The 72,089-nt window shown below is 39.3% G+C and overlaps 4 protein-coding genes across 4 annotated transcripts; 2 read left to right on the forward strand and 2 right to left on the reverse strand.

Moving 5' to 3' along the window:
- Nucleotides 1-21,282: 21,282 nt before the first annotated feature.
- On the reverse strand, nt 21,283-22,309 carry LOC109207228. Its single transcript, XM_019370109.1, has 2 exons — nt 22,061-22,309; nt 21,283-21,936 (listed from the first exon to the last, which is right to left on the reverse strand). Exons 1-2 carry the CDS (start codon nt 22,307-22,309, stop codon nt 21,283-21,285), a joined length of 903 nt encoding a protein of 300 aa, XP_019225654.1.
- Nucleotides 22,310-25,362: 3,053 nt separating this feature from the next.
- Nucleotides 25,363-32,188, forward strand: LOC109207233 (polyadenylate-binding protein RBP45-like). The gene is made up of 7 exons (XM_019370115.1): nt 25,363-25,777; nt 27,671-28,139; nt 30,855-30,910; nt 30,986-31,116; nt 31,201-31,297; nt 31,385-31,567; nt 31,819-32,188. Exons 1-7 carry the CDS (start codon nt 25,466-25,468, stop codon nt 31,819-31,821), a joined length of 1,251 nt encoding a protein of 416 aa, XP_019225660.1. The 5' UTR covers nt 25,363-25,465; the 3' UTR covers nt 31,822-32,188.
- Nucleotides 32,189-33,695: 1,507 nt separating this feature from the next.
- LOC109207231 lies at nt 33,696-35,516 on the reverse strand. The gene has a single exon (XM_019370113.1). The coding sequence runs from the start codon at nt 35,439-35,441 to the stop codon at nt 33,915-33,917; it is 1,527 nt and encodes a 508-aa protein (XP_019225658.1). The 5' UTR covers nt 35,442-35,516; the 3' UTR covers nt 33,696-33,914.
- A 17,970-nt stretch (nt 35,517-53,486) lies between these two features.
- LOC109207234 (UPF0051 protein ABCI8, chloroplastic-like) lies at nt 53,487-56,788 on the forward strand. The gene is made up of 2 exons (XM_019370116.1): nt 53,487-55,040; nt 56,249-56,788. Exons 1-2 carry the CDS (start codon nt 53,619-53,621, stop codon nt 56,465-56,467), a joined length of 1,641 nt encoding a protein of 546 aa, XP_019225661.1. The 5' UTR covers nt 53,487-53,618; the 3' UTR covers nt 56,468-56,788.
- The last annotated feature ends 15,301 nt before the right edge of the window (nt 56,789-72,089 follow it).

Below are 72,089 nucleotides of genomic sequence, written 5' to 3' on the forward strand. Positions count from 1 at the left end.
TTTTATTTGTTTAATTTTATTTCATTTTCTTTTCATTCATTTTTTTTAGATTTTTTGTTAAATACAAAATTAAAATGAAAAGACCTGATTTAACTCTAATTTTCTAAAATTAACTAAATCCTAATTTAAAAAGAAAACTTAAGGAAAAATCAAAAATTAAAAGTAAAAAATGCAAAAGGACTATTTTTGTTATTTTCTCTTATTTTTTGCAATGTTAATTAACTAGTGGAACTAAAAATATAAAATTGGGTCCCAAATGCAAGTATGCTATTTTTTGTATTTTTTATGAATTATCATGCACACAAAATGCAAAGTTATGCAATTAACTCCCTAAAATTCAAATAATAAAAAGAAAAATCCTAATTTTATGAATTCTATAGGAATAATTCAAGCGAGGCAAAAATCACGTGCTCATAATGCTAAGCAGGAAAACATACAGGTTCAGAAGAAGGCATACTGATTGTAAGAGAAACACATAGGTTTAACTGAATGGTAATAGAGAGCATACCGGTTAAAGGAATAGAAGCAGAAAGTAAAGTAGGCAGGATTCAACAGTCTAGTCTTAGCTTTCAGCCGACTAGACAAGCAATGAACACAAGTAGCAGAGAGAGATGAGAGCAGAGTTTGTGTGTGAGTGTGTTGGTGAACTGTTGTTCGTGTCCAGAAGAATCAGAATGAGAGTATATATAACACTTAGTGAGGTAAAACCAAATAAGGTAAAGACTGAATCATAGTTCATAAAATAAGGGTAATCAAATCAATCAGCCAATTAGCGAGTCAATTCATATAGAGGAATCCGGAAGAGACCCCTTAGAATGAGGTGAGTCAACTAACGGTACAAAACTAGGGCTCAAATACGGAAAGAAATCATTCTCATACCATATAGAAATCAATCGAATCCCTAAGTCAGACTGATAGTTCAAATAAGGCAAATATTACCAAGTAAAGTCACAAATAAGGAAATAGGTAAAAATCACAGAGAGATACTGATCTTAATCAGGAGAATATGATTCGAATCCCAAATAAAAAATCAATCGTACATTGGATTGACAGAAATAAACAAATAAAGGGAAAAATCACTAAATAACTAGAGCCGGAGACAGAAAGACCTAGGGTTTAAGCATATACACAAAAATCAATCAAACCAGTAAAGGATAGTCAGATTCAACACTTGGATGTTTGAAAATCGTTTGAAGATAACTTAGGACGAACCCTAATTCTTAGAAATCACTGAAACCAAATAATGAAAAGAGAAATAGAAAGTTTTTCGTAGAAAAATACCAAATAGTACTCGGAATGTTTCTGATCTACAAGGATCTGAACAGACCCAAGTAGTCATAAGACTAGGATTTTTGAAAATGATAGAGACGAAAGGAAATTGGTCTAAACCCATAGATTCGAACCAAAAAATAGGAAGAAAACAGCACTCACAAACGGAAATGGACATAGACAGGCCTGTGAAAAAATTCCGAGCAAAACCAGGTTGAATCTCTTTGAGATTCTCTCATAGATCAACGAAGTCGAACAACCAGAAGATGTAGCAGGCTGGCAAGGGCCGGAAAATATAGAGAAACCCCATAGATAGGGAGTTTTACAGGTGACGGCGGCTAGGTTTTAGGGTTAGGTTGAGAGAGTTGAGAGATGAGGGAACGAAGTGCGGCGGAAATAAGAGAAATGAAAGGGTTTAGGGGGTCTTTGAGATTAATATAGTAAGTTTAATCGTGGACCGTTGATCCAAAAGATCAACGGCCACGATTAAACGGAGTTACTGGATCGGGTAGGTTTAATTGGGTTAGGATTATTTTAAATTGGGCTTGGGTTTAATAAATAGGATTGGGACCGAATTTGGGCTGTTTAATTAGGCCAGGTCCGAAAAATAAAAGGGGCCATTTGTTAAATACCCATTTAATTGATAAAAAATAATTTTTAAAAAATAATTAACAGAATACAAAAATGATTTTCATACCTAGAAATGTTTTAAAATAATTATTTAGTATTTAAAAAATATAAAAAGCTATTTTCTGGTAGAATAATGCAATAATGCATGCATGAGCTATAATTGCAAAGTGATTGCAATTATAACCCCAAAAATGTAAATGTGGCTGTTTGTGCAATAATTAAAACTTATTACAAATGTAAAATGATAAAATTAAACCACAAAAACTATTATAAAACCATTTGTGATGCAATCAGTGATTCTTTACATAAATAAGAATACTGGGGTAAGTTAATTAAGATCTTTAAAAATGCAAAAATTGTGAAAAAATATTAATTGATGCTAATGCATAGTTTTGGAGGTCTATATGCAATTTAAAAAAATATTATAGGGAAAAATTGGGTATCAACAAGTTGGATTTCTATCCAATCTAGCTATGTGTGTTGCTCTTAATTGCACTTCAAAACATGTTTGGATTTGTTCTATTATACTATTAATGCTACTAATTGCTAGAAATAATCTAAGTACAATATTTTTGAAGGGTTTTTCTCAATTGATAAAACGCACTAGGGAAGTGACTTACACTTACGCGAGTATCTAATGGGCTCTAAAAGTTAGGACAAGAGTGTTATATTTGGGATCATGATATAACCTTTGCACATAATTACTCACTCTATACCTCTCGGTAGTTTGAATGACTTTTCCCTAATTGACTTTCTCAAGCCCAATTGGGTGTTCGAACAATGCAAGAAAAATTAGCTCAAGTCGGGTATTACTATCTCTAGGTTTAACCCTTTAATTGGGGCTATCAATCTCTTGAATGCACCCCAATTCCTTGTTAGCCTGAATTTCCTAGACTTAGTCTCTCTTTCTCAAGAAGAGTCTAAGTCATATAGGCACGAATCAGTGTTTGCAACCACTAATTCAACAATAAAAGCGTGATTCAAGCTAAATATCATTAACCTATAAATAATTAAGCCCTAAAATTGAAGACCCATTAAATACCCACACTAGGGTTGAGTCACAACCCTAGCTAATGGGATTAGCTACTCATAATCAAGGTAGAAATCAAAGATGGAGATGAAATGTAAGCCATAAAAGTTGATTACAAGAATAAAATCTAAGAATATAAGCTAAAGCTACTCTAAAATTACTCAAAGTGGTAAAGTACGGCTGTTCACGAGCTCCTTAATACAAAAGATGACCTAAAAATGTAAAAAAGATCTATTTATATACAGCTGAAATTACTGGACAAAAATACCCTACGGAGGTTCCGCTGTCAGCGCAATACTGAGCGCCTCAGCGCTTGAACTTTCGCAGCCGCGCAAAAGCAAGCGCGGACCGTGTTTCTTCTATTTTGGACTGAGACTGGGCTTGATTTCGCTGGGAGCGTAAAAGAGACCGCCTCAGCGTTGTCTTCAACAGCGACGGCGTAATATGTTCGCGGACCGCGCTCTTCATTTGAGCTCAAATTTCCAGGCCTCTAAAATTCTTTTTCGCCCTCAGCGGAATTTGCACCGCGGCCGCGTCAGGTATTCCGCGACCGCACTATGTCATCGCGGTTAGCGGTCCCTGTCTGCATCCAGAACACCTTCTCTGAACCTCAATTCCGCTGTCAGCGTAATTGTGGCCGCCTCAGCGGTGGACCTTCCGGGGCCGCTCTTTTCCTTCAATGTCAGCGTTTTTATCTCAGCTTTGAACTTGTGCAGGTTTAACTCCTTTATGAGCTGGTTATGACTTTCTTGCTTCATTTTGACCAAACCCTGCAAACAAGCACAATAAGTTAGTTTTCGGGAATACTTTTACACATTTTATATCCAAAACCTAAGCAAAAGAGAGCATAAGATAGGCTAGAATCCGTAGTTATCAACTCCCCCAAACTTAAGCTTTTGCTTGCCCTCAAGCAAACAAAGTAATTCCCACCTCCTCAAGGTAAAAGAAAGGAAAATTTCAGCTCTCCAAAGATGACTTCATCAAGAATCAATTGGGACTAACAATTACCCTCAACTCAAATGCATTATTAACAAACACACAACCTTTTTAGTATGATAGCCCTAGTGCGACACAAAAGCATCAAGAGTTGACTTAACTTATCAAGTAAACTCTTTCTACTACATAGATCATTGTGGAACCCAAACTCATGCTCACCTACTCTCCATAAGCAAACATCACTTTAGATTGTAGCACTCAGAACAAGGATTATGGAAAAGAACGCTTATCTCTCTTAAAGGAAGGTCACAAGTCCGGCTCTAAGTACCATAAGCTTGCCCCTTATGTGAATCACTTCTAATGTAAGCTCACTCAACTCGAAATCATATAGGGCTTTTGTGGGAATGTAATGAAGGCTTTTGGTTCAAGGTAGGATATATCGGTCTATGAAGGTTTCATCTTTCCGTAAGCACTTCATTTTCTCATTTTGGCTCACACTTTCTTGACTCTTTGAGTCATTTTCTTCTTCCTTAGGGGACTAGAGAGACACACTGTCACTCTTTCTTGTTCATGTCAATCCTTTTTCTCCTTTCTAATCATTCCAAGCCTTTCATCATTGCTTTTTATTGAATCCCTTCATCATTTTTTTCTATGTTATTCACTTTCTTTTTGACTTTTTGGCTTTTCTTTCTTTTTCTTTTTGCCTTCCGTTTTCTTCATTTTGTACCTTTTATCACTTTTGCATTCCTCGTCTCTCCCCCCAAACTTATGCTTTTGCCAATTGTGCTAAGGAAAGATCGGGTGCCAAGAGAGGGTCATTTTAGAACGGATAAAGGCTTGTATCATGGCTATTGAAAGAACAAGGGCTTCGGCTCAATGGGGTTGACTAGGGATACCATATTTGGTGGGCTATGGATGCTTTCAAATTTCAATTTTGATCAAGGAGAGCCTATACTCATTTTTCAAGTCGAGCTACACTTAGAGTTTCGCCTAGACACACATTCAGGGCAAGTTCTAGACTTATTGGCACGGGACTTGGACTTGCAAATCAATACCTCACCTCACAGGCTGTTGGATTGTTAAAGAGATAGAGTCGGGGGCCCACAACAACCCTAGTTAAGATTGAGCAACACAAATGGCTCCAAGAAGCCACCCGATGATTGTTTAGTCAACACAAGAGTCTAAAGGTCGCAACTAGCAACATTCCTTGCAAATCAATTTGTTTCTAACCATAAGGTCAAAAGTAAATGTGCTAGGCCCAAGTGAAGCTTTGCCTGAGTCACTTTTATTCATTACTACTATTTACACAAAAACATAAAGAAAAGAAAAACGGACTCAAACCCTTAAGAAGGTTGTCATGCCATCCATCATCGGGAAGTGCCACCTGGTTCACACAAATTCCACCTTCGGAAAGAACCGTGGCATTAAGAAAACCAAAGGCTTATTGATCACGAAAACTTGTAAAAGTAAGAAGCTACAAATTGAAAAAGAAACTACTAAATGAAATAAGAAGCTAAGCTATTAAGGAAAATTTCAAAAGGAGTTATAAAGTAAAATACGGGAAGTAAACTGAATATGTACAATAGGGGATTGAGACGAATATACATAAAAGGGGAATGAATATATACATAGGAAAGGTAACTTTATATACATACCGAATTAGGAAAAATAACTAAAAAGTGAAAAAATAAATGGTAAAGTTATATACATACCAAAAGTGAAAAATAACAATAATGAAAAATAAGTATCATAATTACATTCCAGTTATCAAATCAAAATAGGATCCCCCCCCCCCCAAATAAAAACTAGCATTGCCCTCAATGCTAAAAGCTAAAAATAAGATCAAAGAGGGGTTAGAGAGTAAAGAAATCTCCTTATGGTTCCTCTGTCTGCATGGGGTCACTGGCTGGGTCCTGTGGCTGGACTGAGTCACCTCCCTCGGGGTTCTCCAGCTCAATCTCCAAGTCATCAGCCTGGGGAATCACCTCTCTCCCCACGGGCTCTCTGGCAGCCTCCTGGTCTGGTGCCTGTGCTGCCTGAGCTGCTGGAGCTGGCTCCTCCAATAGTAGGTCCAATGGGATGTCTCCAGCTGATCTAATCTTTTCCACCTCCTTCCTCAGCAGCTTTACCGACTCCTTGGAAGCCCGAGTCTTCTTCATTTTCTTTGTTTGTTTGCTCAGGTCCGTGATTGCCTTTACATGTGCCTCCAAAGTGGCCATAATCAGCTTCTGGTTGTCCATGAGCTTCTTCTGGTTGTCCAGAAGCTCCTTAAGTGATTCCTCTACTGAAGCAGGCACCTGAGGCTGTGCCGGAGCTGACTGAGCTGCCACTGTGCTGGATAGGACAGACAGCTTGATGTAGCTGCCTGTATCTAGTTGTTGATGCTGGATAGAGTCTGGTTAACCCTCAGTGCAGTCAGAGGGTATCCTGATGAAGAAGACACCGAAGAGGGCATTGAAGTAGGTGATCTGGAGGGAGGATGTGGTATGGCAGTGGGAGGCTCGGAACCAGTGGCCACCACCCTTGGCTCTTCAAACTGGCCATTGGAAATGGAGGCTTTGCCCATGGACTTGGGGTTATCTGGACCCTGAAGGTTGTACCAAGAGAACGGTCTCTTCAATTTCACCTTGGTGTCAAAGTCCCTTCCTTCGACTTCCTGATCCTCCAGGTACATGGTGAGGAAGTTCGGGAAAGGGTAAGAGCTCTCATTCTTGTTAACCACTCTGGTGATCACCCTGGACATAATATTCCCGACGTTTATCTTGTACCCGCCATGATGGCCCCCCACAATAATAGCCCGGGAGACCGGCATATCACTGTCATGAGTAGTGGGGTCTAACCGGCTGCACACAAAAGTCGCCCAAACGAATCTCAGAGTGTTCCTGTAGATTGGGACCCCAGGTGTCAGCCAAGCTGGAGTAGTCCCCGGGAGAGCAATCACTGATGCCAGCCACGGGTGGGCTAACTCATCCATAGCCACCTTCTCCAGATACAAGGACTCATCCTCGTTATTGAACCCAGCATAATCGTTCAAGGTTTTGCCATCAAACTTGATTTTCTTGTTACGGACTTTGGTAAAAAATGTGCCCTTTTTTATGTGGGCGACATTGGCGTAAAACTCCTTGACCAAGTGTTCATTAGCATTAGGTAGGTTGCTGGTGAAGAACTGCCACCCCACTCTCTCATTGAATTGCCTCTTGATATTAGGGTTGTGCGGTAGCAGATCCTGCTCAATGAAGACCCTCTCATGTGTGAGTGACCTCTGAGGCCACCATTCCCGAAACTTGTGGTAGGCTTTTTCACTCACAAATCGTTGTTGCTACACCAGTGGGTTCCTTGTTCTCTCTAACCCTCCTGTCTGGGTGTCACCACCCCTCCCGTCGTCAAGGATCTCAGCATCTACATCAATAGGGTCCTGTCTAGGTGGAGAGGTTGGAGGAGAAGCTGATGCTGAAGACTCACTACTTTCCTCTGAGCCATCAGACGACTCAGAAGAAGCAGGGGAAGCTGGGGGTGTAGGCTCGTATCTCAACTGAAATCTCCCTGGGAAGTCTGTAGGAATGTGTGTTGGCACTGAGTCTCCTTTCGAAACTTCCCGAGAAGGGACATACTTACTACCCTCAGAATGGGATGCGGCTCTATCTGTAGCTTTGATTGTTTTTTGCAACTTCTCTATCGATTTCTGGACCGCTAGTGGTAATTTGGTCCTTCCTTGTCCTCCCTTCCCCTGCCTCGGGAGGATTCAACCCTCCCTTTTTGTGTATCACCGGCACCTCTAGAGCAGTCCATTGTCTACAGACAAATCAGTGAAAGATCATTAGTATTGGTGTTAAAAGAATCATCAAAGAAAACCAGATGAAAAGTTGACAGTGTTTCACAAGCAAAGGTCCGCTGCCAGCGGAAAAAGGAGCGCGGCCGCGGACTTGCAACCGCGGACCGCAGAAAAAGAACCGCATCCGCGAAATATTAGGAATCAGACTACCCATTCTCTGAATCTGAGGTACCGTTGAGAGCGGATTTCTGGGCGCGGCCGCGAAAGATGACCAATGTCCACGGAAATACAAACGCGGCCGCGGACCTAATTTTTCAATTCTCTGAACTTAGAATCCACTGTCCGCGGAAAAGGAAGCACGGTCGCGTAAAGCAAGCCGCTGACAGCAAAATTTCCACCACTGATCGCGGACAACCAATCATTCAGCTCTTACACAGCATGAACGCGGACAGCGCAATTTGGATCGCTACAAGCATCATGGATATTACCAACCCCTACTAGGCATGCACAACAAGTATTATCATGAATTTTTAGAACAACCGATTAGCAACTATTTAACCCTAGTTAAAACTAAAAGAAAAGAGGAAGAAGTTAAACTAAAAGAAAGGAAAAGCACAAATTTAAAAACAATATGATGATTTGAGCATACCGATTGTTTGATAAGTGATGGAAATGGATTTCTGAATAGTGTTATGCAGTTGGGATCAGGTTAGAGGAAATGAACAGTAGCCGTTTTCTTTTGAGAGTGCAAAGTGCAAAAAGGGTAAAAGGAGCAAGGCCCTCCTATTTATACTAAAAACCTGAGGGCCCACACTGACTTACCTAGTGCGGCCGCGGAATTCCATCGCGGTCTGCGCTTTTGGCTGATTCGAAGAGCTGCATGCTTCATAGCACCGGTGAGAGCTGAAAAATGGCCGCGGCCGCGGAGAAGGTCCACTAACAGCGAAAAAACCACCGCGGACGCGGTTTAAACTTCAGAGAACTCGCATTTTGGACTTTTCAAGTCCGCGTCCGCTATAAGATTATGCCCCCGCGAAAAAACTTCCGCTGACCGCGAAATTTTGGGCGCGTTCAGCGGTCCAATTACATACTTAGCCAAATTTTTCAAGGGTTAGTCCTGCACTGCATCAAAAATTCCTACACAAATCTCACAACCAGTTAGTCCAAAACAAATCCTACACTAAGAAGATAATCAAAAAGAAGGAAAAAAACACATGGGTTGCCTCCCAAGAAGCGCCTGATTTAACGTTGTGGCATGACGCATGTTACCATCAATCACTTGAGATGGATCATTGCCACCACGTGGCTGTCATCAAACTTGCCAAGATAGTGCTTCACTCGGTGCCCATTAACTCGAAAGATTTTACCATTTTTGTTTTTCAAATCAAGAGCACCAAACGGAGTTACATGCACCACTTCAAAAGGACCACTCCATTTTGACTTGAGCTTTCCCGGAAACAGTCGTAACTGAGAGTTGAATAGAAGAACCAAATCACCCTCCTTGAATTCCTTGCTCCGGGCATATTTGTCATGTAAGTACTTCATCTTGTCCTTATACAAGGACGAGCTGGAATAGGCAAACCTAAACTCATCAAGTTCATTGAGTTGCTCTACCCTGAGATTCACTGCAACATCCCACTCAAGATTTAACTTCTTCAACGCCCACATGGCCTTATGCTCTAACTCAATCGGAAGATGGCACGCTTTCCCAAATACCAACCGGTACGGAGACATACCAATTGGAGTCTTGTAAGCAGTCCTGTAAGCCCACAAAGCATCATCCAGTTTCTTTGACCAGTCAGTCCTATATTGACAGTTTTTGACAATATGCTCTTTATCTCCCTGGTGGAAACCTCAACTTGTCCACTAGCCTGGGGATGATAAAGGGTTGACACTTTATGATTGACACCATACTTGAAAAGTAAAGTATCGAAGGCCTTGTTGCAAAAATGAGAACCCCCATCACTGATGATCGCCCTAGGAGTGCCAAACCTTGTAAAAATATTTTTCTTCAAGAAAGCCACTACACTCCGTGCCTCATTGTTAGGCAAAGCCACAGCTTCAACCCACTTGGAAACATAATCAACAGCAACCAGAATGTACATGTTACCACATGAACTCACAAAAGGTCCCATGAAGTCAATGCCCTACACATCAAATATGTCAACCTCAAGAATAGTGGTGAGAGGCATTTCATCCTTCTTGGAAATTCCACCAGCTCTCTGACACTCGTCACATCTCTTCACAAGCTCACTAGCATCTCTATACCCCTTCCCTGGCGTTCACTTGTCTTGGCGCTTGAACTTGCTGCAATTGAGCCTTGGCCAACTGGTTCATTGTTGTAGTCAACTCTGCTAATGCTTGGCCGTGGTCATAGAGCTCTTTGTGCAGGTGAATGACAGTGGGATCACCTTGTGGCACATTAGCTCGACTCTGCCACACCGAGGAAGTATCTTCCATCTCATCCAATATCTCACATGCCTCAGCATAAGGTGTGTTCATAAAGTTTCCCCCTGCTAGCTGGTTCACTACACACTGATTGGTGGTGTTGATGCCACGGTAGAATGTTTGCTGGATCAATGCTTCGGCCATGTCATTGTTCGGACATTCTTTCACCATCGTCCGATACCTTTCCCGGATTTCATGTAGTGGTTCATTAGGTTCCTGTTTGAAGGTCGGGATCTCATCTCTCAATGTCGCCATATGCCCCGGCGAGAAAAACTTAGCTATAAACTTGTCGGCCAACTCATCCCACGTAGTGATGGAATAGTTGGGAAGCCTTTCGAGCCAGTCCAAAGCTTTCCCTCTAAGTGAAAAAAAGGAAAAATCTCAATCTCAATGCATCCTCCGACACATTAGTCTGTTTGCTTCCCCAACAAGTATCCACAAAGCCCTTTAGATGTTTATAGGCATTCTGATGGGGAGCACCTGTGAAGTACCCTCGTTGCTCCAATAAAGTCAACATAACATTTGTAATCTGGAAATTGCCCACCCGGATCCGGGGTGGAACAATTGCACTTACGTAGCCTTCACTTGGAAGCACCCGAGGAGATACTCGCGGAGGAACTGGGGGAGGGTCTGGAATGTAATCATTGGCCTAGCGGCCTCTTCTTTGAGCTTGAGGAACTAAAGGCACCTCATCATCAGCATTATCATCTACCTCCTCTCCCAGAACATTTCCAATAGGATCATTGTTTTCCATGTTGTACCTGAATCAGTGAACTCACACAAGTTAGTAAAATGGAAGGAAAGAAAAACAAGACACACAACTAGTCAGATAGAAAGCCAAAGCCGTTTAGCTCCCCGGCAACGGCGCCAAAAAGTGATCGGCTCCAAGCCTATACCACTATAAAATGGCAAGAGTGGTCGATGCAACTTTTACCCGAAAGGTCGGGATCGATATCCACAAGGAGCTAATATTGGTTGGGAGTTGGATTTCTATCCAATCTAGCTATGCGTGTTGCTTTTAATTGCACTTCTAAACATGTTTGGATTTGTTCTATTCTACTATTAATGCTACTAAATGCTGGAAATAATCTAAGTACAATATTTTTGAAGGGTTTTTCTCAATTGATAAAAAGCACTAGGGAAGTGACTTACACCTAGGCGAGTATCTAATGGGGTCTAAAAGTTAGGACAAGAGTGTTATATTTAGGATCATGATATAACCTTTGCACATAATTACTCACTCTATACCTCTCGGTAGTTTGAGTGACTTTTCCTTAATTGACTTTCTCAAGCCCAATTGGGTGTTCAAACAATGCAAGCAAAATTGGCTCAAGTCGGGTATTACTATCTCTAGGTTTAACTCTTTAGTTGGGGCTATCAATCTCTTGAATGCACCCCAATTCCTTGTTAGCCTGAATTTTCTAGACTTAGTCTCTCTTTCTCAAGAAGAGCCTAAGTCATATAGGCACGAATCAGTGTTTGCAACCACCAATTCAACAATTAAAGCGTGATTCAAGCTAAATATCATTAACCCATAAACAATTAAGCCCAAAGTTTGAAGACCCATTAAATACCCACACTAGGGTTGGGTCACAACCCTAGATAATGGGTTTAGCTACTCATAATCAAGGTAGAAATCAAAGATGTAGATGAAACGTAAGCCATAAAAGTTGATTACAAGAATAAAATCTAAGAATATAAGCTAAAGCTACTCTAAAATTACTCAAAGTGGTAAAGTACGACTGCTCACGAGCTCCTTAATACAAAAGATGACCTAAAAATATGAAAAAGATTTATTTATACACAGCTGAAATTACTGGACAAAAATACCCCTACGGAGGTTCCGCTGTCAGCGCAATACGGAGCGCCTCAGCGCTTGAACTTTTGCGGCTGCGCAAAAGCAAGCGCGGACCGTGTTTCTTCCATTTTGGCCTGGGACTGGGCTTGATTTTGCTAGGAGCGTAAAAGAGACCGCCTCAGCGTTGTCTTCAATCGCGGCCGCGTAATATGTTCGCGGACCGCGCTCTTTATTTGAGCTCAAATTTCCAGGCCTCTGAATCTCTATTTCGCCCTCAGCGGAATTTGCACCGCAGCCGCGTAAGGTATTCCGCGGCCGCACTATTTCATCGCAGTTAGCGGTCCCTGTCTGCATCCAGAACACCTTCTCTGAACCTCAATTTCGCTGTCAGCGTAATTGTGGCCGCCTCAGCGATGGACCTTCCGCGGCCGCTCTTTTCCTTCACTGTCAGCGCTTTTATCTCAGCTTTGAACTTGTGCAGGTTTAACTCCTTTATGAGCTGGTTATGACTTTCTTGCTTCATTTTGACCAAACCCTGCAAACAAGCACAATAAGTTAGTTTTCGGGAATACTTTTACACATTTTTTATCCAAAACCTAAGCAAAATAGAGCATAAGATAGGCTAGAATCCATAGTTATTAGAGTCACATAAATATCGTTTCTGAAGAGATGGTTACAAAACTTGGCTTGTCAACCAAACTTCATCCATATCCTTACAACATCGAAGTTGAAGATAATGATGATTTAGAGGTAACTCGTCAATGCCTAATCTCTTTTTCTATTGGTAAGATCTATTAAGACCAGATTAGGTGTGACGTAGTGAAGATGGATGCTTGTCACTTATTACTTGGAAGACCATTGGTGTTTGATAGGTGTGCTAAATATGATGAATACATTAATACCTATTCTTTTATAAAGGATGAACGTAAGATTATTTTAGTACTATTGAATCCAGAAGAAATTGCTAAAAATCTGAAGCTCAATGATGATTCTTTTCTGATCAAATTACAAATAATTGGTCCAATATATAGAGAAAAGCCTTTGAACGTTGGTCAAATCAAGGAGTAGGAGCATGAAGTGGATCTGCAAGTTGAGGATTTAGCTCCAAAGTTTGATGATGATCCATTAGAGCATCCCATATGTGAGATTAACTTTTCACCTAATAGAGATGATCAACATAATATTGATTTGATTGTTGATTCTATCCTTCCAAACGAGGCAACAAATTGCATTAATCCAGAAGTCCATGAATTTTTGCAAATACGAGAGGAAGGGTTGCTTAAAAAGGAGTACATAATGGAGGGTTTGAGCTCATATTTTGTTCCAGTTTTTTTCTTGCCCCCAATGGATGAATATTTTCAAGAATATGTTGGAACAAGAGATCTCAAAACAAATTCCATCAATGGATATGATCTAGTTAAATATGAGAGCATTGTTGCTGATGAATTCTCAAGAAGATATACTTCGATTTTCAAGATAGATCCAAAGGTACTTGAATTTGACTCTTCTAAGAGTTTTTATGGTACTAAATTAACTTTTTTGGCCATATCCCCTAAGCACCACATTGACATTGAGAAGTTCAAGATTCCTGAAGATAAAAAGAAAACAACTTATGATTATGGATTAATGTTTGAAAATCTATTTATGAGGATTTATTGCAGAAATATTGGTACAAAGTTACTATTGAGAAAGTGAGATTTAGTTCGGCCACATGCTAAGCTTTGTTACAATAAGATGAAGCTCTTTGACAAGTTAGAAAAATACAACTTAGAGCCTGGTGAATATGAGTTCAATCAAATCATGGAAATTGCCAATCTTGTGCCATTTGTGGAGCCTTTAGACTTGAGGACGAGTCTTTCTCAACCAGGGGAGAATGATGTAAAAGAAGAATCTATGTTATAGTTTATTAAATTTGGCCAAGATAATGTTTTAGAGCTCAAGTCCAAACATATGGAATTATTTTCAAGAAGCACAAGAAGTCCAAGAAGCTCAAGATCGATATCAAGAAGCCAAGATTGTTTCCTTCTTAAAATAGGATTTATTTTATTCCTTTTAGAATAAGGATTTTCCTTTTGGTAGGATTCTAGTTTATTTTCATTGTAGAATAGGATTTTACTTTCCTTGTCTTTAGTTATTTTATTTTCTTATTAGAATAGGAATTGTAGTCATCAAAGAAGAGACTTTAGGCCTATATAAAGGGTTATCTTGCCTTGTAGAAGAGAATTCATGTTTTTGAGCTTTACCCTAATTTGCAATAGAGTGTTTTTCTCTATTTTGTCTTCTTTATCCTTGTTTTTGGTTCCAAGCAAGGTGGTGATAGTCTTTATCTTGTTTTCAATTGCGTGTGGTGTTTCTTTATCACGTTAATTGATTCCAAGTGGTGACTTTAGGAATCTTATAGTTTTTGATCATTCAAGAATACGTTTCTTGATCTAAATTCGTTTATTTTTTGTTATCATAGGATCATAACTTTTCTTGAACCGGTATATCATCAATATTTACTTGTTTTGAACGAGTAAATAGTCTTTCTTATAGTTCAGATCGTCACCTTTCATCTCGTTTTTGAATCAGATTCCGAGTCCTAAAGCTTGAGATACGCTGTTTCTTGAAACCGGCCCACAAACCACATTTTCATTTCAAGATCTTGATCCTGGTCGGTTGGTTCTTTGTTAACTCGAAGAATCACATCAGAAAGTCATGCTACTCTAAGAGACGAATTCAACTTCTCTAACATGATCGAAGTCCCTGCCCAAGGCAGGTCGGGAGGTCTAGTTATCCTTTGGCATGATAATGTTGTGGCTGTCACCCGTATATCTTAGTCCCCTCAAGATATTGAAGCCATGATCCAAGTACAGCCCAACCACCAACCTTAGTTATTTAGTACCATTTATGCTAGTAAGTTAATAGTAAATCGTAATCTACTCTAGACTATTTATGATAATTATAAGGGTCCCTGGTTTATGAGAGGCGACTTCAATGACATTATGAGTCAAGAAGAGAAATGGGGTGGTAGATCGTTAAATAGAACTATATCATCTAAGCTTTAGGACTATTAATTACTGTAATCTCATTGACCTAGGATTTAAAGGCATTCGTTACACTTAGTCAAATCATAGAAGGAGAAACCATGGTTTAATATTGGAAAGGCATGATCATTGTTTGGCCAATGATGCATGGCTGCAACAGTACCCCCATGCCTCAGTCTTGCATCTCCCAAAAACATACTCTAACCATAACCCACTCCTTATTAGTCTTACCCAACCATATACCGGACCTATAGATAGACCATTCCGTTTAGAATCCTATTGGTGCACTCATCCTGACTTTACTTGAATTCTTTATAATAGTTGGCAAGGTAAGGAATTTGTGGATACTACTCAATTTTTCCAACATAATATTATCAACTGGAGTAAGAATACGTTTGGGGGATATTTTCCAAAAAAAGAAAAAGGCTCCTAGCTAGACTTAACGATATCCAACAATCATGTCATTACCCAACCAATACTTTTCTCCAAAACCTAGAATAAAGCCTCTCACTTGAATACAATACCCTCCTTAAAATCGACAAAGACTATTGGAAACTCCGATCTCGTATTAATTGGTTAAACCAGGGAGATGTCAATACCAAATTCTTTCATCTCTCAGTTATTAATAGAGGAAGGAGGAACATAATCTCTTTTTTAAGGATTATAACGACAACTGGATCATGGATCGGGATGGACTTATGGACCACACCCTTGCTTACTTCCAGTCTGCTTTTTCTACAAGCCATATCTCAACAAATTGGCAAGATATCAACAAGAGTCCTACGAGCTTCAACACCACTGACCTTTCTGACCTAGATAGACCCTTAGGCGACCAAGAAATCATATCTGCTTTATTCTCCTTCAATCCCTTTAAGTCTCCAGGTCCGGATGGATTCCATCCTTTCTTTTACCCAAAAAAGTGGAACATTGTAGGGCCCTCAATCACTAATTTTTGTTATGAAATATTTAGGACCCAATCAATTCCCAGCTTTATTAATAAAACTTACTTATGCCTCATCCCCAAGTTCCATAATTCTAACAACCTCAAAAAATTTTGGCCTATTGGTCTTTGCAATACTATATACAAGATTATTATAAAGATTATTGTCAACGTATTAAGCCCTTGCTAGAAAAAATCATTGGTCCATACCAAGCTAGCTTTCTTAAAGGGCGTAGAGCGTGTGATAATACAATCATCATCCAAGAAATCATTAGTCATATTCAAAAACTAAAAGGTTCTATAGGTAAACTCATCCTTAAATTAGATCTTGAGAAAGCCTTCGACAGACTTGAATGGTCCTTTGTCTATCGTGCCCTAAAATTTTTCAAATTCCCTCCAAACATCACTAGACTAATTATGAGTTGTATATGTACTAGCACTATAGCAGTGCTTGTAAATGGAGCCAAAACTAAATTCTTTGCTCCTACTAAGGGAATCCGGCAAGGAGCTACCATCAGTCTATATTAACCACCACGTCAACGTTGGCCTTTGGGACCCCATAAAATTATGCCCCGTTGGTCCCTAACTAACACACCTCTTCTTTGCAGACGATCTTACACTCATGTCTAACGCTACTACTGAGTCTGCTAACTCAATTCATCATTGCCTAACTCATTTTTGCTCTCTCTGGACAAAATATCTCAAAGTCCAAAATTCTCTTCTCCAAAAATTGTAATAACTCTATCATTGAAGCTATTACTTCAAAGTTCAATATCAATCCTACTGACACATTTGGTAAATACTTAGTTTTTTCTATATTAAATAAGAGGCCAAGAGCATCTGACTTCCAATACATTATTGACAACATGCGAAGCAAACTTTCGGTATAGAAGACCAACTTTCTTGCCCCGTCGAGAAGAATGACCCTAGCTCTTGCAACTTTGAACACTATACCTAACCACTCTATGCAATATATTCAACTCCCCATAAAAACCCAAAAGCAAATAGACAAAATCCAGTGAGATTTTATATGGGGATCTACTAATAGGTGTAAAAAACTTCACTACCTTAGTTGGGAAACTATCACTTGTCCTAAAGCTCAAGGAGGTCTTGGACTTAGACCGGCTTCCGAAAAAAATAATATTTCATTAGCCAACCTCTCCTGGAGACTCTATATGAAGCCAAACTCCCTATGGGCTACCACTCTTATCACCAAATATGGAAGGAATAATTGTTCCCAAAAAATACTCCTTTAGCAGAATATTCTGTGTGGCTGGGACATTTGCTCCCAAGGTTTAGCCTGGGTAGTAGGTAACGACATGCATATTGACCTCTGAAATTCAAAATCGATTCCTCACTCAAATAGCCTCCGCTCCATTATCTACGGGCCACTACTCCACTCGGACCTCAATTCCAAAGTAAAGTCTATACGCCAAAACAATAATTGGAACTGGACTAACATCTCCTTTGAACTTCTAGAAGACATTAAAAACAAGATCATGTCCATCCACTTCCCAACTACTCCTAATAGCACTGACACCCCTATCTGGTCGCTTAACACCAATGGTATATTCACTACTAAATCTGTCTATAAGTTACTTCAGTAAGATACTCATAATAGACATTCCTTCCAATGGATCTGAGAGCTTCACTCCCTTAATAAGATCAAATTCTTCCAATGGCAATGTCTCCACGACAGAATTCCTACTCGTGCCTACATACACAGACTAGGAATTATTGATAATGTCATTTGACCAGTGTGTAAAAATGGGAATGAAACAGCCAACCATATCTTTATTGAGTGCCCCACCGCCCTTCTTTTTTGGAGTTCTATAGGGATCGATATGAATAACTTCTCCTCCTCCGATGACCACTGGTTATTAACCATAAAAAACATCAATGCACAGCTCCACTTTCCCCAAGTAACCTGGATCCTTTTTTTCCCTTGTGCACTTTGACATATTTGGCTAAACAAGAACCATAATATCTTTGTAAACCGTTCAAACCCAATTCACACTCAAACTGTGATAATGCATGCGCAAGAATTCATCCTTATTGTTAATAAAGTCACGAGCACGCTACATCAACGCTCCATTCATATCAAATGGTACCCACCCACAGTTGGCAGCTTTAAGCTAAACATTGATGGTGCTTTCAAGAGCAGTGACACTCAAGGAGGCGTAGGAGGAGTGATAAGAGATGACCAAGGCAACTGGATGGTCGGATTTACTAAAGCAACTTATGGACAAAGCCATACACACATGGAACTCCTTGCTCTACACTCAGGCCTACAATTGGCCTACCAAATGAGCATACTCCCATTGGAAGTAGAAACCGATTTTATGAAAATTCTACACCTATTAGAAAATGATTATCCGACTTCCGTAAATATTCTCTTTGATTGTAGGTACTTGATAAAGAAGTTGGGGAATCCAGCACTCCACCATAGCTTTCGTGAATGCAATGAAGTGCCGCACCTTTTGGCTCAGCATGGAAGTAAAAACTTAATAGACAGCCATCTTCACATCCTAACAGCGGTGCCAAATTTTATTTTTGCTAGACTACAAAGGGACAAAGATGGTCATATAATATCTAAGAATGTTTCCTCTAGTACTTGTAATATATTAGCACAACTGGGTAATGCTTGTATTATTACGAACCTCGGGGACATTTGCCCCTATCCTCATGTAATATTACTAGTATTAATGATATTTTCCCTTTTGCCCAAAAAAAAACATATTGACCCTAAATTTTTTTTTTCACTACAAAGTGGCTAATGCTCCTTCTCTGCTTTTCTCCTTTGCTGTTTCTCTGCTTCTCTTCTCTATTTTTTCTACTGATTTATCTTATATATAGAGTACTAATAACATTGCAAATTTAACTAATTCCAAGGTTTGACCCTAATTAATCAAACTTGAGCATGAAATTTTTGGATAAAAATTCAACGTAAAAATTAACTATAGTGAAACAAGAAATATAATTTTGAAATTTGTGATCTAAATAAACATGTAAATTATTTCACTACTTGTAGAAAATGAGATTTAATATTTTAATTATTTTTAATATAAAAATAAGGGCAAAGGGTCAAAATTGTCCCTCTACTATTGTTTATTGGTTGCTTGTGCCACCCGTTATACTTTTCAGCCATTCTCGTCCCTACCGTTAATGAAGTTTGAAAAAATACCTCTAACCCTAACGTTTTGACACTGTGGCAGCTGACCACATCAATTTTATCCAAGTAAGCTGCCATGTCAGCTTCCATGTCAGCGGTCCCACCAAATTAAAAACCCCACAACACCCATTTCATTCCCGTCTCCCACGAAGATGAAATCTCGTTGAATAGTGATTTGGCTACAACTAAAGATGTAACATCGCCTTGGGAAGCGATTAAAAATGATAGGGATAAATTGAAAGAAGAATTAATTGCCATGGAGGCTCTACACAAAGCTGAAGCTGCAAAAGTAATGAAATTGGAAGAGAAGGTTTTGAAGACGAGGATGATGCTTATGATCTCATGGGCACTTTTTGTTGGATTTGTTGCGGCGTCGATGATGAAGTGAATGTTGGTGAATCTTGTTGATGATGCTAATGAATATTTTTGTTGTCAGTTTTATTCTCGTTTGAAATTGGAAGAGAAGGTGTTATGTATGTTGTTTTGAACCGTTTACATTAGAGCTTATAATCTTAGTTAATGTAATTCCAATATATTAGTTTTCAAAAATTAGTTAATGTAATTCCAATTTATGAGCTTGTAACTGTTTACATTAGAGCTTATATTAGTTAATGTAATCTTAGAGTTGTCAGTTCTTTTGTGATGAACCTGATGTATTATTAGTTGATGTTATGGGTTGATGAACATAGCACTTATGTCAAAAAATATGGACAGTTTCACAACACCATTTTGATCCAAAATCTGGACAGTTTCACAACAACATTTTGTGCCAAAATCTGGACAGTTTCACAACAACAATTTGGTCCAAAATCTGGATAGTTTCACAACACCAGTTATGTCAAAATCTGGACAGTTTCACAACACCATTTTGGTCCAAAAATCTAGACAGTTTCACAAAATAACTTTTAAACAAAATCTTGACAGATTCACAATTGTATGTGTTTAAGGGGTTGGACAGCATCTATAACTCATAAACGAACACTTAAACAATTCATTAACCTAATAGTTGGACAATGAATAATAATGAAAGGAACATTTAAATTCATAAACTCCCATTTCATTCATCACAAGGGGATGTCACATTATCACCCCAAAAACCTACACAAACAAGTGACAACATGACATCAAGTTTCCCCAACTAAACATTCAAACTACATTAAATCACAAACAAGGGGATGTCACATTATCACCCCAAAAACTTTCACAACTAGGTGATAACATGACATCCGAGTGAATAGGTCACTAACTAAACAGCCACACAAGTTTAACAAGTTTACTTGGCTAATAGTAATTACATCACAACCAAAAATATACAACCATAATAGAGTTTAGTTGATCTACATTCCAGAACACCAGAACAACAGGTCTTTAAGTCTGCTTCTTCCCATTACCCTTTTTTGCTTTCAACTTGGCCAATCTTTGCTTGTTAAGCTGGTTACCAGTAATAGCATTTTTCCCCTTCCATTGCAGTTTCTTTGATGAGAATGGTAGGTTTGATGGCTCACTCGCACCACTGGCATCACCAACAAATCCGATTTCCCTTGTTCCAATTGTTGTACTTTGTAGTTGCCTCAACCGTAGCCTAGTCTTTGCCTCAGAGATACTTCTTGGTCTTATAGCTACTTCAGGCTCAGGCTCAGGCTCAGGCTCAGGCTCAGGATCAGGTCAAAGTATGGGTAGTCAAAGTCTGGAAAGGCACTGCAGCTTGGTTCTTTCCTCTGCGTGGAAGGGGTTGGCATGAACAACATGTTGCTAGATTGACTTGTTTGAGTAGGTTGACTTGGCTGAGGGGTTGACAAAGGAATTTCCTCATCAGTGGCTTCTTGTGGCACTGGTGCAGGAGAGGGAGATCTAGGTTGTTCATCATCAGCTTCATCAAGTAAAGTTTTCTTCCTCTTTGTCTGCTTTCCCTTCTTCTTTCCTCCAGTGGGCTGCTTTCCTTTAGAATGTTGTTAGTAAGACAGAAAGTTTTGATTAGATGTTGAAACAGAAAGAATGATAGAAAAAGTTATGGTATTGATTACCTTTGCACACCCTCTAGCATTGTGTCCAGGTTCACCACAATTGTTACATGTCATTACCCTCCCTTTCCTTGACTGAGACCATTGTCCTTGCCTATTAATTTCCTCATTTTTTTCTCTTGTTCTCTTAACCTTTGGTCTCCCAGTCATCTTTACCAAAGGAGGTGGAGCCATGTATTGTGAAGGGTCAATTTTCCAGAACTTTTCTCCTCTTACTGATTGTAACTTATGTGAATAAATTTAGAGATAAGTCTCTTTGGTAAGGTACCAATGAATCTGACTTAGAGGGTCCACTTTCTTGTGCAATAATGCACAGATTGGATGAGGACTTGGAATGCCACAAAGATCCCATGCCCTGCAGGTACATTTCCTTAATCTCAAATTCACAATGTGCCTGTCACTACTTTCAGTCACCTCATATCCATGGTCTGCACTGCCATTAACATGACACTTCAATGCAATCCTCAAGAATTGGTTGTACAACTCCATGGTTTTAGGACTGTACTCATTTCCCCATGACATCACCTCAGCTTCATGTCCAGTAATCATATTCATCACCTTGATTCTAATATCCTCAAGCATCTTAATGATTGGCTTGTGCCTTGCTTGCAAGATACATGCATTGAATGACTCAGTCAAGTTGTTGTCTACATACTGGTTCTTGCAAACAGTATCAAAGAATGCCCTACTCCAATATTTTGGTGGATACTTCAATAAATCCTCCACAGCTTTCGTTCCATCATCATCTACTTGACTCATATTCTTTATCTGATTTTTGAAGTCATCTTCATAAGTACTCCATGCAGCCCACCAAAGCAATTTTTTACACTCACCAGAACCCCATCTCTTACACCAATTTGCTTCTATATGTCTTACACAAAACCTAAAGTATGACTTTGGAAGAACAATTCGGATTGAGTCAATCAACCCATACAAAAATCAGTAAATAACATCAGATAACAGTACAAAGAAACCAACAAAACAACTGAAAATAACAGTATAAATAAACAGTACATACCTTCTGCATATCTGATATAAATGTGATCCCTTCACCCATTTTGAGGTCTAGTGAAGTCTGTAGGTGACCTAAGAACCACTTCCAAGTAAGTTTTGTTTCTTTGTCAACAATAGCCCAAGCCAATGGATAAAAATGATTGGTAGAATCTTGACCAACAGCCACCAACAACTGACTTTTAGCCTTCCCTTTCAAAAATGTTCCATCCAATCCAATGAAAGGTCTCAAACCACTCTTAAACCCAGACTTCATTGCTTGAAAACAAATATACATCCTTAAAAACCTCCCTTTTCCTTCTTCAAGAGCATCTTATGATAAGTTAATTATCACATCACTCTCAGGATTGCTAAGTTTCAATTCATTGGCATATGCAACAAGCTTATTATATTCACCTGTAAAACTACCTTCAAGTTTCTCCAAAATTATTTTCTTTGTCCTTTTGCACTTAGATTCACTAACATTTACATTAAATGCAGCTTTCAAGCTTGCCCTCATCTCTCTAACCTTAATTTTGGGGTTATCTTGCAAGCCTTTTTTAAAGTAATCAGCTATTTTATTTGCATCAACTTTTTGATTTTCAAATGCATGTTCACATGTGTGCTCAGGCTCTAAAGTCTTGAATTTAACCCCACCCCCTGAAGAATCCTTAGATATATGGCAAACAAAGGGGCAGTCACCAACACAGATGTACCTAAGCCTTGTTGGGTCACTTTTAACTTGCTGCAAGTCATACCCATTTGCAAGAGAATACATGTTGGTCATTTCCTAGCTTTAGGTATATCTTTAAATGTCATTCACCTATCTAACTCTTTATAGTCAGTTAACTTATCATTGATGACCCTCATCTTTTGTAAAAAAAGTTGCTCCAAATCATCAGAACTTAATTCAGGAGAATTAGAATCAGTAGCAGAATCATTTTCCTCACTACAATCAGTAGCAGCTTCAATTTCTACCGTGTGTGACTCACTATGAGTGACTATATTAGGTACATCAATTGCTGGTTCACACTCTTCTACAACAAACAAATTAATAACATTACACTGTTCATTAACAAAGTCCAATAGAGTCCTAATCCCAACATCCCCATCTATTTTATAATATCTACCAGCAGGACCCTTTACTATTAATTGCTGCACCCCTATATACCCAAACTTGGTATCAAATTCATCAACTAAATCAGCATAAAAGAGCAAGTCAGAGTCAAAACCTTTATTGATGTGCACATACTTTTCTTTATACATCAGGCGTGGCTTATTACTCCATTCCCCACCATGATGAAAAACTAACTCAACTAGCACCATCTATAAAAGGCTGCATAATAACCATGAATAAAGTTATTACAGCCTACCATAGTAAATGCATAAAGAAGTAACAAAAACAAGAGGTACAGAAATAATAAATAAACATGTAAGGGAAAGCTTGAATAAACAAAACAGTTTGATAAATAAAGGGAATAAGGAAAAGGTACAGAGGTAGATGAATAAAGAAACAAAATTAAATGAGGTACTATGATAAAGAAACGGACACAAACATGCATATGGGGGACCACATAATAAAGTATCAAACTTAGAGTCCCACCACAATAAAATAAGGACAAAACATATATGTAAGAGACCCACATGAGCATCATCTTCAAAGTAAATGCAGGTGAAACAGGGGACCAAATAACAAGAAGTCAGCTATTAACAAATAGCTCAAATCCTTTTTCACTTAAAAAAACCCTAACCGAACCTTCTTTAAAAAACAAAAGGGACCACACATACTCGAAATCCTAAACAAGAGAAATGTCTTCTAAAATAAGTACCAAATATCATCAATTCCACCAATATACCCTAACCGACCAGTAAAATCAGACAAATAATTAGGGTATAAAGGTGAAAGTCACATGCAAACACAAACAACGACAAAAATCCAGTCAAAGAAATACCCTAAACGACAAATCACATATGTGAGACAAGAAAAACCCTAAACCACGAAGCATAGTCTAAAAACACTAACTTTAACATAAAAGAAATGCGAACCCTAAGACAAAAATGCTTCGTTTATAAACAACAAGCATATGAAACTAGTAGAAAAGTTCAAATTTTGGGGGAAAATCGTACCTTGGATAGCATTAAACACTGAAAAAAGAAGATTTTCTTTTGAACCTTCCACACTCTTCTCTCTCGTTTCTATCGAACGGATGCAGAACAAATGACACTCTTTATTAATTTGGACGGGTCTATCTTATTTATTTAGTGGGCAAACTGGTCACGGGTCACGGGTCACGGGTCACGGGTGGGAGACGAGAATGAAATGGGTGTTGTGGGGTTTTAATTTGGTGGGACCGCTGACATGGGAGCTGACTTGGATAAAATTGATGTGGTCAGCTACCACAGTGTCAAAACGTTAGGGTTAGGGGTATTTTTTCAAACTTCATTAACGGTAGGGACGAGAATGACCAAAAAGTATAACGGGTGGCACAAGCAACCAATAAACAATAGTAGATGGGCGATTTTGACCCTTTTCCCTAAAAATAATACTCCTTCCGTTTCAATTTACTGCTTGTTTGGATAGTTGTTACCCATTGTATTGTATCGTATTGTTACTTTGAATATAATATTTGTTTTGATTGTTACTTAAGTTTTATTGTATCGTACCGTTAAATCCGTCGTTACGTAATGACGAAAAATGTCACTTTATGGAACGACGGATTTAGTGTGATAGCGTCGTTATCTTGCTTTGTTCTCTCATCTTGCCCTTCCTTATTATTAAATAATCATATTTTATCCTTTACCCTACTCTTTTATATAATAATTCTACACTGTATCCTATTTTTTCTTAGTAATATTGCATGTTTATTCTTTATATTGTTGGTGCATGATATCATGAAACGACGACAAACGATACAATCTATCCAAATATTATATTCATCAAACAACACAATACATTACAATACAACACAGTATAATACAATATGATACATTATGAAATGACATATAATAATAATTCAAACAAAAGTGTTAGATGATGTAGTTTAATTTGGCACAAAGTTTAAGAAAAAAAAGGATACTTTTGAAACATGTGGTCCCAAAAGCTTAAGGGGCAAAAGCTTTATAGGACCATAATATTTGTGTGGCTATAAAAATTTCTCATTAATGATATAGTAGGTAAAATAAAAACTTTATAGTTAAATTATTTCTAAATATAGAAATGCATTATTCTTTTTTAAATTGAAGCAAAGATGGTATATTTTTTGGAGCAAACAAAAAAGGAAAATGTGATAAAAACTCATAATCTCCGAAAGTAAGTAAGAAAAGCCACGGGGGCAAACTGTATCCTTTGTGGCATCGCACTACCACTACATAATATACGTACTTCTGTCCCTCTCCGCCTCCTCGCTCAACATCCATCTAGGGTTTGAACAATATGCAACCAGCAAATTCCATGGTTCCACAACCAATGGCGGCGGCTCCGCCACAACAGTACCAACAGCAGCAGCCGCCACAACAGTGGATGGCTCAGCAGCAGCAGCCGACGTCATACCAGGTTCCGCCGCAGCAATCCGGCTATTATTACCAGCAACAACAGCAGCCACAACAAACTCAGTACAACGCGGCGGCAGCGGGGTCGGCGGCTCAACCGACGAGTGCCGATGAAGTCCGGAGCCTGTGGATCGGAGATCTACAGTTTTGGATGGATGAACAATACATCCATAACTGCTTCGCTCATACTGGAGAGGTATACGATATATACCGAAATTTGTCACTAATGTTTGTTTTACGTTCAAGTTCTTTGTTTAAAGAAAAAAATCTCCAAGTTATATTACTAGAAAATAAGTGACAGGAAATCTGTGGACGCCGATATCTAGATATGTTTATGTGTGGCTGCTGAGAATTTGTGTTAAGAATTAGGAGGTGTTAAAGTGGAAAGGCTGGATAATTGTTAGGGAATAAATTATTGAAATAGTTCAATTTTTCCTCCGTCACACTTTTGGTCCGTTTTTACCCTTGATGTTAGCAAATTCTTCATGTAAAAAGTTCCAAATCTCACGGCTCAACTTTTTATTATTGGTTCAAAATTACCCTCAAGTTGGAGCTTCGTAAGGGGTCAAGGGCAAAAAAACGAGACTTTTTTTGATGGCAGGGTAATATTAGACCAAACACGTAAGGGAGGACAAAGTTTCTCAATATTGTATAGTACACGAGCAAATTTGACCCTTCTCCCTGATTTCTGTTATCGAGAATTAGTATATATAGTTGCTTTTGCTTTCATATTAGATGTATTTTGTACCTACTGTTTTAAATCTTAATTCGAGGAAAGTGTTACACTTAAGGTGTAGTTTATATGCATTGAGTTTGTATTATATTTATGGTTAAAGATGTATCGTTCTCCTTATGTGTGTCTGAGAAAAATTAACTTCTCTGGGTAGTGCCTCAATATAACTGTTTTGATGATAAAATTAGCTTGTAGAAAGGTATAATTGAAGAAAATGCTTGGGGTAGGTAGTATAATCAGAACTGCGTAACATACCTCTCCTGCCTTAAGCGTGTATTGTGTGGGGTCTGTAGAATTTGGTCTCAATTAAGTCAATGCTCAGATAAGATATTCAATCTACTTTGAGTGCTATGGCTGAAACATGGTTCTGGCTTGAGCACATATGCACTAAAGTCTATAGGCCATTGGCTGTGATCTCAATTTTTCTAGAAAGTCAGTCCATAGGTTTTAGGGAGTTTGCAAGATGTTAGGCAGTTATTCTGAAACTTAGAATTTATTTCTTACATATTGGAGCATTTCAGTGAATGTCAGCAGTGTGTGCGAGTGGCTGTGAGAAGGGAGCCGATACTTCCATAAACTATTCTATTGTTTTCTTTTAAATCTGTTTTTGACTATTACAATTTGACAACCACACATTTGGTTTGGTGTGGAATGCCATGCTCAGTGTTATCAAAGGCGAAAGGTGCAAAAAAGCTCTAAGGTCCTTTGGAGCTTTAAGCGCAAATAAAGTGTGGGCTTTAATGAAGAAAGGCGCAAATGAAGGAAAATACAAATATGTGTGTGTAGTTCAAGACTAACATAAGCATAAATAACTAATTTATGTTGACAAAGAAATTGAAAAAAAAAACTATGATAAAGTGAAATATCAATTTTTTAGTGTCGCCTCTTCAAAATTACGCTCATTGGCAAGGAAAAGTATGCCTTAGAGCCTTGATGACGACATTGAAGCCCCCGCTAAGCAGGGCGAAGCGCTCAACATGTTTTGCGCCTATCTTCAGTGCACTTTAAGCGCTCCTTTGACAACACTGGCCATGCTTAGCAAATCAGGGGTGATTACTGATTAGTGGAGGCTTCTTGTAATTTATATTGTAAAGTTTTCTTGGCTTTTTTGCTTCATCTGCCTTTCCTGCTATGGGAAGTGCAAATTTGTGCTTGCTTAATGAGTGTGCAATTGTATCCTTCAGTTACATTCATGTAGGCATATGGCAAAACCTTCTTGCTTTCCCTTTTAATTTATTCTTGCCTTTTGCTGCGCATGATGTATGGATTATAGTATTTCTTCCATTGAATATTCGTTCCCTTTTTTCTTTCAGTTTTCTGATGATTGTATGAGTGTTTTAATTGTTTTTTATGCAGGTGGTCTCTGTTAAAGTTATCCGCAACAAGCAAACTGGACAATCAGAGGGTTATGGATTTATTGAGTTTATTAGTCACGCGGCTGCAGAAAAGAACCTACAAGCATATAATGGCACCTTGATGCCTAATATTGAGCAACCCTTTAGGCTCAACTGGGCATCTCCCGGTTCGGGCGAAAAACGTTCAGATAATGGTCCTGAATACTCAATTTTTGTTGGAGACTTGGCAGCTGATGTAACTGATTATATGCTTCAGGAGACATTCAGGGCCAGCTACCCCTCAGTCAAGGGTGCCAAGGTTGTCACTGATAGGGTCACTGGGCGCACAAAGGGTTATGGGTTTGTTAAATTCGGGGATGAAAGTGAGCAATTGCGTGCTATGACTGAGATGAATGGGAAGTTCTGCTCCACTAGGCCAATGCGAATAGGTCCTGCAGCTAACAAGAATAGTGTAGCTGGTCAGGTGCAAGGTATGTTCCAATCTCGTTGTTACTTATGCTGGTCTACATGGATATCTTGTAGAGCTGTTAAGAACTGCATAGAGCCTGCAGTTGATTACTTATGCATTCCTAGGTTTTGAATCTTTGCTCTTGTAAATTTGGTCATTGTGTGCTTTGACAATTGAATTTTGATGGCTTGAGGATGATATTGGTTTAGTCTGGGGGCAAGTGATTGTTGTTTTGGCCTCACTTGGTTAAGACAGTACTGTTATGTTTGCTTTCATTCCTTGAAGATTAGCACCAGCTTACAACATCATTTCGTTACCATTAGTTAAAGACACACCCCTTGAAATATTAATTCTCATAAACCTCCGGTTGTCTCGAAGCAGGGTAAAAGGAAGGCTCTATCATTTTGGAGCCTGGAGCTTGTTTCAGCTGAAATGAGTACCTTTTAGGACGTGGTGTTGTGTAGGTCAGTTCATTTAAATGTGGTTAAATTTCCTTTACGTCGGATCCTCGTGGCATTATTTTTTGAATTTTCCAGTTTCTTTCCCTTTTCCATTATGCTTTTTATCAGATTATTTTATCTTTACTTATCAGCCATTTTATTCTTCATATCTTGTTAGCCTGCCACGAGCGACACGTTAATCTTCAGTTTTTCTCTAAGCTTTCCTCACAGTCTCACTTCCTAAATAAAGTTAACCTAGTCCTGTATCCCTCCATCTCTTAAATCTTTTTCACTTGCAATACTTATCAAAATCCATCCATCTCTTAAATCTTTTTCACTTGCAATACTTGTCACAATTATTTGTTGTTTACCTCCTGACCTCTTGTACAAAATATTGGCAACAGAGGAGTGGGATTTCCCCCTCACCATCATATGCTAATGCAGCCATAACATGTCCCTTTTGGTAAACCATACTTAACATGGTTCTTTCTGCTTGTGGCTGTGTATATTCCACATGTGGCTGCACGTAGTTTTATATTTCATTTTTCAGATTCTAGTCCAAAATTCTTTCTGTTTTTTTTCCTGAGGTTTGTATAGTTAGTTTTACCACTAATATGTTAAATCTTTTTTTTTCTTTTCCCTGATTGTTAGAGTGTGTAAAGAGTTTTAATAAATTAAGGGATTTTAAGGCTGGAGGAGTCTCTCCCACATTATCTCTCAATTGGTCCAATTTATATGATGGTGTTTGATGAGTATGAGTTTATAATGTTAACCTGACCTGTTCTTTCTCAAAAAATACTAATCTGACTTGCATATTTATATTAGTGATACTGAGATAATTTTAAGTAATGGTTGATAAGCGCCAAGCACTTTGGTTAAATGGTAAATTAGTAAAACACAGGATATGTGCTAGGCTCGCGTCATGAGCCCAACACCTGTTGAAAAGTATTTTCATTGATTAACTGCTCTTTCACTCTTTTGTATCTTTGACATTTTTCTTCACTTTTTTGGTACTTTGAACCTAATAAGAAATATGAATATTGATTTGATATTGCTTGCCAACCACTTAATACAGCTAAATATGTTTACTATGGAGTATGGAGTATGCATTATTGTTGGGGGCTAAGTTGGTTGGACTCTCCACTTCTAGTACTGCACCCGTGTTGACACGACGTGAGTGTGAGTGTGGGATTCGTACTGGATCTGGTTAACCAATTTTGGGTACATTGACCAAAATTGGCGGAGGAATTTGGGATAGATACAATGATTTTCTGAAATAAAAACAAAAGCTAGGGTGAAATTGATTAAAATGGAATACCCGGTATATACAAATTTCTATGTCAGCCCTTATCCTTTTATTTCCTTCTCAGATTCTCTTCTTGATCAATATTTTCTCTTTCTCAGAATACTTTGTAAGCTTTTCACATGATGTCATAATTTAGACACATTTTTGTAACTCTGTTTTTAGATATTTGAATTATCTTTAGTCGAAACCCCCACTCATACCCGTACCTGGATCCGTATCCCCCAATCCTAAAATTTAGAACATGAAGGGTCCGACCTCTAGTCTAGATCTACATCCAAATCTGTATCGGATACCCGCATCCGAGTCCGGGCAACTTGGGTTGGGGGTCCAATGAAAGCAAGTTTGCTTGAATATTCATATCTGATTTTTTTTTTGGAGAGAGGAGGGGGGGGGGGTGTTGCGACTCATATGATTTATTAAATAATATTACCTTCGATGATCCACATTTATGCATTATCAAAGGACAATAGCGATCAGGGTGGGCAGAGTTATCCGGTACCTGTACTGGTGGGAGGTAGTAGGTATCCGGTGAAATAGTCGAGGTGTGTGTAGGCTGGCCCGGGCACCTCCATCACCGGAGAAAATAGTGCCTCATGGGTCTTTTCTTATCTCTTGAATCGAACACTATAGTGTTCTTTTTAGATGCCAGGTGTAACTAATCCTTAAACTTCTTTGTATTGACCTAGCACAAAATGATCTAAATCTATTTGATTTTTTTGTCTGCTCTTAATGGTTTACTGTACACATGCTTGTACTTTTCTTTTTCCATTTCTTTCCCAAATCCTTAAACTTGTTTTTACTGACCTAGCACAAAATGATCTAATCTATTTGATTTTTTTGCCTGCTCTTAATGGTTTACTGTACACATGCGTGTAGTTTTCTTTTCCATTTCTTTCCGTTTTCTTGATAAACACTAGGAGTTCTTTTTTTTTTTTTGCAATGATAAAAAGTTAATCTGCTTTAGCCTCACCGATGCCTTTTTCATATGCAGCTTCTTATCAAAGTACCAATGGAACTCAAAATGAGGATGATCCTTCTAATACAACTGTCAGTACATTTATTTATGGATGTACTATAATTTTCTGTTGACTTCTGCTCATATTAGGTTGACATTGATTGCAGATATTTGTTGGGAATTTGGATTCCGATGTGACGGATGACCATCTAAGGCAGGTTTTCGGACATTATGGACAGCTGCTTCATGTGAAAATACCAGTAGGCAAACGTTGTGGTTTTGTTCAATTTGCTGACAGGTTAACTAATGTGCCTTCTGAAGGTTTGTATTTTAATTTAACTGCAACGGTAACTAACATGGGAAACCTTTGTTGTAATGGCAGAAGTTGTGCTGAGGAAGCTCTACGAGTATTGAATGGAACTCAGCTGGGTGGACAAAGTATCCGCCTTTCATGGGGTCGTAGTCCTTCCAACAAGCAGGTTAATATTGGCGCCTAAATGTTAATTTTTGGTTTCTGACTCTAATCTTAGTCCACAAATCTGAAATACATGATGTTTCATCTTCAGGTTGTGCAGCCTCAGGCTGACCCAAACCAGTGGAATGGTGGTGGTTATTATGGTTATACAGCTGGATATGATGCTGCCGCCGCCGCCGCCTATGGTTATGCTCAACCTGCTCAGGATCCAAATCTATATTATGCAGGCTATGCTGGGTACGGAAATTACCCTCCACAACAGCAGCAACCACAGGTTTTCCCAAACCCTCCAGCAACTTATTAGCTACAAGCTTAACTTGTAGTCTAACATAGACTCGAGGAATGAATTTTACGAGTGACCGATTATATACCTTAATAAACTCATTATATTTTGTGAATTTTATTTCTTTCCCCCAGTGCTGTCTGTTAAAAAAAGTGACAGAATTAAATTAATTTATAGTGGTAGTTCATTCACTACAGATACGTGTTTTTAATACTTGTTTCTATTCTAATGTGGCTATGCAGTGATGTGGTGATTGAAACGAGCAATTGATAGCTTCCTACCACGTGCAACGGCATAGAAAAGGGAAGCACGCGAAGTTTGCATCAGATATATTATAAGATCGCTACTGTAGGCTAGTCCTTGAAGATAGTGTTTACGGTTGTGTTCAACGTCACTTATTTTTCATTAGTTTATTTTTTTTCTTCTTTGATCTTTTTGGTTTGTTATCGCTAATATTTCTTTCATGTGTCCAATTTTGGTGCTTGGATATTTGTTGTTGTTGGCCAAGATTAATACTTCTATGGTATTGGCCGGTCAGGGGCTAAACGGTTATTATAATCTGCTGTGATTCATCTTTTAATTCATGTTTCTAAGTAATGGCTTTTGTTTGACCGTTCTGAGAAGCAAAATGAAGTCTTGTTCAGTTTTTATTGCTATTGCCGTTGGGAAGATGCCAGTGACATTAGTATAATTATCTCATAATTGAAGTCGAGCTCATTATTTAATCAAATTTAACAGCTTATTCATGTGCTGTTGCAAGGTCAGTGCAAGTCTAAAGACGGCCTTATGTTACTATGGAATCCCAGTTTTCGTAGGTGGCGATTGTACAAGACTTGGTTCTTGTTTTCTGAAAAATCATTGCACGTAGTTGGAATTGAAGAAGTTGTTGAGTTTATCTTTTGAATAAATGTCAATGAAGTCGTAAATAATTCCTGTATGCTTTCAGATAGTTGAACTTACATCAAAACAACCAAACTTGACAGAACATAGTTTCACCAAAATGGGGATTATCTTGTCCTCTCACAACAGTATATTGACTCTCATCTCAACCCTTGACCCCCTCTGAATCTTTTTGAAATTTCAAAACCAAAACCCCAGCCTTTCTTTCCACAATAAATACTCTTATGATCCTTCAGCTGAAATGAAGTCATTTGGCCCCATAAAATCTAGTACTATTTCTTAATATCAATCTCCTTTTTTGCTCTAAAAAATTGAAGCTTCTTTGAGTGGTAAGTCCGGAGCATACAAACCCAATTCTCTGCTTCAAAGATACGAGCAAGTAGACGTTTGCTCGTGTTGGATGTAAGCAATCACATACGTTGGTCGACCAATATATGTGGTCCTTACATTCAAGGCGAGTAAACGACTAGTTGGCTGTGCATTTGATTCAACTATTCACGTTGGTCTAGCTGTTTCAGATACGAGCAAATACATTTGCATCACCTTTCATGTAATGTGGCAGTTATACTCAGTTTTATTATGTTGTAGTTCATCTTCAATTCTATGTACGAGCATTTCTTTTTTCGAGTTAATCATTTGAGTTCAATGGTTGTGGAATGGAGACTTGGTATAATCTTTAAGAATGATAAGTTGTGCGTCGTTATTCGTTAATGTTACATTTAGGAGGCACAGACAGGTATTCATAATATCATTAGTATATCATTTACTGATAAAAGAAAATTAGTAAAAGAATAACCAATTCCCTCTTGATCTGCTAAAGTAGACAAGTAATACATGTGACGACATTACTTTATTATTGGACAAACTTGAAAACATTCACTACCGTGAACTTGTCATATAAGAAGAGCTTATTAGGTTGTCTTGTTAGAGTTGACTTAATGATTGTATCCTATTAGAGTTTTAAGTTATGTACACTCAACAGTATAAAAAAATTTCACACTATCATATTAAGTTGACCTAAAACGACAGATAAATCTTCATAGCAAACATGACATGGTAAATTGAAAAATAGAATAATAACATGCGATTTGCAATTACATTGAATTGATAGCGTAAAAAGTATTTATGTTGAAAAAGAAAATGTAACTACAACAAATACATGTTGAAAAAGAAAATGTATTTTCTTCATATAAAAGCGTTAAATGATAAGAATCCTAGAGCTAAACAAATCCATGAATGAGTGAAAATCTGTTCAGCCAGCAAAGACTGAAGTAAAGATGAATGAAAATCAAACATAATTGGAATATTCAGTATACCAGTTAACTCTTTTTCAGAACAAAAAGAAAAAGAGAGACCAAGTCAAAACATTGGAACATTACATGCAAAACTCTATTTTGCTTACAGAGTCACATATAAACTGTTTTCCTAGTTCTTATACTCAGTTTCGAGAATGGCTATTAGTTTGAGTTTCAAGATTTGCTGCATAATCAGATTTTTCAGTGTCTGCATCTTCTGGCTGTGGTGCGCATTGTGAAACTAACACAACTTCATCACTAGGATCAGTTGCTTGCTTCCTTTCATGTGATGATTCTTGATTTCCTACAGCCTTAACTTCAGTTCCAATATGAGTACTTTGCTGTAATTCCGCGATATTTGAAAAGCTTTGCTTTTCCATCATAAAGTCCGTCGATTCACTGATTGATTCTTGAGGCAAAACTTGATTGTCATCAGTAACCAGAACTTGATTGCGATCAGGATTTGGTTTCCCTTGTACAGATTCAACAGCTTGAGGCATGTCATCAACATAGTGTAGTTCAAAAGATGAACTTTTCACTTCATTATGGATTGGATCACTTGACTGGACTTTACTCTCTGCTGCTAGTGATTCTTGGGCAACAGAGTTAAGTTCAGAAAATGGAGGATTTTGGTGGGGTTGCAAATCTTGATTCCCTTGTCCAGTTTGTGACAACTCTTTCGGCTGAAGCTCCGGATTAACTATAGTAAGTTCTTGAGAAATGAAGTTGAGTTTCTTTAGTTCACACTGAACCAACTCTTTTGGTTGAGGTGAAATTCCAAGATTAGACTTGTTCTTCTCCACTTCAGGTTCAACCTGCTGTTGATGATCTACATCCGTTTCCTGAGACTTATCGACAACATTATTATGCTGAATCGATTCGTTTGAGCTGTTGAGATTAGCATAAACCAGAGTAACAGGCTGAATTATTGAGTCCGTAAGTTTATTCTGACGCCGTTTGATAGTTTCCTCACCAGCTTTTGGTTCCAATATGGATTCTGAAACTACACATTTACCTTGTTCTGCATTTAACTTGGGACTTTCTGATTGATTCGCGACTTCAAATACTTGCATTACCTCATCCTGTTCAACCATTCTAAGGTTTTCCAATATAGGTATATATTGGGATTGAGTTTTGAGTGTTTGGTCTGGATTAGCATGTTGATTAGTACGTACTAATGTAGCATTTGGCACTGGCTCAGAAAGTAAATCTTGTCCTGGAGACACATTCAACTGCTTTTCAAGCTGATTAGGCTTATCGGTACGATTATCTTGATCTTGAAGTTTTATAACTTGACTTCTGTGATACATTTTAACTTGTGGGGCAATGTCATTTGCTGCTGTAATGGGAGAAAATCGCCCCGGCTCAAAGACTAATCCGCGGAATGTGTTGGCACTGTTACCAATCTTTATAGAAAGGAAATAGCCTGCATCAAAACAACCATCAATAACACCAGAAATTATTTGCCCCAGCATGTTTTCACTAGTGCTATCTTTTTGGCTCACTTCAGCATGTTGTTGAGTTTTACTGTTTTCAGTTGCTGGTGTTGTTGGAGTTTGCAGCATCACTCTTTTAGCAAGACCTCCATCTTTTCGAGGACGACCACGCCTTCGCTTTACTGGAAGAATTGTTGGAGCAGTGAGGTGATCTTGTTTATTTTGATCATTCATTATGTGTAACTTGCTGCAAATCCTAACCTTAGTTTGCTTTTCAGGTACTTTCACACTGCAATATAGAGGGCACAATATTTTTCTATCAGGACTAGTATCACAAACACATGGACTAGGATAAAAGATTCAGACAGAACTGTGACAAAAACCTATGGGAAATGAGATGTCAATCCTTTGTTTATTGCTTCCTAAAAAGGCAGCCTGGTGCACTAAGTTCCCGCTATGCGCGGGGTCCGTGGAAGGGCCGGACTACAAGGGTCTATTATATGTAGCCTTATCCTACATTTCTGCAAGAGATTGTTTCCACGGCTCGAACCCGTGACCTCCTGGTCACATGGCAGCAAAATTTAGATGTTTATTGCTTCCTAAACATCTTAAAATTTCAAACTAACAAAATTATCTCTAAGTACAAGTTCCATTAATTTGCTTAGTTATCAAGTTTTCAGAAGTGGTGCATATTAGTTCATTTCAATGGAATCAGTCTATATCTAGCAAAACAAATCACAAGCAAACTAAAATTCATCCATACAAAGTTATATTCAAATTTATTGAAGCATTGGAGGTTTTGATTTGATATATACTCCATAATGTATTCCATTAGGTTAAATTATACATAATTTTTAAAAACTCAGAGGACCATCAATATATCATGCAAGATCACTTTTAGCCCACGCTCTAAACTATTTATATAACCGCAAAAGCGTATAACATATATTTCTTATATATAACATACAGAAGTGTGTGTGTATATATAATATATTTACATATTTTTGGCTATTATTTTGAGAGCATCTATAGAGTGTCATTTTCCTATACTCTACTCATACTCTATCCTATACATTAGGGACCATTTGAGTTAAGAGGATGTTTAGATTCGTTTTTAAGCTGGTCAAATCACCTTTTTGTATTGGTCGAAATCTGACCACAACGGTCAGGTCGGCCAACGTCCCGCTCACAGACGGCGAGGCATACGAGGTATGGAAAAGCGTCGGATCAAGTACACAGCAGGAGGTCTAGGACTATATATATAGGAGGGTAAAAAGCTCCTGGGGGGGGGGGGGGCGTCTTCTTCTTCTCTGGATCTTTCTCTCCATCTTTCTCTCATCTGTAATCATGAAAAACGAAAAGGAGAACAAAGTAGTCTCCAAGCAAATATGTGATATGTTCTCCCCCACTGATTAATGGGAGCGGTAATAGAAAGTTTCAATAAGATTGGTTACCTTCACCTCATCTGCATACTGTTCTTCCAATTAGCTTTGATCTGGAATTTATTATGTTTGACTAAGATTTACCCTCATCATTTTCATTGTTTGATGTTTTCAAAAAGGTTATAATATCTTTTGAGTCAAACAATTTGGCGTCGTCTGTGGGGATTTCTTAGTGAAATCTCCTAGTCTCTTCCAGATTAAAGACAAGGAACACGATTACCCACCAAAAAGAGCGCTAAGGCAAAGCCCTACCCGAGCATAGCAAAAGCGCAGCACAAAAAAGGAATGAGAGCTGAATACAGCACCAAATTTAGGAATGGCCCCATCAACCATAGAAACGCCAGACAAAATGAGCAACGTCACAGACCTACTCTCATTCACCGATCCATTGGATGGGGGGTAAGAGAAGCATCATTCTAACTTACCTTCTGCTCTCTGCTCAAGCGGGAACACAAGCGCCGCGCGGGCAAGCGAGCAAAGAAACATCTCAATCAGAGAATGGGAAACTACCACAAGGCAACCGGAACATCGCCCGCCGATGGTATCTCCGGGTCGAAAGGCAGGAGTCAGGCAAGGAAACCCCAATGCGGGCACAAAACGAACATAAGCGAAACGGCAACGTTTCGTACTTTCCGATATTACACTCTCCGATGCAAACAATATCTAGCGAACTGGGACTCTCCCAGAGGATGCCCGATTCTCCAAAAACTGGGACTGACGACGGGTTAACATTTTGATAAGTTCGAAATAACACCCTTTAAGGCCAAGGGCCTTCGCCAAAAAGAAGAGTTCGACCTCGATCGAACGACGACGGGTTAACATTTCAATAAGTTCGAAATAACACCCTTTAAGGCCAAGGGCCTTCGCCAAAAGAAGGGTTCGACCTTGATCGAACGACGACGGGTTAACATTTTGATAAGTTCGAAATAACACCCCTTAAGGCCAAGGGCTTTCGCCAAAAAGAAGGGTTCGACCTCGATCGAACGACGACGGGTTAACATTTCGATAAGGTCGAAATAACACCCTTTAAGGCCAAGGGCCTTCGCCAAAAAGAAGAGTTCTGCCTCGATCGAACGACGACGGGTTAACATTTCGATAAGTTTGAAATAACACCCTTTGAGGCCAAGGGCCTTCACCAAAAAGAAGGGTTCGACCTCAATCGAACGACGACGGGTTAACATTTCGATAATTTCGAAATAACACCCTTCAAGGCCAAGGGCCTTCGCCAAAAACAAGGGTTCGACCTCGATCGAACGACGACGGGTTAACATTTCGATAAGTTCGAAATAACACCCTTTAAGGCCAAGGGCCTTCGCCAAAAAGAAGGGTTCGACCTCGATCGAACAACGACGAGTTAACATTTGATAAGTTCGAAATAACACCCTTTAAGGACAAGGGCCTTCGCCAAAAAGAAGGGTTCGACCTCGATCGAACGATGACGGGTTAACATTTCGATAAGTTCGAAATAACACCCTTTAAGGCCAAGGGCCTTCGCCAAAAAGAAGGGTTCGACCTCGATCGAACGACGACGGGTTAACATTTCGATAAGTTCGAAATAACACCCTTTAAGGCCAAGGGCCTTCGCCAAAAAGAAGGGTTCGACCTTGATCGAACGACGACGGGTTAACATTTCGATAAGTTTGAAATGACACCCTTTAAGGCCAAGGGCCTTCGCCAAAAAGAAGAGTTCGACCTCGATCGAACGACGACGGGTTAACATTTTGATAAGTTCGCAATAACACCTTTTAAGGCCAAGGGCCTTCACCAAAAAGAAGGGTTCGACCTCGATCGAACGATGACGGGTTAACATTTTGATAAGTTCGAAATAACACCTTTTAAGGCCAAGGGCCTTCGCAAAAAAGAAGAGTTCAACCTCGATCGAATGACGACGGGTTAACATTTCGATGAATTCGAAATAACACCCTTTAAGGCCAAGGGCCTTCGCCAAAAAGAAGAATTCGACCTTGATCGAACAACGATGGGTTGATATTTCAACCAACGTTCGAAATCACTCCCTTAAGGCCACGAACCATCACCAAAAAGAACACTCGAAATATTCCTAAGGCCAAGGGCCATCGAAAAAAAAAAAGAAGAAGAAGAAGAGAGAGAGAGAGAGAGGACTGGGACTCGCCGTGCGGGAATCTATCTCACGCCAAAGTCACAGAACACGAAAACGAGGATAAAGTGCAAGGCAAATAACGGCGAAAAATTCTTCTTTATGCAAAGTCACCGCACAAACGGTCACAGATTACATAAGGCCCAAGTCAACAATAAAAGAGAAAAGAAGAGGAAAAGAACAACGACAACCGACAACTAATATAAAAAAAAACAAACAAACAGAAAACAGATCAAGATGACTATCTCTTTACTCAGCGTCATCATCGCCACCCTCTCCACTAAAACCTCCGGGAAATCCTCCTTCGGCGTCCGCGCCCTCATCAGCTTCTGGCATCGCGAGTCATATCAACAGTTGACGTGAGCCTCTTGCGCCTTCACCGCGCTTCTTCATATGCGGCCTCGGTCACATTGCCCGCCTCCCACAAACTCTTATATATATCCCGCTGGGCTTCAGCGTGGACCCAAAGCTCGTGCAAGTGGCGAGGAACGGCGGCAGAGGAAGACTCAAGTCGAGCCAATAGTTGCTCCTTTTCGGCCTCTAGAGCAGCGACCCGATCTCCCAAGATCAATGCTTCCCGGTCAATCTCGCTGATGCGTTCCTCAAGCCTCGCCTCCCTTAGCGTGGCCGTCGCCCTTTCCGATTCCTGCTCAGATTGGAGGACGCGGATAGTATCCTCCAAAGCCGCCGCCCTTTCCGAAGCTGAAGACCAGGCACTCACAATGCATTCCAACCCGGCCACCTTTCTCTCCATCTCGGCCAATTTTCCCACCCACTCCGCACTCATCGCCTCGACCTTGATCAAATTCTGATCCATCTCCGACTGCATCGATCTCAACTTCTCCTGAAGATACTCACACTCTGCAGCAACCCCTTTGCCCAACTCGAGCTCCTCGTCCTTTGCGCGAAGCTGCTCCTCGAGCGCACTCTTGCTGCGAATAGCCTGCATCAATTCCTGGTCCCTCTTCTCCAAGTCCTCACCGAGAGACCAATCACAAGGGTTCGCCTTCAGCCGCTCATGCATCTCACTGCACCTGTTGCGATAGCGCCGATACTTCTCCAGCATCTTCAAGAAAATCTTGGCCCGAATATTGGCCCTGCGAATACTCTCCACCTCCACCATATACGTCTGAAAAATGAGAAGATGGTTTAGAACCCTGTCATCAAGAAAAACGAGAGAAAAGCAACAGGGATAATGTAACGTACTCTTAAGCCCATAACGGCCACCTCGTCCATCAAATCAGCATCGGGAATGATCCGAAGGGCCGCATTCTCGGCCTCGGAGCACAGAATGTCGAACTGCGGCACCAAATCCTCCGTGTCCCCCAGAAGGTTGACATCCGAAGAAATCTCAAGAAAACGGGCCGGACCTCCCGCACGAACCACCGAGTGGGTAATGCCCTCCTCAAACATCCTAACATCATCAGGGTCAAGGTCCGACTCGGATTCGTAGTCGTCGACCACAACTCCCTTTCCTCTGTCAGCAGCTGAAGAAGAAGCACGACTGAGTGCGGAGGACGAGGGTACGTCCGAAACCACAACGGCGGCCCCAGGAATCTGACCCTCCGTCACGGCAGGATGCTGATCAACGACAATGGCAGGAATCTCTGATTGAGCAGATGCGACGACCAGCCGCGTCTCAACGGGGGGAACCGTATCAACACCCACCCCTCACCCCGTCAAAGGGGAGTCGTCCAGATGAATCACAGTTGGAGGCGCCGTCTCGAACTCCACTCGCCGCCTTTTGGACGACCCCTCTTCTTCCTCAGCATGGGAGGATTCACCCGTCGGGCAAGCATCACGAGTCGGGACATCGGTCTGAGAAGTGGCCTCTGCAGGAATAACCACTGCCGCAGACTCAACTGAAGCAGCCCTTGATGAAGGTCGAGTAGTGGGTACTGTGATATGACGAGTAGACGAGGCTGATTGCCGAAAAGCTAATGGAGGAGCCCTCATTCTCCGCACTCTCCCTGACATCGATAAGCAGCACATAAGAAGCTAAGAAAAAAAAGGAGGGTGGGGGGGGGGGGGGGGAGAAACCGCAAACAGAAATGGCATCTCACCAGTAAGAGGCTTGCATCCGTACTTGTCATAAAAGGCCGCCCACGTGCGAACCCCCGATGTATGAGGGAGGATAGCACTCACCCACTCGCGGATACCTTCGACAGGTAGAGGGGGCAGTCTCGCAGCTACGAAAAATGGCAAGGTTTAGTATTACAACGGGAAGCGGTCAGGCATCCCTTCGACTGAAAGTAAAACAACATAGAAACTTACGCGCAAAATTCCACTTCTCAGGGAACCCCGTTGGATCCGCGACGAGGTGCTCAGTCCGCACATAGAAGTAATTCTCATAGAAACGGCGGTTAGCCCTGTCATCCATCTTCACCACCGGGCTCTTCGACCCCCGAGGGCGAATTTGGATCATCGTGCCGCGAATATGCTGAGGGGCGAAGATGTTAAGCATGTGCCCCAAAGTGACCTCACGACCGGCGAACTCCGCAAACTTGAGTAATATAAGAAACAGCTTGTACAGGTATGGCGAGAGTTGAGCGGGGCATACCTCGTAAAAGCGACAGAATCCACCACCAGGAGAGGGAGAGGAAGTGTGTACCCAATAAGGAAGGGGTAGGCGTAGAACACGCAGTACCCGGGGCGGTCAAAACGGACGATGTCATCCCCTACCGCCGGCTGCATTTCGACATAATGGGGAATTCCCCACCTGGCTTTCAAATCTGCGATATCCTCCTCCTTCATAACCAAGTGAACAGGTTCCGGCTCCTCCCCGGCACGACTGCTGAAGTCAGTCCATGCTTTTCCTGGACGAGGCAAGATCACTGCTACCGGCGGGACCTCTTCATCATTCACCACTTCTATCCCTCCGGTGGCCGGAGCGTCATTTTTCGGCACCGGAATCGGGGCAGGGAGATTAGCACGAGAAGAATTACCGGCCATTGTGTTAATTTGGCAAAGAAAAGAGGCGATGAAAGGAAAGGATGGAAGTTTTCGGCTCACAGAGAACAAGTAAAGCTTGAAATATCGGGAAGAAAGTATACTTGCAAGAATTCTTTCAAGCAAAAGGCAAGGGAATGTGCCAATCGAATGATGTATTCCTTCTTTTTATAAGAGACACGAATCTCCCAAGCACGAAACCCAAGAGTCGCCAATCAAACCCGGTGGCACACGAAACGTTTCAACTCTCTAAGAACGTGTGTCGTAATGGCTCCAACCACGAAACAACATTTCGGCACAAACGATGTTTTGGTTCCGAAACGGTCGCAACGGTCGAGGAATATGGACAGGTGCCGTCGTCTCTTCCGAACCTAAGAGCCACAACTAAGGAGTGAGTAGTCAGATTTCTCTCGGATTGATAACGGTCATAATCCGTCTGCCGAGCCCGATAGGGGACGACCCCAACAGACGGAGGGACTAACTGTATTGGTTGAAATCTGACCACAACGGTCAGGCCGACCAACGTCCCGCTCACAGACAGCGAGGCATACGAGGTATGGAAAAGCATCGGATCAAGTACACAGCAGGAGGTCCAGGACTATATATATAGGAGGGTAAAAACCTCCTGGCTGGGGGGGGGGGGGCTCTTCTTCTTCTCTGGATCCTTCTCTGGATCTTTCTCTCATCTGTAATCATGAAAAACGAAAAGGAGAACAAAGTAGTCTCCAAGCAAATATGTGATATGTTCTCCCCTACTGATTAATGGGAGCGGTAATAGAAAGTTTCAATAAGATTGGTTACCTTCACCTCATCTGCATACTGTTCTTTCAATTAGTTTTTTGATCTGGAATTTATTATGTTTGACTAAGATTTACCCTCATCATTTTCATTAATTGATGTTTTCAAAAAGGTTATAATATCTTTTGAGTCAAACACTTTTAAGATTTTTCCTTTTTTAGTTTTTTTCAGTGTTTGGCAAAGCTATAAAAATATATGTACATATTTTTGGCTATTATTTTAAGAGCGGCTATAAAGTGTCATTTTTCATACTCTACTCATACTCTATCCTATACATTAGGGACCATTTGAGTTAAGAGTGTTTGGATTGATTTTTAAGCTGGTCAAATCACCTTTTAAGCTTCTTTTTTCTTTTAGTTTTTTACGGTGTTTGGCAAAGCTATAAAGTGATTAAAATAAGTTAAAAACTGCTTAAAACAAGCCAAAAGTAATAAGCTGGACAACCCCAACTTATTGCTTTTTGGCTTAAAAGATATTTATGCTGAATAATCACTTTTTTAAAGCCAATCCAAACAGACTCTAAGTCTCGAACTTAAGGGACTATTTTGGGTTTTTTTGACTTTACACCTGGATAAGGTTCCGAACCGCGTAGCTTTGACTCAAATTCTACATATGTATCAGAAGTTTACCAATAAATAAATATAAATAATAGATTATACCCATTAAATCAAATGTGATTCGGTAGAACCTAGAACTCAAACTTATGATGTTGAAATCCTAGATCCCGCCCATGCTTGAAGTAATTGGATCATCCATCGGAAAATCCAAAAAGGAGTTGGTCATTAGTCTTCTCTATCGTTGTTAAGCAATTTATTCTACATTTTTCATGATCATCATTAGCATATTAATTTCCTACTTATCAACACTCCATAGGTATCAATTTCTAGACAATAATTTCTTAGATCTTGAAACAGAAGAAAAAACATTTCATGTGCACAGAGACAATTGCAGCAGATCTGACGTGTTTTTCACGTGCATGTATGAGAGATATTATATGAGAGATATTAAATCAAGAATACACATATGAATGTTATGTGCATCTTTGTATCTATTCTTGAAATTGAGAATAACATTATGAATGAGAAATTAAGAAATTACCTGCTTCTATGCTCCACAAGAATTGATACTGATCAAACTTCAACTCTAGATCGAAAAGATCTTGTTTTCCAAACTGAATCTATTTTCTCCTTTGTATTTTGAGGTTAATTTCATGAACGATAACTCAACTTTTATTTTATTGCACTAAAGTCACTAAAACATTTTTTTTATTTAGAAATTACTCAATTTTATCTAAGTTTCGGGAAAGTCGCTAACTATTTTTTGTAACGAAAAAGTCATCTAACCTTGACTAACAACTACAAGAGTTTAGGAGGGAGAAATAACGGCAATATTCTCTGTTGTACTTAGGTAAAATTGAGTAACTTTTTTTGTTACAAAAGTATTTTAATGATTGTGGTGCATTAATATAAAAGTTGAAGAAGAAGCAGAGGTGCTACAAGTTAAAGATTTCTCGAGATCGAAGAATGTGGGGCTTGACAGCAACTTCTTTCTTGTATTATTCTACCATTTCATTAGTATCATTATTTGTAATATTATTATAGAATGTGTTATATGAATTTCTGTTTTATGGTCCTAAAATATCAAAAAATAAAAAACAATCGTGGTAAAGCAATGGTTATTATTCATAAGGTCGTTTCTGATAGCCCACAAACTTTTAGGCGATTCAGAGCCCGTCGCCCGAATTCATGAAGATAGCGTGGACGCACACGTAAAATTGGAAAGAGATTTTTACATTCCTATGCCATATAGGAAACCTTATTACCCTCAATGTTTAAGGTTTGACTTAATTACACTTAGTATACCAAATTACCAATTCTATACCATAATTAATTAAGGGTATAATTAATTGTACATTTTTTACTCCTTAATTAAAGGAATCTGCACGTTTCTCTCTCCTAACCCCTCAGTCCCACCCACGTTTTACCCATACCCACGTTCTTTTTACCATTTTCCATCTTCTGAAACCAAATTCTCCCTCTAAATTCACAGAAAATTGAAGAAACCCTTCAACAAAGTTGGTTCCCCATTTTACTCCAGTTGAAGTTCATCAATGAAGAACAACAAAGTTCATCAAAATTGAAGTCAAATCTTCAAAGTTCATACACATATTTACCTTCAGCTTCAAATTTTCTCAATGAAGAAGAACAAACCTTCAAAGAGACAAGAGAGCAGCAATGCCACCATTGACAGCCATTAAAAAGCTTTGAAGCTTTGAATTCAAATTTGAATTTTCAAAAATCATTATTTATTTTGATTGGGTGTTGTTGAAAATAATTGGGAATATATTTTGGAGTTTATATCTCAATTTTGAGGGGTTTTGGTGAAGATTAGACTCGGTTTTGACTGAAATTCAGATTGAAACTCGAAGAAGAAGAAGACATATTGCAGAAATTGTAGATAAATTGTAGAAAATTTGTAGATAAATTGTAGACTATTTTTTGCAGAAGATTTTGTAGAAGTTTTAGTCGTTTTGGATTTGTGAAAACAGAAAACAATGCATCTACAATCAGAATACAAATAATCTACAATTTATCTACAAAATATCTACAAACTGGATACATTGAATTTTAATATTCCAATTCCCATTTCAATTGTAGCATAATTGGCATTTTCGACATAATTGCGTTTTTTACAGGAGATTTGTAGAAGTTTTAGTCGTTTTTGATTTGTGAAAACAGAAAACAAAGCACCTACAATTAGAATACAAATAATCTACAATTTATCTACAAAATATCTACAAACTGGGTACATTAAATTTTTATATCCCAATTCCCATCCAATTGTAGCATAATTGTGATTTTTGACATAATTACGTTTTTTCAGAAGATTTGTAGAGGTTTTAGCCGTTTTTTATTTGTGAAAACAGAAAATAAAGCATCTACAATCAGAATACAAATAATCTACAATTTATCTACAATTTCTGCAATATGTCTTCTTCTTCTTCTTCTTCGAGTTTCAATCTGAATTTCAGTCAAAACCAAGTCTAATCTTCACCAAAACCCCTCAAAATTGAGATATAAACTCCAAACCATATTCCCGATTATTTTCAACAACACCCAATCCAAACAAATAATGATTTTTGAAAACCCAAATTTGAATTCAAAGCTTTCAAGCTTTTTAATGGCTATCAATGATGGAAAATATCTGGAAGAATATTTACTTCCATAATTGTAGTGCGCCTAAATAGGAATATCTGGAAGAATATGATTTGATCTGATTTACGCCAAATCTTTTTAGAATATTCTGTTCCTCAATTTTAGCTCGACAAATTAGGAAGATTCAGCTACTATTAATTAGTATTTAATGATTGGTATAATAACTGTAGAAAAAATATGGACAGGGCGGGTAAATTAGAAACTATGCACATTTTTAGTAATAAGGTTTCATATATGGTATAGGAAAGAAAAAATCTCAATTGGAAATAGTTCTGAATTCCTGTTTTATGGCCCTAAAATACAAAAAAGAAGGAGCGGTCATGGCGAATTGATAATTATTGTTCATTAGATCGTTTCAGATGGGTCCACAAAATTTAGGTGATTTGGAGACGGTTGCCCAAATTCATGAAGATGAGGTGGACATTAGCACACGAAAAATTGGAAATCGTCCTGAATTCCTATTTTATGGGCCTAGCGTGCAAAAAACGAGAAACAATCGTAGCGAAGCCATGATTATTGTTCATTAGATCGTTTCTGATGGGCCCACAAACTTCTAGGCGATTCAGAGCCCGCCGCCCAAACTCATGAAGATGGCGTGAACATTAACACATATAAAATTGGAAATCATTCAGAATTCCTATTTTATGGCCTTAAAATGCCAAAAAAGGAGGAGCGGTCATAGCGAAGCAATGATTATTATTCATGAGGTCGTTTTTGATGGGTCCACAAAATTTTAGGCGACACGGAGACGGTTGCCCAAAATTCATGAAGATGGCGTGGACATTATTAGCATACGAAAAATTGGAATTCATCCTGAATTCCTGTTTTATGGCCCTAAAATATTAAAAAATGAGGAATGATCATGGTGAAACAATGACTATTGTTCATTAGATTATTTATGAAAGGCCCAAAAAATTTAGAAGATTCGAAGCCCGTCACCGGAATTCATGAAGATGGTGTGGACATTAGCACACGAAAAATTGAAAATCGTCCTGAATTCCTATTTTATGACCCTAAAACACCAAACGAGGAATAATCATGGTGAAGAAATAATATTTTTATTAGATCATTTCTGCCCACAAAATTTTATGGGATTCGAAGCCCGTCACCCGAGTTCATTAAGATGCCGTGGACATCAGCACATGAAAAATTGGAAGTCATCATGAATTCCTGTTTTATAGCCCTAAAATGCCAAAAAAATAAGGAACGATCATGGCAAAGCAATGATTATTATTCATCATGTCATTTCTAATGTGCCCACAAAACTTTAGGTGAATCACAGCCCGTCGTCCAAGTTCATGAAGATGACGTGGATATTAGCATACGTAAAATTAGAAATAGTCATGAATTCCTGTTTTGCGGCCCAAAAAGCCCAAAAAATGAGGAACGTTCATGGTGAAGCAATGACTATTGTTCATTAGATCGTTTCTGATGGGCCCAAAATTTTTTAGGCGAAAGAGCCCGTCGCCTGAATTCATGAAGATGGCGTGGACATTAGAACACAAAAAATTGAAAGTCATTCTAAATTCCTGTTTTATGGCCCTAAAATGCCAAAAAATAAGGAACAGTCATAGAGAAACAATGACTATTTTTCATTAAGTCATTTCTGATGTGCACACAAAATTTTAGGCGAATTGGAGTCTAGCGCCCGAATTCATGAAGAAGGCGTGGACATTAGCACACGTAAAATTGAAAATAATCTTGAATTTCTATTTTATGGTCCTGAAATGCCAAAACACGAGGAACGGTCATGTCAAAGCAATGATTATTATTCTTTAGGTCATTTCTGATGGGCCTACAAAATTTTAGGCGAATTGGAGTCTAGCGCCCGAATTTATGAAGAAGGCGTGGACATTAGCACAAAAAAATTAGAAACCATCCTGAATTTTTGTTTTATGACCCTAAAATGCCAAAATAAGAAACGGTTGTGGTGAAGAAATAAGAGAAATTTTCAGAATTGACTATTGTTTAGTGGTTATTAACTCCCTATAACTACCATATACATAATTACTTTTCGTAGCTACCTTTCAGTTGTTATGGTAATGTATTCGAGCTACTGTATTCATGAATACAGTAGCAAAAATCGGCTAAAGAATAGGGCAGTCCAGCTTTCAGCCATTGTATTCACATGTATTCATGAATACAACGTAATAATAGGTCTCTCAAGTTGTTTAATAACGGAAAGCTGCTAATTAACGTGATACACTCCTAATATAACTCACTGAAATCAATTATAACATACAACATTATCAATCCAATTAATGAGAAGATTTATTAGGCGTTAAACACAAAAAAATAGAGCATTCTTCAGAGTTCCAGTCCCTCTTTTTTTGATACAGTTCGACTTTTTTTTCCTGACATTGTTCGAGGTTCTGCTCGGAATTGATACAAGTATCTACAGAAATATTTTGAAATTCGATTTTCTGTATATGAATACATCATGTATTTATGCCGAATACAACCTGTAATAGTAACTTACTGCCTGCATATTCATAATAAACCCAGTGCTTGTATTCTATTGTATCTAACAGTTGTGTTCAGTGTATTCAAGTTTATTTTTGTATTCACAATATTTTATGTATTCCTAATACATGGTATTACTGCTTTATTGAGTATATTTCATTGGTTGTATTCATTGATTTTCTATTTATATTGAGAATATTGTACTATATTTCACCGTATTGTTATTTTAAATACAAATGGATACATTTAGGTTTAAAATAAAGATGAATACAGTTAGACTGAATGCATAACTAATTGATGAATAACATCAAAATGATAGAACTAACAATGTATTTAAAAATTGTTAGAAGCAAAGCGTCCACCAGACTGTATAGAGAACCAGGTTCTCTATGAGTTTCCACTGAAAATAAAACTGTATAGCGATCTGATCCTATATCAGTTCCCACAGTGCTAACTACTGAACCAGTATGTAAATGAGACACAGGATAAGTTCCCACTGTATAGAGAACCAGATTCTCTATAAGTTCCCACGGTAAGCAACAGACTGTAAAACCAACCAGTATAGGGAATCAGGTTCTCTAATTGTTCTCGCAGTAGCTCGGTAGTAAGTAAAGAACACAGAGGATTTTTACGTGGAAAAATCCCAACTCAAGGGGACAAAAATCACGACCTACACTTGTAGGCTTTCAACTTCACTAACTTGTAAACCCCTATTACAAGCCACTTTGTAATGACTCTATTATAAAAGATTCAACTCAACTAACTTGTGGTACTCTCACCACAAGCCACTTTGTGACTCTCTAATTACAAAGACTTTGACTAACTTGTGATACTCTCACCACAAGCCACTTTGTAATAACTCTATTACAAAGACTTCAATCACTCTAACTTGTAATAACACTATTACAAGCCACTTTATAACTCTCTAGTTACAAAGACTTTAACTTATGACTAAACCTAGTTACAACATAAACTGGAGATTTTACGGATTTTGGGTTTCCTAAAAATAACTTCTAAAAAGCAAGATAGGAGTTACAATGAAGAACAAATAACAAAGACTCAACAAACCTAAGGACTTAAGATATCTTCAATCTTGGATCCGGTCCTTGAGGTTGAAGCAGCTTTGTTCTTGGGAGAGGTTGTTGTAAGCACTTGAGAGAGTATTTTCGTTTTTGATTTTGCAAGTCTTGAAACTGAATCTTGTGCCTTGCATAAGGTTTATACTACAAAAGACATCACCTTAGTGATGTTAAATCTTGGTTAGTACATGCCTCTTCTCAATGGGAAGTGACTGTTGCACTGTCTGCTGCACTGTTGCAGGCAGTCACTTTCTGCAGTTGCTTTCTAACTGTACAATTGACTTATACTTCTGTCAGGGGAACACCAAGGGATCAGGTCCCTAATCTGGTTCCTGTGAATCTAAAGTACACTGCCCAGATTATCTTGAGTCGATTAACTTGAATGATTGTACCAGGCATGCTTCAGGTCCTTCATCTGGTTTTCTCATGAAGTAAGGTATTTTACCTTCCTTGATTGTGTTTATATATGTGTGACATCACTTACAATGATGTAAGCAAGGTAGGTAAAGAGCCTTCCACAGAAAGTTGACTGTTGCGCTGTTCTTGTGCAGTAGCGTGTGCAGGCAGCAACTTTCCTGCTGGAGAGTTAACTTCATACAGTCTCCTCGGGAACTGGTAGGGACCTGTTACCTCAGCTATTCCTTCCACTCTGAAAAGTTGAGTTATATCCCACAATGGATCCCAACCTGGACTTTGTGATCTCAAGGTCTTGTAAATGTGTAACAGGTTTCTTATCTGGTTCTGGATGGTAAGTTTGTTAGATGATCAAAACATAAAGTAAAGTACTTGTGCCCAAGGTACTTGTAACCTATCAATTTCCCCTTTTTTAATGACAACAAACTTAGAATTGATATTTCCCCCGAGAACCAGATTTCCATATTGTTCCCCCTACGGATCAACCATATTCCCCATGAGAACCGAACCTAAGGAGCTGATCACAACTGGTTCCTCAAGACTGTTTGGCAAATCATCAAAACTCAAAGTTCCATAACTTATCAAAAATATTGTTGTAAGAACTCAAATACATATAAATACATCTAAATACAACAGTCAAAAATCACTGTATAAAATAAAAATCAGTGTATGCCTTAGCTAATACATATAAATACATCTAAATACAAGAAGAGAATACCACTGTAGAAACTAAAAATCAATGTATGCGGACTCGAATACATATAAATACATCTACAAAGTTCCATAACTTATCAAAAATATTGTTGTAAGAACTCAAATACATATAAATACATCTAAATACAACAGTAAAAAATCACTGTATAAAATAAAAATCAGTGTATGCCTTAAATAATACATATAAATACATCTAAATACAAGAAGAGAATACCACTGTAGAAACTAAAAATCAATGTATGCGGACTCGAATACATATAAATACATCTACAATCATTGCGTATTTTTGTTCTCCTTTCGGCTTCAATGGCTGCTGATGAACCTGCAAATACAGGTTCCTCTTGAGTGATTTGCAAATCGAAAGTGGTCCTTCAAAATTGAGTGCTTTAGTGGGTATTCTGCAAAAAATCTAACAATGGTAAATATTTTAAAAAAAACTGTTGAAGAGAAAAAGAAGAAGCTTTAACCGGCCAAAAGTCCAAAAACTTTAGTGGTGAGTGGTGAAAATATGTGTTGATGATTTACGACTTTCACAATTTCATATTTCTTGACAGAAGCAAGAAATCATGAATCAGAAGGAAAAAAATTTGGTGTCATGCCTCCACGTCCTGTGGAATTGGGAAAGAATAATTTTGAAAAGGATGTTAAGAAAACTTGCAGAAAATCATGGAAAAGCTCACTGTTTACATGGCTGAAGAGTTGTGATAATTATGGAAATCATGAAAAAATTTACCGTCTGTCGGAGGAAACCAGTTTTCTGGTTCATATAGGAAAGAATGAGAGAGAGAGAGATCGTGGAGAGAGAAATAAGATATTATGTATGATTTTGGGAGAGAATAAACAAAAAGAATGAGAGAGAAAAATATTAGACAACGTATTTAATGGATTAACAGTAGGAAGTGATCATAAATACATATTTTGTTATAAAAACTAAAAGGTAGCTATAGAAAATAATATTTTAAAAGGATTTTTATTTATAATAAATAGGGTATAAAGCTTTGCTATAGGAGGTAAAATTTTTAAGAAATAATTATTGTTCATTAGATCATTTATGATGGGCCCACAAAGTTTTATGTTATTCGGAGCCCATCGCCCAAATTCATGAAGATGCCGTGGACGATGCATACAAAAACATGGAGATTATCCTAAATCCTTGTTTAATGGCCTTAAGACGCCAAAAATGCAGAACGGTCATGGTCGAGCAATAACTATTGTTCATTAGGTCATTTCTGATGGATCCATAAAATTTTCGGCGAATCGAAACCCGTCGTCCAATTTCATGAAGATGGCGTCGACATTAACATACAAAAAATTGAAAATCGTCTTGAATTCCTGTTTTATGGCCATAAAATGCTAAAACACGAAGAACGGTCATGGCGAAGAAATGATTATTGTTTATTAGGTCGTTTATGATGGGCCCATATAATTTTAGATGATTCGAAACCCGTCGCACAAATTCATGATGATGGTGTGATTAGGACACGAAAAATTTGAAGTCGTCTTGAATTTCTATTTTATGGATCTAAAATGCCAAAAAATGAGGAACATTCATGGCAAAGTAATGACTATTTTTATTAAGTTGTTTCTGCTGAGCCCACAAAATTTTTGGCCGATTCGGCGCTCATCGCTTGAATTCATGAAGATGGTGTGAACATTAGCACACGAAAAATTAAAAATCGATCTGAATTGCTGTTTTGTGACCCTAAAACGCCAAGAAATGAGGAACGATCATGGCAAGAAAATGACTATTGTTCATTCGCCCTCGTGAGACTAGCCCTCATGAGACATTGGAGGTGCATAGGGATGATCGTCATACCAATGCAATGGATGCCACACTACTGTTGCTTTTGCCCCCTTACTTGTACTTTTCCTTAGTGATTATTTCTTTTATTATTAATAAGACTAGCCCTAGGCATATTGCCTTGTGAATTTGCTTAAAAAACTACTTTTTTGTTGTTGTTTTACTTGTTTATTTATTTATTCCAACCGTCCTAATTTATGTATCGATATTGAACAAGGAACAAAGTTTAAGGAAAAAAAATAAAAGAAAGACTTTTAATTTTTGTTATCTAAAATAAGTCATTAAATATTTGTGTAACTATAAATCATCTCATTAAAATAAATTGAGAAGTTTAAAATTAAATTATTTTTAAATTAAAAAATATTATTTTTTTTGGTTAAATTAAAAGAAAAGTGTGCTACATAAAATGCAACAAAGGAACTAGTGAAGGAGACGTGTTGAGGATAGGCCAATAGGGTAAGTTAAATATCCAAAGGAACTAGAAATATGTTGCTTATCTAAAGGAAGAAAAACCTTCAAAAGCAATTTAATATTCCATCCATTTTAATTTATATAATAAATAATAATATTTAATTAGGTAAAAAGTTTAAAAAAGTTGGAAAGATTTTGCAATGTTCCAACTAATCCTTATTACACTTGGAACCTTTAAATTGACTTTTCCTTACAAATAAGGAGCAGCTTTTACATGTGTGGGATTCAACAAGAGTAAAATACGGATAATCCCATTAAATATTTGTCAAATAAACAATGATGTTATTCTTGTAAAATTGACTAAAAATAAAAGAATAGAATACTATACTCTACGTGTTCCAATTTATGTGAACTTATTTGATTGGGCACAGAATTTAAGAAAAAAAAATACTTTTGAATTTCTGGTGTAAAATAAAACACATATATTTTGTTTGGCTATAAATTATTACATAAAGGTAAATTATTTCCAAATATGAAAAGGGGTCATTCTGTTTGGTACGGACTAAAAAAAAAATAGGTTTACACAAATTGAAACGTAAGGAGTATAAATTAAGCCATGAAGTAATACATTTCTCAAATATCAATATAGATTTTATCATATTTATAATTTATTCCACAAGCACATTAATAAATTTCACTCTAGTCCAATTTGTCTGCAAAAATTTACTTACCATACAATTAATTTTGGCAGCTCTACTCTATATTTAGTCCTAACCCCTAAGTGGATATATTTTATAAGAAAAATCCAGAAATTTCATGGCTGAAAAAGAAGGCATGTGGTCAGCACAAGACCCTCTAAAAATCAGCACCACAGAAATAAATAAAACAACACTAACCTACAAAATATTCCAAAAATTAGAGAAATTAAAAGTTGTAATTTTTGATTGTTTGTTCAATACTTCAATCTGAGCTTCTTTCTCTCTTCCATCACCTCCCAAAGGCAGTAATAATGGCTTCTCTTGTTACCAATGGAATCTCCTGTTTTTCTCCTCAACAAATCACTGAACAACCTAAACTACCAAAAGGGTGTCAATTTCTTCAAAAATCAGCTACACCCAGAAACCCTAGTTCAAGAAATTTGAAGGTCAAAGCTGCAGAATTGGCCAACACCACTCTTGACACCCCAGGTAAAGATTCCTCTTTTTCAATAAATGAAAATGACCCACTTCAGAAATTCTTGAAAAGAGACTATAAATGGGGTTTTAATGAAAAAATTGAATCTTTTGCACTACCAAAAGGGCTTTCTGAGGAAACTGTAAAGTTGATTTCTGCAAAGAAAAATGAGCCCAGTTGGATGCTTGAGTTCAGGTTGAAATCTTATGAGAAATTTATTAAAATGAAAGAGCCTAATTGGTCTGATAATAGGTACCCAGAAATTAATTTTCAAGATATTGTTTATTATTCAGAACCTAAAAAGAAACCAACTTTAAATAGTCTTGATGAAGCTGACCCTGAACTTATTAAGTATTTTGATAAGTTGGGTGTGCCTTTAAACGAAAGGAATCGTTTGGCGAATGTCGCGGTTGATGCTGTTCTTGATAGTGTTTCTATTGCTACTACACATAGGAAGACTTTAGAGAAATCTGGTGTGATTTTTTGTTCGATATCTGAGGCGATTAGGGAGTATCCGGATTTGGTTAAGAAGTATTTGGGGAGAGTTGTGCCCCCGGAAGATAATTTTTATGCGGCTCTTAATTCGGCTGTGTTTAGTGATGGATCATTTGTGTATATACCCAAGAACACTAGGTGTCCGATGCAGATATCGACTTATTTTAGAATAAATGCTATGGAAACCGGACAGTTCGAGAGGACTGTTATAATTGCAGAGGAAGGGAGTTTTGTAGAGTATTTAGAAGGGTGTACCGCGCCTGCATATGATACTAATCAGTTACATGCTGCTGTGGTGGAGTTGTATTGTGAAGAAGGTGCGGAGATTAAGTATTCCACTGTGCAGAATTGGTATGCGGGAGATGAGGAAGGTAAAGGAGGGATTTATAATTTTGTTACAAAGAGGGGACTTTGCGCTGGGGCTAGGTCGAAGATTTCGTGGACACAAGTGGAGACAGGGTCAGCTATTACATGGAAATATCCGAGTGTTGTGTTAGAAGGTGATGAATCAGTAGGTGAATTCTATTCTGTGGCGTTGACTAATAATTATCAGCAGGCAGATACAGGGACAAAGATGATACACAAAGGGAAGAATACGAGGAGTAGGATAATTTCAAAGGGTATTTCAGCAGGACATTCTAGGAACTGTTATCGAGGACTGGTTCAGGTGTTGTCTAATGCCGAAAATGCCAAAAATTCCTCACAGTGTGATTCAATGCTCATTGGTGATACTGCTGCTGCCAACACTTATCCGTACATTCAGGTAGTTTGCTCTTTGGGAATTTTTTCCTCCCCGTCTTAGCTTGATAACGATAAGTCTTGTTTCATTTTTGTTTTTGTTGCCATAGCATGCTAGAGTTGCTACGTATAAATTATTCAATCGCACGGTAATCGTTTTAGTTGTTTTATGGCGACGTCTGTTATGCGTGATGCTAGCATAATTAATTTTTTACATTACCTTTTTCATAGAATAGACAATGTTTTTATTTCACCAACGTCCAAGACCTCATCTTTTTGAAATCTAGATTCAGAGGATAGAAAATTCTTCCTTATGAAGTTAGAAATCATCTACAAGATGAAGAAAGAAGGGGAGAAAAGGTTCATGGGGACTATTGCTGTTTCCCATAAAAACAATCTGATAGAAGAAGTTACATAAGCTCTGCTATGTTGAGGCAGGCAGCTTCGAGTTCCTGGTTGGACTCGAGGTCTTATTAGGCTTCTCCTTTTTTTTTTTTTGATAACCGTGGTGTCCGGACCACCTTGTACGTAGCTTGACTAATTTTACGGGATACCTGCTATCTCCCACCAGCAACAGGTACTAGGTAACTCTATCCACTAAGGCTGGCTTGAATAGATGGAAAAAATCACCTTGTTTTTTTTTTTTGCCTCTTCTGGGATTTGAACCTAAAACCTCATGGTTCTCAACCCACTTCATTGACCGCTAGGTCACACCCTTGGGTGCGAGGTCTTATTAGGCTTTTGATAGTTCTTTTATACTTATACTGCCTAGAATTTAATTTCTTCAAGCTATACTGGCTTATCCGAGGATGCTATTTATGTTTGCAAGATTTAATTAGTCTTGGATTGCAAAGTTATTTTAGCTGGATTTCTTGTGGAGTCGACGTGAGTAGTGCATGGCAATGATAAGATGTGTTGTTGTAATATGTCTATAGACCTTTATGGATGGATCAAAAGCCATTGCCACGATGTTGCTATACATTTATTTTTCTGAAGTTTGAATGAAGCCTCTGTCGCTGAAGTATGGTATCTAATATCATTGGAAGTACATTAAGAACTTGACCTTAGATGTAGCTAGATCAAGCGTTTCTGTGGATGATCCTTCTGCGTGTTAACTTCCTGCTTTAATTTGAACCGAAATTCACTTCTCTCTGTTCTCAGTTTTGAGTATGAGGTAAGCATAAGTTCTACTTTGCACTATTGCTTCTACTGATGTTATCATCATTTGAACAGAGCAAAAACCCAACTGCCCGCATCGAACATGAAGCGACCACGTCAAAGATTGGTGAAGATCAGTTGTTTTATTTCCAGCAGAGGGGAATCGACTATGAGAAAGCGATGGCTGCGATGATTTCAGGGTTTTGTAGAGATGTTTTCAACGAACTTCCTGATGAATTTGGTGCTGAGGTGAATCAGCTAATGAGCTTGAAACTTGAAGGATCTGTTGGTTAAGCATACCATATTTTTTATATTTTTGACAATAAAGCTGATTGCTAGCTAGTGTGAAAAAGTTTTGGACTTGGTAGCTAATGATTATGTCATATGTAAAGTTGTAATTAGTCATAGGCTATGAGTCATAGCAGAAACTTTGCATCAACTATACACATTGTAAATAATGCATCAATGCATTATTTTCTGATAGCTTTGTAATTTATTCAAATCTTTTGGGGATAGATTCCAAATTGATTGTATTAGAGACTAAAGAAATCAAGCTTTAGCAATTAGCATTATTAGTACTTTGAGGTGTAAAGTACTGCTCATAAGCGTTTTTCAGTTGGTGTAGACATTGTAAAGATGTGTTTCAGTTGGTATAAAAATTGGCAGCTCGGTGCACAAAGCATCTCGTGTTCACGCAGGGTCCGGAGAAGGGCCGCACCTCAAGGGGACCTAGTGGTCACCGAAGTGAGTCGAGAATTATGAAGTCTCAGGTTCAAATCCTAGCGCAGGCAAAAATATTAGGTGATTTTCTTGCATCGGTCTAAGTCTTGATAGACAGAGTTATATGATTTTTGCACATTAATATATAAAAATGGTTACAAGGTGGATGTTAAGGTGGCCAAGCATTGGAAAAATAATTTCAGCATAAAATCCTGGAAGGTAATGCTTATTTGGTTTTTGACTGGCCGTAAAAGAAAAAAAGGGGAAAAGGTCAAAAATGTCCTTCTACTACGTAAAAAGGATCATTTATACCATCCGTTATAGATAAACAGAGTATATCAAAGTAGTCATGGTCATGTTAATTGATAAGCTAACGAACTAAAATAAATTATGATAACTTGAATAAGTGCATATATAAGTTCATGCCTTTAATTTTGAGGTAATTAAATCAACTTAATTTTTTTTTGGACAGTCCTCCTTAGCTTCTCTCATGCAGAAAATACTTGGTGAGGGCTCTACTCTAAGATGTTCCATTAAAATATAGCTACAGCTACAGATATTACTTGGTAAAGTATATATCATACTAAACTATCATATCTTTGTCTAAAATTGTCAAAATAATTATTGTTGGTAATTATTATTTAATGTAATTATTGACAAGTGACCAACTCTACATTAGTTCATTTGAATTTATTATCACCAAAGGCGTCCCAATAATGCCAATGCTGGCGTATTATTTGCCAACTTATGTATTACTTCAGCTCCTGAGCCGAGAATTTATCGGAAACACCTCTCTAACTTTACAGATTACAAGGTACAAGTTAGGCTACGTACACACTATCCTCCCCGGATCCCACCAGAAGAATTTTAACTGGATATGTTATTGTTGTTGATATATATTACTCCAGTCCATACATCATATATTAAGATGTTTGATATTTTATGTATGTTAAATAAGAATTTCTTGATCAAAAGTAAGAATTACTTAATTCTGCTTTATACCAAACCAAATCTGGCTGTTAGTGGCAGATATAACATGGAAACAAAAGGTGTAGTACCTCATTTCTTTGGTTTGAGCTTTAAACACATAATTGAACAATTATAAAATATAATATTTTTTCTATCCTGATGTATATGTTACACATTCCTTTTTAATCTGGCCACAAAGATACTATCTTTCTATATTTAAAATTTTTAATTAACTTTAAACTTCAATAGCCTATAAATATTTAAGACATATTTTAGACCATTCATTTTTAAAAAATTTCCTTCTTAAACTCCGTATATAATCGAATACCTTGATATAAAATTAAAACAGTATGTTAGTGCAATATTTTTCACGTGTATTGATTTGAATTATGGATCCACCTCGAATCTTGTCACAAAAAACCTTCGCTAATTGATAGAACGTTTAGATAGTAACACTTGAGAAAACAACTTTCAAGGTCTCGTCGCTTCAGTGAATCAATGGAGCCCACGAGATGATATGTCTCCAAGAACAGATTCAAGAGATTTAAGTTATAGCAGCAACTCTTGAGAACATTGAAACGCCTAGAAATACATATACCTAATAAGGGAAGCCGGCAGACATATATATATATATATATATATATATATATATATATATATGGATACGGATCGGGCTGCACGCCGCAGCAATACTTATATGGGTCGGGCTGCACACCGCACCAATATTGCGCTTGGACCGTAAGGGGCCCCTCTCGGAGTCTGCACACCCCCAATGAGCGCCGTCGACGAAATATATGGATCGGGTTGCACGCCGCAGCGATATATGGATCGGGCTGCACGCCGCATAGGTTACTATATGGTATCTATTGAGCGTGAATGTTGAGTACGAGTTCTGATTGGTAAGAGTTGAGTCACGAGTGACAGAGAGGCTAGCCCGAGGGGCGATAGATATATACATGCATATGAGTGAGGTTTGCCTGAGAGGCCTGTTTATGAACTTATTGATTTCACTCCCCTTTAAAGTGAGTTTCTATCGAATATGTTGATTTATTGACTGTTTTCACTCATCTTTATATTAGCCTATGTCGGTAAGTTGAACAAATGTTTTAAAACAACCTTTATTTAAACTGGGGTTTATGAGATGTTCAGAAATTTATCACTGATTTGGCATCTGGTTATTTCCACCGAGATTTTCAAGTTATGAAGTGGTTGTGATTACTGTTTTGCCCGAGGGGCTATTTTACGAACTATGCTTTGCCCGAGGGGCCGATTATGGCTTTAATTGCTATTATTATTTTAAATGGTATTGAACCCTCACTGAAACTGCTGGAAAGTATTTCAAAATGATTTTTACTAAAAGCTGGATTTTAAAAGAGAAGGTTGACCCGTATTATGATTTGAAAGCCTGTTGTGTTTATTGAGCCTAACGTGAATGTGGATTCATTGTTTCCTACTGCTCAGTCTTTATTTACTCTTATTACTTACTGGGTTGGAGTACTCATTTTACTCCCTGCACCTCGCGTGCAGATGTAGGTATCTGTTCCCCGGTAGCGGGTTTTGAGCTGATCGGAGGCTTAGTTATCGAAGTTTAGCGAGGTGATTGCCAGCGTTCGCAGCACCGCATTTCATCCTTTTGTTTATCAGTTCTATTTTGTTTATTTCAGGCCTTGTAGTTGTATTTATACTCTAATAGATGCTCGTGACTTGTGACACCCCGGTTTGGGCTGTGTTTGGGTTGTATTCCGCACTTAATAAAGAAATCTTTTTTTTAGACTGTGGTTATTTAGTTATGCTAAAACTACTTATTAACATTAACTATTCTGGAAAGGCAATTTGGGTTGGTTGGCTGGCCTTGTCTTCACGAGGGCGCCATCACGACCGGATCGGGGTTTGGGTCGTGACAAGTTTGGTGCTACTGGGCCTCAAATATCGAGCCTGGAACCCAATAGGTATATATCTTTTATTCAATTAAATAATAAACATACAATTAATGTTGTTGAATTTACAGTTGACGACATGGACACGCCGCCTATACATCCAGGCCCTTACTCTCGTGAGCTATTAGTGCTTCAGGGCGATCATAGGTCCGCCCATATATGGGAGGCAGAGTTACTGTCCCAGATTCTCCGCGCTAGGAAAGTGGATGACCTGTGGGATTTTCTGAGGCACAGAGATCTCCACGAGCGTGTAGTCCATCGCCTCCAGGCTACGGGATTCTATAGGATTATTGAGATCGGGCGGATACAGGTTGACTGGGCTTTGATCACGGCGTTGATTGAGCGGTGGCGACCGGAGACGCACACTTTTCACCTGCCCATTGGCGAGGCTACCATCACGCTGCAGGACGTGGAGGTTTTATATGGCCTGCCCGTTGATGGCATGGCCGTTTCACTGCCTATTGCCATGAGATCTATGGCGCGTGATGCTTATTTGGACATGCTGCAGCAGCTCACGGGTTTCAGGCCACAGGACGAGACTGCATCGCGGGTGCCAGTCGGTTGACTTTGACACCTATTAGACAGTACCTGGAGGTACTCCACCTCGATATCACCGATGATACAGATGAGGTACATATCACCCGGTATACGAGGTTGTTGCTGCTTCTTCTATTTGGAGGTGTCTTGTTCCCGAACACGTCGGGGAACCTAGTCAACTTGAGATTTCTTCATCATCTTCAGCTACTAGATGAGTTACCCTATTACAGCTGGGGTGCTGCTGTTCTCGGCTACATGTATAGGCAGATGTGCCGGGCGAGCATGGGTACTCAAAGAGATGTTTGTGGTTTTATGTCGCTTCTACAGGTGACAACATATTCAAATAATCTGTTCATAAGTCCCAACTCTACCTAGTTAGAATTTATCTTAAGCCTTACGTAAACTTTGCATGTTAGGTTTGGGCTTGGGAGCGATTCTTGCAGTTTCAGCCACCTCGACCACAATTACCTCCTAATGTACCACCTCCGTTTCTCCTTCTAGCCAGGAGGTGGGTTCTCTGCCGTACACTTTCACGAGAGTATGATGCTCATCATAATCTCCCCATCTGCAGGGATGTGTTAGATCTGCTGGAGGGCGCACAGGTAAATATGTACCTAAACTTACCTGGTATATATTAACTTAGTGTTGCGCATACTCACGTTTCATGTCCTTATTTGATAGTTCATCTGGACGCCATACAACGACGAGTTGATAGCTTCCCTGCCAGCTTATTGCTCGGCCGACCGATTGATTTGGAGCACTTCTTCCCCACTCATATGCCTTGATATTGTGGAGCATCATGCCTCGGAGCGGGTACTTCGGCAGTTTGGCCGCTCGTAGTATATACCGAGGGGGCCTATATGGGAGCCTACGCATTATCAAAGAGATGATCGTTGTAGGGCGGACGACGCATTTATGGCATGGTTAGCGGCACAGATCATATTTGGGGCCATCGAGATCAGATGATTCCGCCCCCACCTACACAGATGCAGGAGGTGGCTATTCAGGGGTATATGTCCTGGTACCGGCACGTCACCCGAATTTTTATCGGGAACCCTATTCATCAGGCTGGCGGTCGGTACGTTCCATACGTCGGGCGACACGAGGCACTGGTATGTTTTCTGTTATTATTCATTATACTACTGTATTTTAGTGCAATATATGTAGTTTAGATTAAATACGTTATGCAGGCTATTGGACTATATACAGTCTACCAGCTGGGACTCCAGATGCAGGATTATGTCGGAGATCCTGCAGTCGCCTTGCAGGATTATAGCCGTCGATTTGTAGAGTTGGCTGCCCGAACACTGCAGCGAGCCCGGGAGGATCAGCGCTTGGTACACATGCCTGTTATGTGGAGCCAGAGCAGTACGAGCGAGGCCCTGGTATGGCACGAGGTGGTGGTGCCCGACGAGGTGGTGGTGCCCGACAAGGTGGTGGTACGAACTCCGCAACCTCTTTTTTACGTTCTTCTTCACGTTCCCACTGTTGTGAACACACATTATGAAGATGCTGCAACAATTCTTTGTAGTATTCCTGATGACAGGGTTCATCAAGCCATACCTCAAAATCGCAAGTAGGTTCGTCGGGAACCTCATAAAACTTGTTCATATAGTGCCAGTAGCGGCGTCCAGCTTCACCATTATCCCAACATCTTTGCGTCATGCATTTTTTTCCACACTCGCACCTTGGTACATAAAGAGGTTAAGCCATTTGTGCGTTAAAAAAAACTCTCTTTTCTTGAAAGATTTGCTATTAGTTATTGATGAGCGCAGAAAATATGTAGAATGAGCTCGTTATTTATAGGCAAGAGAACACACATAACGTAATATTTGACCACGCTATGCTTTGCGTGTTAAAGGTTCCGATAGGTACGAAACAGCTTTATGTCAGTTGGGCAGACTTTTCAGTTCGACAAGACAACACACATAACGTACTACTTTTCACCGAGTCAAATGAACCCCCTTACTCGAATCTTTGGTGCAGACCTAGTTTTGGAGTCCAAAGTGTTTTAAAAGGAAAATTATTATAAAAAAAACGGTGACCTGGCACACCGAAATCAAATGTCAGGTGGTGACTCTGAGTTAATCCTTTTAAACACAAATTTTTGTCATTTTCTATATTGGAAAACCCTTTTGAGCTTCAAAAATCCTTTTATTATTTTAAGAGGGTTTAATGAAGTTTGTAAAAAAGGGGTGTGACAGCTTTGGCGACTCTGCTGGGGAGTAAAGTGAGTACTCCAACTCAGTGAGTAATGAATATAAATAATGACTGGAAGCAAGAAAATACGTAAAGCATATGGCAGTCTATAATGAAGCAGTAAAATCAATTAATTTCAGTAAAACCAGTAAAAATCAAGGAAATGCTCTTTTAAACCAGTAAAACAGGTAATTGACAGTTAATTATGATAACACAAACAAATAGGAATTTGCCCCTCGGGCACAGTAACACCACATCCGCCCCTCGGGCAATATCTCACAACAGTAACAGCCCCTCGGGCTCAAACTCACATCACAATGGGTACCCGCGCTCACTGGAGGTGTGCAGACTCCTGGAGGGTCCCCTTACGGCCCAAGCGCAATAACAAGCCATCTTGTGGCATCAAATCTAGGCCCTCGGCCTCATATCAATCAAGCCACCTCGTGGCACTCATATCTCAGGCTCTCGGCCTCCAATCAGTACCAGTATCTCCTCACAATATAGGTCATCGGCCTTAATCAGTCAAAAATCATCTCAAGCCCCTCGGGCAATAGTAAAACAGTGTTTCTCAGCCCAAACATCATTTAAATCTCAAAACTGAGTAAAAACGGCTGAGTAGTAAAACAGTGGAAATTAACACGACTGAGTTCAAATAATGAGTCAAAACAGTGAGGGAATATCAAATAGAAGCCCCGAAGGGTCCAAATAGTTGGCACGAAGCCCAAATATGGCATTCAGCCCAATAAACGATGATAACAAATAGTTTTCAATTCAATACGCGGTAAAATCATCAATCGGGACGGACCAAGTCCAAATCCCTAATAGTGCACGACCCCACGCTCGTCATCGAACGTGTGCCTCACCTCATTATAGTACTACGATGCACAATCCGGGATTTCAAACCCTCAGAACATCATTTACAAGCATTACTCACCTCGAACCGGCTAAATCCCTAGCTCGCGACGCCTTAGCCCTTCGAATTGGCCTCCACGTGCGTAGAATCTATCCAAAATCAGAACGAGAACATCACAATATGCTAAGGGAACAAAACCCAAGCGAAAACAATCGAAAAATACCAAAAATTCCGAAATTAGCAAAACCCGAGCTCCGGGCCCACATCTCGAAACTCAGAAATTTTTACACCAATAGGTTCCTTATCTTCCCACGAGTTCATCCATACCAAAAACATCAAAATCCGTCCACAAATGACCCTTCAAATCCCAAATCAAAAGTTCAAAATTCCAAGCCCTAGTTTTTCCATTTTTAGCGTAAGTTTCCATGAATTTCTAGGTAGATTACACAATAGAATTGAGTTTTAAGTCCAAAAATCTTACCTCAAATTGTTTCCCCTTGAATCCCTCTTAAATCTCCTTCAAAAAGCTCTCAAAATGATCAACTATGGGTGAAAATAGACCCAAAATCGCGGACAAGACGACTTAAAAACATTCTGCCCAGGCCTGACTTTCCTTCTTCGCGAACGCGGTCCAACTCTCGCGTTCGCGTAGCACAAACTTACGTTGACCAAAAATTTCCTCTTCGCGAACGCGTAGCACCAATCGCGAACGCGATGCTTCCTCCTCCTACACCTTCGCGAACGCGATACCCCTTATGCGAACGCGATGAGCAAAAGACCTCGAACCCCTCAGACCCAACAATACCCTACGTGATCGCGATGACCATCTCGCGAACGCGTTGCACTGCTTCTCATCCTTCCGCGAACGCAGAGCCCATCTCGCGAACGCGAAGGCTAATTTTTGGCCTTTCTCAATTCCTTCTACGCGAACGCGAGGTGCCACCCGCGAACGCGAAGAACAAAATACCTGAAACTGCTGGAACCAAAAATCTGCAATCTTCCTAACTCCAAAATGGTCCGATTGACAACCCGAAACTCACTCGAGGCCCCCGGGACCTCAACCAAAGGCACAAACATAACCCAATACCTTATTCAAACTTGTTCCAATCATCAAAACACCTCAAACAACTTCAAATCTACCAAATCACATCGAATTCAAGCCTACGTTTCTAAAATCTTCCAAAATACGCTTTTGATCAAAAACCCAACCCAACAACATCCAAATGACCTGAAATTTTACACACACATCCAAATGACATAATGGAGCTACTGCAACTCTCGGAATTTCATTCCGACCCCTGGATCAAAATCTTGCCTATCAACCGGAAATCGCCAAAATATCAACTTCGCCAATTCAAGCCTAATTCTACTTCGGACCTCCAAAACCCATTCCGATCACGCTCCTAAGTCACAAATCACCTCCCGAAGCTAACCGAACCATCGGAACTCACATCCGAGCCCTCTAACCCATAAGTCAACATCCAGTTGACTTTTCCAACTTAATCTTCCTTAAAAGAGACTAAGTGTCTCAAACCTCTCCGAAACCAACCCGGATTCGATCCAACCAACCCAATACCTCAAAACACAGATGAACAAGCAATAAGAAGCAGAAATGGGAAAAACAGACCGGTAACTCATGAGACGACCGGCCGGGCCGTCACAGTAATAATCTCTTAAATATTACTACTCTTACCGGTATTTAATTAAAATTAAATTTTACTACTCTTACCGGTATTTAATTAAAAGGTTGAAAATAATTTAGTCTTTTCTACTAATATAATTGGTTAAGGAAAGAGAACATATCTGTATTTAGTATATAATTTAATAAGATAATGTTACTATACTATAGGTTCATGATCTTTAAGCAATAAATAAGTATAGTTGATTGCCTGTGTTAATGCATTGCTTGTTCTTTACTTGCATTTTTATAGTAAAAAGGAACTATTGGCCAGTAACCGATGTTGCAAATTATGTTACTGTGTTTGATGTCATTGTATTAGTTCTCTGGTGTAATTTTTTGTTCTCTGCTTCCTCCAGATTTGCACAGCATCTACATTGTGCTTCCTTCAAAGTTTCACAATTGCTCAACTCCTCTTCCAATTTTCTGTTTCTTTCGGTCTTCTCTCTTCCTGTACAAGTTTATTACGGTTGGTTGTACAGGGGTGTTTTGCTTTCTTATTTTTCTGATTTTTGGAATAGATGTTGCGTAAAAATTGGGTTAAACTGCGAAAGCTCTTATCATTTTTGGAATAGCCGTTGCATAGAACAACTCAAACTGTTTTTTGTATTACTCTAATGATCCTATAAGTGCGAGGAAAGATGCATTATTATTGGAGCATTAGGTCGAGTTGAGACTGCTAATCAAATGAAAGATGCATTTAATGTGGCTGTTGCAGAACACATCGATTGGGTATTCATATTGAATAATTATCTTTGAATTGTTGAACCACAAAGCTTTTTTTAAAGAACAGGGGAAAATAAAAAAAAATCAAATCATAAGACTTGTTAATTTCGTAAACCTCCTGGGGCAATTACTTTTTCTTGTCTTAATGAATTGGGATAGGTTGGTAATGTAAGTGGTAATAGTTTTGATCTCCTGATTCTCATACCCTGGACTGCCATTTTGAAGTCTGCTCCCTCTCTGTTCTCTTGTGGGAAAAAATTAAAGTGGAGTTCCGTTTTATCTTTTGGAATTTGGACGCGCGTTAATACTTTATACTTGCTTGTACTATCAAATTTTATCTACTTCTTTTAAGTTTCTAATTTTATGTGCTATCGTTAGCTAATATATCCTTTTGTACGAGCTAAGTTAGAAAGCTCTTATATGTGAATCAAAGTTTCTAAAGTGATGTGCCATTCTTAAGTAATACACCAGTTTGCGAGCAAAGTAAGAATGTGCGTTTCCTTTGGCAGAAAGATACAAATTCACCATCCAAAACGTCTTGTACAGATAACAAGGACAGGTGAAGGTGAAACAAAGAAATAAGAAACATCATCGGCCAATAAACTACGAGGCCTATGATAGAAACTTAATTTTAAAAAAAAAATTATCTGACTTAGCATGTTGGCTTACTTAGTCATAGATAGTCTTCTCATCGTGATGGAACTTTCCTGTTAGTATGTGATTTTTCTTAGAAAGGGGGATAGAGGAACTTTTAGTTCTCTTTCTCTGTTTGCCTTGTGCTCGATCTGATATTAATAGTGTGAAGATGATTCATTATGTTGAAAGTTGATCTATTTAGGTGGACAATTGATCATTTGAGGCTATCACGGTAAGATGGTTACACATTTTGGCTTTCGATCTGTCACTTCAAGCTTATGTTCATAGGCTTCTCTTCTGTCTATACCTAAAATTGGATGTTAATTTTAACTGAACATAGCCCGATATAGCTTGTTCTTTCGTCGCAAATGTTATTTGGCTCAATATAGATGTTTAGTTGCTTACGGTTGTCCTGGTTTGGTTCTCCGGCGGAAAGATTTGAGATACCTTCTCCTACCTTATAAAGTAAGGGAGACTGACACTATGCTTTATAGAAAGCGAAATAGTGATAAGGAGTTACGGAAAAGTCCCCGAAAAAAGGAAGCGACTTTTCCCGGAAGAGCAGCGGGGAGAGTCTTTGGCCCAGGTAAAATAAAACGCGGCCTCCCCTTCCACCCAAGTGAACTATTCTCTCCTTATGGAGTCTAAGAAAAGAGGTATGAACATGCTTCATATAATTATTCTTCTGAATGTAATTTTTCTTGAGTTCCTAGCCTGAGCTGTAGTTGAAGACATGTTACATAAATACAATATGTGAGCTGCACTATTGGTAGGTAAATATTGCCCATTTTATTATTTGAAAAAATAAATAAAAATCATTATCGTATAAAAAGATCAAAATAATTGCTTAGTTTTATTCTGATACGGGTTTCAGTCATCTATTATTTTCATTTGCTCTAACATTGATTTGTGGGTGTGGTGCAATTTGGGTTTGTTGGTCAGATTCGTATATCAGTTTAGGATCTCCCATTCACATTTTCTGTTTGGGATATTCACCTCTAAACAAAGATTTTTCAAAAATTACTGCATTTAGAGGCATCAGAAATAGGTCACTAATGCTATACAGAAACAATTAATTTAGGATGAAGTAGCAGAGGAGACGGGAAAGAGGAACTTTTTGTTCTCTCTTGATTGCCATCTGGTATGATTATGTTGAAAGCTGAGTTTTTCCATGTGCGTCAAGCAGATTGTCAGTTAGTTCCCCTTAATCACACTATTAGCAATCTTTTTGTGTATTATTTTTTTGGTAAACTGCTATTTTATATTTTGAGTTTCTCTTTAGTGCCTTCGTCCTGTTATCTATGCAGTTCTATTATTGGTATTTTTTGGATGACCTTTTTTCTGGTTTGTGAAGTGTGACGACCCAACCCGTAGTCACGTGTGTTACCGTCCCGTTTCTCCCATTTTCTGCTTCTTTATGCTTCATTATCAGTGTTGGGTGTGAACGAGTTGATTTGGATTGATTTTAGTAGGAGATGAGACACTTAGTCTCTTTAAGGAAGGTCTGTTTTGGAAAAGTCAACCGGACGTTGACTTATGTGTTAGAGGGTTCGGATATGAATTCCGATGATTCGGTTAGCTTCGGGGGATGATTTGTGACTTAGGAGGGTGATCGGAAGTAATTTCGGAGGTCCGGTGTAGAATTAGGCTTGAATTGGCAAAGTTAGAATTTTGGCGAATTCCGGTTGATAGGTGAGATTTTGATCCGAGGGTCGGAATGGAATTCCGAGAGTTGCAGTAGCTTCGTTAGGTGATTTGGGATGTGTGTGCAAAATTTCAGGTCATTCAGAGGTGTTTTGGTTGGGTTTTTGATCGAATGCGTGTGTCGGAAGTTTTGGAAGAACTTAGGCTTGAATTCAATGAGAAATGATGGTTTTAGTGTTGTTTGAGGTGTTTTCATGATTGGAACAAGTTTGAATGATGTTATAGGAGGTGTTGGTGCTTTTGGCTGAGGTCCCGGGGGCCTCGGGGTGATTTCGGATGGTCAACGGGAAGTTTTGGTTTGAAAACTTAAGAAAATTTCAGTTGCTTCTGGTATTTTCGCTTCTGCGAAAATTGGACCGCAGAAGCGGTACCGCAGAAGCGAGGTGTTAGCCGCAGAAGCGGCAGGGATCGCAAAAGCGGATTGGCTGACCGCATCTACGGAGTCGCAGATGCGACAAAGCAACCGCAGATGCGGAGTTTGGTGATCTTAAATGAATCCGCTAATGTGGAGCTCGATCCGCAGAAGCGGTGGCCGCAGGAGCGGATTGGTTACCGCAGAAGCCGTTTATTTCGCAGAAGCAACACTTAACCGCAAAAGCGGAAGTCGCAGATGCGGCTAAGGAGCCGCATATGCGGAAATAACTGATCAGTGGTGTTTTATTTCTCCTTCGCGAAATTTCAAAGGGTTTCATAATTTTCACTTCGGACTTGGAGAATTTGGGCGAGTTGGAAGAGAGAAATCAAGGGACTTCATTGAGGTAAGGATTTCTGAGTCTAAAACACGATTTTATGGTGCAAATACATGAATTAAGACTGAAATTAAGGAATCAAGGGTCAAAATGGTGATTAGGGCTTGAAACTTAAGAGAGTTAAAATGGGAATTTGAGGGGTCATTTGGACTCCGATTTTGGTGTTCTTTATATGTATAAGCTCGTGGCGAGATAAGGAATCCGTTGATAGTAAATTTTCTGATTTTCGAGAAGTGGGCCCGGGGCTCGAGTTTTTGTTAATTTCGAGATTTTAGCTATTTTTCGATTGTTTTCGATTGGGTATTGTCCCATTAGCATATTGTGATGTATTCGTTGTGGTTTTGATCAGATTCGGTACACGAGGAGGTCAATTCGAAAGGCAAGGGCATAGCGAGCTAGGACTTTGGCCGACTTGAGGTGAGTAATAGATGTAAATGCTGTTCTGAGGGTTTGAAACCCCAAATTTGCACATTGTAGTGCTATGTTGAGGTGACTTGCACGCCGGATAACGGGCTTGGGGTAGAGCACCGTCGGGGATCGTGACTTGGTCCGTCCCGCTTAATAAAAATTACTACCTAAGTGATTGAAGCTTAGTAGATATCCTTATAAAAATGGATTAATTATCATAATTGGGCTTCGTGCCAACTGCTTGAATCCTTCAGGGATTGTTTTTACTGGTTTCTTACCATTTTTACATATCATCGATCTCAGTTCTGGTAGTTAATACTGTTTTGCAAACTCAGCCACTTTTTCTCAAACTAGAAACTTAATTAATATTTTTAAATGAAGTTTGGGCTAAATATTTCTATATTAATGTGCCCGAGAGGCTTATGTGATTTTGGACTGAGCATGGGATCGGGCTGCACGTCACAGCAGTGTGATACTGATATTGATATGAGGCCGAGAGCCTAGTTGATGCCACGAGATGGCTTATTATTGCGCTTGGACCGTAAGGGGCCCCTCCCGGAGTCTGTACACCCCCAGTGAGCGCCGTCGACGATAAATAAATGGAGCGGGCTGCACGCCGCAGCGGGTACTGGAGAGTACCGGTCTATGTGTTGCATTGCATACTATTAATTGTCATTTATTTACTTATCTGGTGTGATATTTCTATAATTGTTTTCACTGTTTTACTGGATTTTATGCTGCTGGGTTTAAGTTGCTGTGTTTGTAGAATTACTTTGTGCCTATTCAGGATTTTTATTCTCAGTCTTTATTTATGTTTATTACTCACTGAGTTGGAAGTACTCACTTTACTCCCTGCACCTCGTGTGCAGATTCAGGTGCACCCACTGAGGCTGAGTGAGACTTTCTCTGTCGAGCATCATATCCGGGAGCATCAAGGTAGCTGCATGACGTCCGCAGTCCTGATCTTCCCATCTATCCTATTTATTTTATTCCGCATTTCTTCTGACTATTATATAGTAGGTTGACACTCGTATATTAGAGGCTCAGACTTGTGACACCGGATTCATCGGGCTGTGTAGTAGTATTTTTACTTGGGTTTTCCGCATGTTTGAACTTTATTTCAGATATTCAGTACTATGACTTATTAATTTATCTGTGTTAAATAAATTCACGAGCTGTATAAATGGTCAAGGTTATTGGATTGGTCGGGCTTGCCTAGCAATGTGTTGGGCGCTATCACGACCGGGGTTGGGGTCGTGACAAGTTGGTATCAGAGCCTTGGTTACTTGGTCTCGCGAGTCATGAGCCGGTTGGTAGAGTCCCGTGGATCGGTACGGAGACGTCTGTACTTATCCTCGAGAGGCTGCCGAACCTTTAGGAAAATTTCATATTCTTGAAACTCTTGTCATGCGTCTTTGTTGAACTGAGAACTAAATCTTTATTATCCTATTCTCACACAGATGGTGAGGACACAAGCTACCGGACGTGACGGACGACCACCAGTGCCACCTGCTGAGGCCGCCAGAGGCCGTGGACGTGGTCGTGGTCGTGGCAGAGGCAGAGTAGCCGGGGCAGCACCTGCTGATCTACTAATTGCCCCAGCTCAGGATCAGGCTCCAGGTGTGGATACTCCAGCAGCACCTGTTCAGGCACCAGCTGTGCCTATCGTGATTCCGGGTCTTCAGCAGACCTTGGCTCAGATATTATCGGTCTGCACTGGCCTGGCTCAGGCGGTTTCAGCTACCACAGCAACAGCAGCTACTTCACAGGCCGGGGGAGGCAATCAGACCCCCGTTGTTCGCACACCTGATCAGGCGGCGCAAGGACTACAGACACCAGAGGCACCTCCACCTCAGCAGGTTGCACCAGCTCAGGGCTTCGTGGTTCCAGCTATGCCAGACGATGATCAGCGTCGTCTCGAGAGGTTTGGTAGGCTCCAGCCTCCGACATTCGGTGGTGCTGAGGGCGAGGATGCCCAGGGTTTTCTTGACAGATGTTAGCTTATGCTCCGTACGGCAGGGATCCTTGAGTCGAGTGGTGTGGCATTTACTACTTTTCAGTTCACGGGGGCTGCTCTTACTTGGTGGGAGGACTTTGAGAGGCGTAGGCCTTCCGGTGCAGCACCTCTGACTTGGCAGCAGTTCTCCGCTCTTTTTCTGGAGAAGTATGTACCTTAGTCCCGCAGGGAGGAGCTGTATAGGCAGTTGGAGTGGTTGACACAGGGGGATATGACAGTGACTCAATACGAGATGAGGTTTTCCCAGCTGGCTCGTCATGCTACTTGGATGGTTCCGTCAGATCGTGAGAGGATTAGGAGATTTGTGGATGGCCTTAACTACCATCTCCGTATTCTGATGACTAGAGAGAGAGTAATGGGTGCTATGTTTGAGGAGGTGGTGGACATCGCTCGTGAGATCGAGTCAGTTCGCCGTAGAGAGCGAGAGGAGAGGGAGGCTAAGAGGCCTCGTGGATCGGACAGTTTCGGTGGTGCTCCTTCGAGGGGTCAGTTTCAGCAGGGTAGAGGTCGTTCTTTCAGGCCTGCTCAGTCGGCTCGTCCAGAGTATCGTGGGGGATCTTCAGGCCGTGGTCACCATGGGCCCCAGCAGGGTCAGTCTTCACTCAGCGCCCTCCCAGCTTAGAGTTCATCTCATGCCCATCAGTTCAGGGTCCTTCTACGCCGAGTGCATCTGCTAGTCACTCCGGTGCGAGGGGTTCCCGTTAGTCCCCATCTCCAGTACCGGGCAGCTGTTATGAGTGCGGAGAGTTTGGTCACTTGAGTAGGCAGTGCCCCCGCCTTCGT

Source organism: Nicotiana attenuata, unplaced genomic scaffold (genome assembly GCF_001879085.1).
Source record: "Nicotiana attenuata strain UT unplaced genomic scaffold, NIATTr2, whole genome shotgun sequence".
Lineage (NCBI taxonomy): Eukaryota > Viridiplantae > Streptophyta > Magnoliopsida > Solanales > Solanaceae > Nicotiana > Nicotiana attenuata.

Coding starts and splice junctions, on each gene's coding strand:
- LOC109207234 (XM_019370116.1), top strand. CDS start 53,619: ATGGCTTCTCTTGTTACCAATGGAATCTCCTGTTTTTCTCCTCAACAA. Junction 55,041..56,248: donor ACACTTATCCGTACATTCAG/GTAGTTTGCTCT, acceptor TCATTTGAACAG/AGCAAAAACCCAACTGCCCG.
- LOC109207231 (XM_019370113.1), bottom strand. CDS start 35,441: ATGAATGATCAAAATAAACAAGATCACCTCACTGCTCCAACAATTCTT.
- LOC109207228 (XM_019370109.1), bottom strand. CDS start 22,309: ATGAAGTCTGGGTTTAAGAGTGGTTTGAGACCTTTCATTGGATTGGAT. Junction 21,937..22,060: donor TTATATCAGATATGCAGAAG/GTATGTACTGTT, acceptor GTTCTTCCAAAG/TCATACTTTAGGTTTTGTGT.
- LOC109207233 (XM_019370115.1), top strand. CDS start 25,466: ATGCAACCAGCAAATTCCATGGTTCCACAACCAATGGCGGCGGCTCCG. Junction 28,140..30,854: donor TGTAGCTGGTCAGGTGCAAG/GTATGTTCCAAT, acceptor TTTCATATGCAG/CTTCTTATCAAAGTACCAAT. Junction 31,298..31,384: donor GTAGTCCTTCCAACAAGCAG/GTTAATATTGGC, acceptor TTTCATCTTCAG/GTTGTGCAGCCTCAGGCTGA.